This window comes from Echiichthys vipera (assembly GCF_963691815.1).
Source record: "Echiichthys vipera genome assembly, chromosome: 15".
NCBI lineage: Eukaryota > Metazoa > Chordata > Actinopteri > Perciformes > Trachinidae > Echiichthys > Echiichthys vipera.
This window is the reverse complement of record NC_139840.1, coordinates 5,893,724-5,958,800: the sequence shown is the minus strand read 5'-3', so window position 1 is coordinate 5,958,800 and position 65,077 is coordinate 5,893,724. Positions and strand designations below refer to the sequence as shown.

General features: G+C 40.6%; 3 protein-coding genes across 3 annotated transcripts; 1 reads left to right on the top strand and 2 right to left on the bottom strand.

Moving 5' to 3' along the window:
• Positions 1–39,825: 39,825 nt before the first annotated feature.
• On the top strand, positions 39,826–46,383 carry pold3 (polymerase (DNA-directed), delta 3, accessory subunit). The gene is made up of 12 exons (XM_083928906.1): positions 39,826–39,936; positions 40,607–40,662; positions 41,238–41,337; positions 41,454–41,493; positions 41,676–41,808; positions 42,582–42,837; positions 42,945–43,017; positions 43,209–43,359; positions 44,522–44,625; positions 45,258–45,343; positions 45,769–45,850; positions 45,941–46,383. The coding sequence occupies exons 1-12, from the start codon at positions 39,880–39,882 to the stop codon at positions 46,144–46,146; spliced, it is 1,344 nt and encodes a 447-aa protein (XP_083785032.1). The 5' UTR covers positions 39,826–39,879; the 3' UTR covers positions 46,147–46,383.
• A 2,057-nt stretch (positions 46,384–48,440) lies between these two features.
• On the bottom strand, positions 48,441–55,952 carry LOC310957839 (sodium- and chloride-dependent GABA transporter 3-like; the record flags this gene model as incomplete). The annotated part of the gene is made up of 14 exons (XM_083928573.1): positions 48,441–48,551; positions 48,797–48,967; positions 49,984–50,084; positions 51,009–51,111; positions 51,224–51,361; positions 51,644–51,756; positions 53,339–53,463; positions 53,616–53,719; positions 53,973–54,103; positions 54,223–54,359; positions 54,962–55,058; positions 55,309–55,446; positions 55,563–55,697; positions 55,796–55,952. The coding sequence occupies 14 exons, from the start codon at positions 55,950–55,952 to the stop codon at positions 48,441–48,443; spliced, it is 1,761 nt and encodes a 586-aa protein (XP_083784699.1).
• A 2,729-nt stretch (positions 55,953–58,681) lies between these two features.
• LOC310957838 (sodium- and chloride-dependent GABA transporter 3-like) lies at positions 58,682–64,652 on the bottom strand (the record flags this gene model as incomplete). Its single annotated transcript, XM_083928572.1, has 14 exons — positions 58,682–58,789; positions 58,936–59,106; positions 59,225–59,325; positions 60,802–60,904; positions 61,008–61,145; positions 61,239–61,351; positions 61,467–61,591; positions 61,748–61,851; positions 62,890–63,020; positions 63,148–63,284; positions 63,434–63,533; positions 63,926–64,063; positions 64,231–64,365; positions 64,496–64,652. The coding sequence occupies 14 exons, from the start codon at positions 64,650–64,652 to the stop codon at positions 58,682–58,684; spliced, it is 1,761 nt and encodes a 586-aa protein (XP_083784698.1).
• Between the last annotated feature and the right edge of the window lie 425 nt (positions 64,653–65,077).

Below are 65,077 nucleotides of genomic sequence, written 5' to 3'. Positions count from 1 at the left end.
TCTAACTCTTGGCAAGAAAGCAAATTTCCCTAAATATTCAACCATCAACAATCATTTTGTATTCTAAAAGCAGCCAAAGAAATAAATGTATGTTGTGTTTCTGCAATATTCTGTTATGGTCAGACTGAGTTTCAGATCATCAACAGAAAGTAATAAGTGATCCTTCACAATACATCTAAAGCCCCCCAAGTGAAGGCTTAAGGATCACAAAGATGGTTAGCTTCATCTTAAACAGCTAATGGTAGTCTGTAATAAAACAGAGCAGGGCTGTTGGTGTCCGACCATTCTTCCCATTACTAGAGCTGGACTGGGCCCAGTCACATCACATTAACATCAAATGAGTGAGACTCTCTCAGCTCCGTGCTATTATCACCCATTTGACACAGTCTGAACGTCTTGTCTAGAATATGAAGGAGGAAGATAAAAATACTGAGATCACAGTGAACCAAAGCATCGTACCTGAAAGAATTATCAACGCCTCCACTCCCATCAATGTCCTCTCTGATCCCACGCTAACACACAGCAATTATCTTTCGCGGCCGCTTTGCCTTCTCACATCTTCAGGCTGGTAATTTTCTTCCGCTGAGAGGTGAATTCCTGCTGTAAAATCTAAATATCAGCCACCGTGTTGTAGGGAGACTTTACGGCACAAAGCCCAGACCTGCTATTGATGTCTACAGCTTTTAGTGATGCCGCTAATAAGAGCTTAGTGATTTTGCTGTGAGTTTTAATGCCTTGTATCATGGGAATCCTCTTCCTGACATCAGAGGTCACATCCTGTTTACTGAACTTTGATAAAACAAAGTAGAGATCCAGCCTCTCAAACAACCTCTTTAGTCTGAACCTTCCTAAAATATGCTAATCTAAAACACACAAAGCCATCCTTGTAAACTAAATCCACTCCTTTGGTTTCAGCTCTATCCAAAGGCTGATATGTGACAAAAGAAACTGAATAGTCTTTGAGGTAACTGAAGGAAAGCGTGTGAATTGCTGAAGTGAGTTTTGAACGTTGAAAGACGTTTTAAAAGAATAGCTCATGTCCCTGGTACTTTCAAAGAGGTGTTCGTTCCTTTCCTCTCCAAAATGAGAAGTCAGGTCCTCGACGATAAACTTTTTTTTAAATGAAGTTCTTTTCAAGACCACTTAAACATGAGATGAACACTTCTCTTGACATAGCATCAGCAGCAGAGACGATTTGTCATATCTGACTGTTAAGTTTCAAAGTAATAGATCATGTGGTTTCTCATGTCAGCTGAGTTGCCCTTGGCTCTGACAAGCCTCATTAAGTCCTGTAGTGAAAAAACAGCCGTAGGATCACGCTTACTCGCCTGGCAGGGTAATGGCCCCGCTGGCTAATTGTCCCAGAAATCTCCAGAAATTGAAAATCACATGTTTCTCCTGTCAAACATTCAAGGCAAGGCAAGTTCATTTGTATAGCACAATTCAACAACAAGGTAATTCAAAGTGCTTTACATAAAACATTAAAAGCATTGGAAAGAAGCACATAAAAAATAAAGTTTAAATAAAATAATAATAAAAAATAAAAATAAACTAAGGAATTTCAATGACACATCATAAAGCGATGACTATATTAAGGCTTATTATTTAGAATTTAGTCAGTGAATCCACCAATGTGTGGCCAGCTGTGCGCTCCTCACTGCACAAATTTGGTGCCTGAACAACCTATAAAACAATCTCAGCAATTCACGGATATACATTTAGTCACATATTTAGATGCCAATTATTCAATCCAAAGTGGTTAAATTAAATTACAATAAAAGCATTCGAAAACATACTGCATATAAAATGACATTCAATTGAAATAATTAAAAGATCATCAAAAGCAAGAGAAGACAATTCTGAAAATGAATTTTCAGTTGTCAATTATTAATTTAGTATAATTTTCAAGACAGGTCATATAAGTAACAGTGCAGTAGAAGCTGTTAATGAATTGTTTTTATCACTGAAAGGCAGAAAACAGAAAAGTCTTCAGTCTTGATTTAAAAGAGCTGAGAGTTGCAGCAGACCTGCAGTTTTCTGGAAGTTTGTTCCAGATGTGTGGTGCATACAGTAAAAACTGAAGGGCCTTGACTCACGTTCAGGTTATGATATCAGGTATTTCCAACAAACGTATCGTTAATCAAGTAGTATTAGCTTTCACCAATAATTCAAATCAAAAGATAATAATAACAAAAGTCCAGCAGCCAAATGTATGCAAATGATGTTAGGAAAAATATTCTTCGCTCTGTATAAACACCTTAAGAACGACTCTGTAGTTTGTGGTATGGTAGTTCAATGACATTTAATCAAAAAGACGCACATTGTCAAGCAGTTGTGTGTTCATTTGTTGTTTTTATACAAGCCCTAAGTAAGTAAGTAAAAAGTTAAAAGCCTGGCTACTGCGTTGTGTACCAGCTGAAGGTGTGCATGGCATGTTTGGTTAAGGCAAGTGAACAGGGCATTGCAGAAGTAGAGACATAGGCATAGTTGCTATTGCACACACTCTTTAACAAAGGACTGATGGAGTCTTGGTGCTTTTACTGTATAGCTCATTGCGACTATTATGTATTGTATGATGATTGTATTAGTTGTGCTAACTACTGTTTGCAAACACAGCTGGAATGGAAGATATCTACATTAGTTACACAAAAGAAAGTCTTCTTTTGTCACAACAAAGAAGTTTATTATGGGTCGTGAGTGTGTATCTCAACGTCTCCTCATGAGTTTACTACAGTACAATCAGGGCCACAGCCACCTCAGAGAGACAACACACAACCTTTCAGGTGCTGTCAGGTGCAGAATGTGTGTCAACCAAGAGAAAAAGATAAGATTGGTTGAAAAAAATCAGCCGACTTTTATGTAACATATTTCAACATGGACAGAATGAGAGAGCATCGGAGAAAAGCGAGGAGACAGAAGGAGAGGAATAAAGGTTGTTTTTGTCCGACACATCAGCCTTCCAGGTATCTGTGTGGAAATAAAAGAACGAGCAGGTTTCGTCAGCTGGCAGGAGGTCAATGAACTGAGACGGGACACTGGAGCTGTGTGTTCAGCTGCTGAATGGAGCTCCTCGGGGAGATCATGCACACACATTTGCTCCCCCCATTTCTCATGCGCGTTTATCGAGGTCCAATCTCAGTCATCTAATCCTTTAAAGAGCCACTGATGAACCCAGGAGCTGAGCAGTCACTGTGAAAACACCTGAGATCTATGTGCCTGCAGTCGTAGACTCTTTTAAAAGCAATCAGTTGCTGCTGTTACATTAGCTTTGAATGGAAATCAGATTCATAATTAACACAAATGATTCGACATGAGCATTAAAAAAGGACGATGGTACAATTAGTCCTGTTCATGCACATGATGGTCGACTGTGAGTTATCAAGAAGAAAGTTCCCTGACAAAATAGATATTAATAGAATACACAAATTCAACATTATTCTATGTAAAGCATTCCTATATAGGCCTAAAATAAATTTAGCTGCTGCCCATGTCCACAGAAACATCGCTAATGTGTCTAATACACGGATTATGGAAAAGCACAGTACCTCATACAACTCCCTTTAGGTAAAAGTATTAAAACCACAAGGTCAAAATGCACTGTTACAATTTATTTATTATATAATTAGATTAACTAAGTAAGCTTATCTATAGTATAATAAAAAATGTAGTATCAAAGTAGTTAAATGCAGAAAAAAGGCTTCTGTGGCGGATAAAGCTGGTACTTTCTCAATCTACTGATTGTGTTCTCCATAAACCAATTGATTGTTTGGTTTGTAAACGTTCTGACTGACTGGGTTGTCTCATTTCACAGTTTGTGGTTTGGTAGGCACTCAGGTTCCCAAATGTATGTGCACAACCACTGGAAAAGACAGGTTTTCCTCATCTGTCCCTAATGGAGAGCTAAAGAGCCACATAAAGAGCCCTAATTGTGCCATTTCTTTCACAAAGTCCGAACGAATTATAGATTTCATCGCAGTTGCTGCTTAATGTATTCAATCTTTGTGAGTTTTGTTGCATATCATATGGTCTCTAATAAGATGATAAGAAAAGTAAAAAAAAGGACATTTGATTGTTTCCTTCCTCCTCATCCCTGTGGAATGGTTGCTAGTGTGTTTTTGGAGGCAGTTTATTCATATTCAGTGACTGTCTTCAGAGTCAGAGGAGGCTTCATACTTAACTTGGATTAAATAGAAACAAAAATCTACACTTTGACTGAGAGATGCTCTTGTGTTCTGAGTAACTGCTTCAGATTTTGATGTGTATTTAATCCTCTTTAGATTCAATTCAATTCAATTCAATTCAAAAAACTTTATTTGTCCCCGGGGGGCAATTCAAGGCACACAGAGCAGCAAATCACAACAGTGCAATTATACAAAAAACATTTTAACCTAACACAAGAGTAAAGTGTAAAAGAAGAGTAAGTGTCAGGATGTTAGTGTGTTAGTACAGGTAGGATAAGTGTCAGGATGTTAGTGTGTTAGTACAGGGTAGAATAAGTGTCAGGATGTTAGTGTGTTAGTACAGGTAGAATAAGTGTCAGGATGTTAGTGTGTTAGTACAGGGTAGAATAAGTGTCAGGATGTTAGTGTGTTAGTACAGGTAGAATAAGTGTCAGGATGTTAGTGTGTTAGTACAGGTAGAGTAAGTGTCAGGATGTTAGTGTGTTAGTACAGGTAGAATAAGTGTCATGATGTTAGTGTGTTAGTACAGGTTAGAATAAGTGTCAGGATGTTAGTGTGTTAGTACAGGTAGAATAAGTGTCAGGATGTTAGTGTGTTAGTACAGGTAGAATAAGTGTCAGGATGTTAGTGTGTTAGTACAGGTAGAATAAGTGTCATGATGTTAGTGTGTTAGTACAGGTTAGAATAAGTGTCAGGATGTTAGTGTGTTAGTACAGGTAGAATAAGTGTCAGGATGTTAGTGTGTTAGTACAGGTAGAGTAAGTGTCAGGATGTTAGTGTGTTAGTACAGGTAGAATAAGTGTCAGGATGTTAGTGTGTTAGTACAGGGTAGAATAAGTGTCAGGATGTTAGTGTGTTAGTACAGGTTAGAATAAGTGTCAGGATGTTAGTGTGTTAGTACAGGTTAGAATAAGTGTCAGGATGTTAGTGTGTTAGTACAGGTAGAGTAAGTGTCAGGATGTTAGTGTGTTAGTACAGGTTAGAATAAGTGTCAGGATGTTAGTGTGTTAGTACAGGTAGAATAAGTGTCAGGATGTTAGTGTGTTAGTACAGGTAGAATAAGTGTCAGGATGTTAGTGTGTTAGTACAGGTTAGAATAAGTGTCAGGATGTTAGTGTGTTAGTACAGGTAGAATAAGTGTCAGGATGTTAGTGTGTTAGTACAGGTTAGAATAAGTGTTAGGATGTTAGTGTGTTAGTACAGGTAGAATAAGTGTCAGGATGTTAGTGTGTTAGTACAGGTAGAGTAAGTGTCAGGATGTTAGTGTGTTAGTACAGGTAGAATAAGTGTCAGGATGTTAGTGTGTTAGTACAGGTAGAATAAGTGTCAGGATGTTAGTGTGTTAGTACAGGTAGAGTAAGTGTCAGGATGTTAGTGTGTTAGTACACGTAGAATAAGTGTCAGGATGTTAGTGTGTTAGTACAGGTTAGAATAAGTGTCAGGATGTTAGTGTGTTAGTACAGGTAGAATAAGTGTCAGGATGTTAGTGTGTTAGTACAGGTTAGAATAAGTGTCAGGATGTTAGTGTGTTAGTACAGGTAGGATAAGTGTCAGGATGTTAGTGTGTTAGTACAGGTTAGAATAAGTGTCAGGATGTTAGTGTGTTAGTACAGGTAGAATAAGTGTCAGGATGTTAGTGTGTTAGTACAGGTAGAATAAGTGTCAGGATGTTAGTGTGTTAGTACAGGTAGAATAAGTGTCAGGATGTTAGTGTGTTAGTACAGGTTAGAATAAGTGTCAGGATGTTAGTGTGTTAGTACAGGTAGGATAAGTGTCAGGATGTTAGTGTGTTAGTACAGGTAGGATAAGTGTCAGGATGTTAGTGTGTTAGTACAGGTTAGATACAGAGAACATCGTCGGCGTGAGATGTAGAAAGACATGTGTGTATATGATGTAAGCAGACATGTGAACGGGTGTTTATGATGTAAACAATGTAAACATGCAGTAGACTGTTGAAACAGGTATAAACAGAACTGTAGTGCAGAAAAGATATAAGTGGACAGTGATCAGATCCAGATGAGGTGATCCAGATGAGATTCTAACTGTTTATACCTGTTTCAACAGTCTACTGCATGTTTACATCATATACACCCGTTAACATGTCTGCTTACATCTGATACACGCATGTCTTTCTACATCTCATGCCGACGATGTTCTCTGTATCTGACTCTGTGACTGGATTCTAACCTGTACTAACACACTAACATCCTGACACTTATTCTTTTACACTTTATTCCTGTTGATAGGTTAAAATGTTTTTGTATAGTTGCACTGTCGTTATTTGCTGCTCTGTGTGCCCTGAATTGCCCCCCGGGGACAAATAAGGTTTTTTGAATTGAATTGAATAACTTCTTTGGTCTCTGAAAACTTTCTCTCATCATATTCTAGTGGATTTAAGGGACGCTGGTGGTTTTCTGTGAAAACTGCAGAGTTTAAATTAAGAGCAACTGCAGTTTTATTACATAGTTTAAGTCATTTTCCCCTGGTCGAAATCAGACATTATGTCCCCGATTTAACCAGTCATGAAGGTGAGATCGTCAACATCTGGATATTGTATGCATCAATTATTACACCGAAGCTTATTATAATTACATTTTAGCTTCATGCTCGTTATCTGCGATGAAACTGAAACATGCCAGAAGGGAGTCAGAGGGTTGTTTGTGACAGGTGTTTGCAGCTTGAGCTCTGGTTTACTGTCATGATGGCAGCATGTCTGTGCAGATAGACCGTTTCACCTTTGCCCTTCTGATTCGCCTGTAATGTTGTCAAATTCTCACATTAATACATCGCTCCAGCATTGACTCTGTGATGTGCACATGCGTAATGGACACATTTGAGGACATGCAATGTTTTGTTTGTTTCTACTCTGACCTGTGATGGCTCATGAGCTCGCAAGGATGTTCGTTCGGCAAAGTCTGTAAAGTTGTGTTAAGATGTGATGGATTGAATCGTTGTGTAAGCAGCTGTGAAACATGAAGCATGGGCAGAGGGATAAACTGTTAAGAGGGACGGACTGTCCTCAGTGGGTATGAGTGAGTCAGGGGTCCACTGTGAGGTTGGCAACCTACCCGACTTGAAACACGGATCCTGTCATGCTCTGAGGGAGTGGCTTTTTTCATCACTGTTCATTTCTATAAACAACTAATGTGTTTATAATGAAATGATTTACAGGAGCACACATTGCATCATGGAAACTGATGCATTTAACTTTAGATTATAAACATTTTCTCCTGGAGGGAAGGCCCCTTTTTCCTTGTTCCTTAAAAGTCCCGCAGGCAATTTTTCATACTGCAATATATACAGAATGTTAAAAAAATAAATAAAGGGAACACATAATTATAAAGCTTCACTCTCTCTTGTGAGATATCGACCTGTCTAGTTATGAAGCAACACTGATTGCAAATTGATTTAACCTGCTGTTTTACAAGTGGAACAGTGAACAGGTGGAAATGAGAGGCAATTAGCAAGACAACCCCTATAAAGGAGTGGTTCTGCAAGTGGTGGCCACAGATCATTTCCTTACACTCAGGTTGCTTAGGTAGTGCAGCTCATCCAGGATGGCACATCAATAAGCGCTGTGGCAAGAACGTTTGCTGTGTCTCCCAGCACAGTGTCAAGAGCATGGAGGAGATACCCCGAGACAGACCATGTGCGTACACTAGGACACGTGTAGTGCTAATGTGCATGTTTCTGCTCAAACAATCAGAAACAGACTGGCATGAGGGCCTGATGTACACAAATGGGGCCTGTGCTCACAGCCCAACACCATGCAACCCGATTAGCATTTGCCAGAGAACACTAGGATTGGCAGATTTGCATCGGCACCCCATGCTCTTCCAACACAGTGTCACACCCAACACGTCAAAAACTGACGCTTGGTCAGGGGCCTTTGGCGTTAGTTACTGACTAAAAAGGTCTCCTTAAATGTAAAAGTTCACATTGAGCACATGTTACAGACATGACAGAGTCTGGAGACGCCATGGAGGACGTTCTCCTGCCTGTAACATCGTCCAGCAAGACCAGTTTGGTGGTGGGTCAGTCATGGTCTGGGGCGCCATATTCTTGGAGGGATTCACAGACCTCCATTTGCTGGCTAGATGTGCCCTGACTGCCGGGAGGAGCTCCTCAGACCCATTGTTAGACCACATGCTGGTGCAGTGGGCCCTGGGTTCCTTCTGATGCATGAAAATGCTCGGCCTCATGTCACAGCGACTCCATGTCACACCGCAGACTGTCCAGGAGTTGTGTGATGCCCTGATCCAGGTCTGGGAGGAGATCTCTTAGGAGAACATCCGTTGTCTCATCAGAGTGGAGGGAGTGCATACAGGTTCGTGGAGGCCACACACACACACACACACACGGTTTAGGAAAAGTTTGTGGTTTGGGTTAAAATAAGTATGTTTGTTACGTAACATACATATGTGGCATTAGTTAAGTACATATGTTAAGAAATAAAAGTAAGTTAAAATAACATTGACTTTTTGACTTTGCTGTTGCTGTTTATATTACATCACCTTACTTTCTCCGAGGCGGCCCTGCACATCATAGCTTACAATTACGTGGGCAGTAATTGCAGAATGTTTTACATTTCATAGCGAAGAGCCTGTCTGATTTTTCCTCTCGAGTGAAGTATCAGTGTCAGTGTATATCATTAAAAAGAGGTAGAGGTACTTTGCAGTTCACTTCTTTCAACTCACTGGTCTTGTAAATATCAAAAATATGTAAGTGTCTGAATAGTCTAAGATTATGTCTTAGACCAAAATGGACATTTTACATGGCGGACATTTTGACATGCCAACAGATGTAACTAGTAACATCATCATTTTCAGTTAGTACTCGTGTTTTTGAGCCAAGCTTATTTTATTGTGGCCGGTTAAATGAAGCTCTAGTCATCTCACAAAATTAAACTACCCTTTACATTTTTTATCAAAGTGTAGCATTCGTCAAGGGCTTGCAAAAAGTGACCAACTGGCTCTCATCCACGTAACTCTAAAAGCTGGGGAATCCAGAAAGACTCTTTGTGGCTAAAAGCTGAAGATTTGGTTTTCCAGAATAACCATTAAAACTCTGGCAGCTGACCACCCTGTTGCCAAGGTAACTGTACCTAGAGACTGTTGTGTGCCGCCCTGTTGGACAGCCGGTCCACTGTTTGGCCTCTGACGAATCCTCGACGACCCGGTTCTGCACTTCTGAGTGGAGCTGTTCTGGAGCTTTGAGACAAGATCCCCTTACCTCCTGGAGTCCCTCTTCACAGCTGAGTGTCTGGTGAGGTGACTTGAGTTAGTAATATCAAACTTTTCTTTTCAATAAAAATATGATTATGAAATAGAGTGTTTAGTATCATATCTTTTGCCACTGCTTGTACATTTTCTGTTATTTTCATGTGTGTCATTTCATGTTATAGCAGGCATGGACAGGCCATTGGGCGTACCGGGTAATCCCCAGTGGGCCATCGCACATTTTTGGGCCGCAGCTGTCATAACCTAATTTTTTTTAAAGTATATTATAAACAATTTATATCAACCACTGCGTTCATCTGTTTTCATACTCTCCGCTAAAAACACAAAAAACACTGAATCCTTCAGCCCGTTAACGTCCCTTTCACTACCGAGTCTGTCATGCTACTTTTACTTTGATAGATAGATTACTGAGATAACAGACATTCAACTGCCCTGCTCTGATTACATACACTTGCCTTGTTCAAGGACTTATAGCGGCGCATGGCAGCAGTTTACTGCAGTGCGTTCCTGCAGAGTGAAACACTGATGTATGAAACTGCCAACTGGAATAATTAACCTATTGATCTGAATGCAGTTCCAAGTTTCTCCAGCCCACTTTAACCCCTATGTGTAATGTATGTGTCTTCAGCTACCTGCCATTATAGAGAAATTGTTGTTGTTGTTGTTGTATTGTGTATTTCCAATGGGAACCCTGTCATGTTTAATTTATTCCATACGCTTTAAAAATGTTAACAACATTTCCACCACAGAGAAGTTCTTGATGTTCAGAGCTGCAGGTTAGAGTGCAGGCACGCACACACACACACACACACACACACACATTGGACTCTGTGGGAGTAGATTTGCAGGCTTGATTAATGATTTGATAACTGTTGAGGCGTGAAGCGGAGCGTGGGGAAAAGCGAGAATCCCAGAGGATGTTTGAAAGTGAACTGGCTGCTAATATGAACTGAAGGGGTTCTCCCCACCTGCTGTAACACATGCTGTTTCTCTCTCTCTTCCAGATCAAGTCAGATGTATTTGTACAGCCGTTAAACACCGCTCCGGTATTAAAGGGCTGCTAAACACCCAAGCTTGGAATCAGAAAACTCCACTTAATACAAAACTAAATGGAAAATGATAAACTGATAAAACCAGAGAGGGGAGGACAGGGAGAGGGAAGAGTCGGCGTGCAGTGGGAAGATCGCGGTTGTGGTGTTGCTGCTTTCACCCACACTGCTACGATATGACCAAATACTGATGGCAAATGTTCTAAAACTGAAAAGATGATAACTATTATAACCAATACAACATATTTGCCTGTGTTAAAGACTCCACACCTCTGATTATACCATGCATACAGCTTTGGTTGGAGCAGAATAGATTATTATTTAATGAGAATATAAGTTCAGGCGGTGGCACTCGTTTATCTACTGTGCACGGCAGCTGGATTTTTGCAATATCACAAGGTCACCCGAGAGTCACAGGATCACAACACCACACAAATCCATCTTCTAAGATACATTAATATATGAGGAGCTCTTTTCCAAAACGCTATAAATCCATTTTAATAGTTTTCAGGAAAATGACATATTTTACCCAGACCCACACATTTGGTTAATATTCAATGTATCTTGTCAAAATGGTTTTTATGGCTCAGTCTGAACATGTTGAACGGACGGACAACACAAAAAACTCTCCTGCTTCAGAGCGCCGCCATGTTGGATCACATAGAACGCTCGCTGAATTCTGATTGGTCGAGAGGACGTATCACATTTAGGCTAAAAATAGGTTTGGCGCTGGTCGCGGTTTGGAAAGGAACTGCATCTTGAGACCATTTTAAACAAGGAAATATAGAGATTTGGCAGAAACACTGATGAAGCAGTGAATAGGTTCTGTATACAGCAAAGTGGCTCAAACTCATTTTTTTTAAATTTGGCTTTTATCTCGTTTTGAAAAGAGCTCTTCATATATTACACGTTCATAATATGACTTATAGAGTAATTACTCGATACTTACAGTGTAATATTGTCATATGAATCAGTGTCCTACAGTACATATAAATACTAAGTGGTTCCTTCTGGTACTTAAAGTAGGTACAGCAGAACAAGGGAGCAACAATTGTGGCTTTCAGCGGATATGAGAAATGACTTATTCTGTAAGTATTAAAGTATTTACTAGATAGCCACAGGGTATTTTAGAGAAAATGAGGAATTCCTTATTTAACAGTTTTGTTATGTGCTACTCAAACGCTAATGAAATACAATAAAAACATGTTTTTTAGGACAATAACATAGCAGTTATGACAATCACTTTTTACAGCTGTGCCTTAAACAGACACTTATGTATGTATGTCTTTAGAAAAGTCTTCTTCAATTCAATACAAACTCCTTGTCAACTATAAGAACAGAGTAACAATAAGGGGTGGGCTGAATTATGAAGTTTGCACTGTTCTCCTGTATTTATTCTGTAGGTAAGAGTACTAACGTTTTCTGAAAGTGCCTGCCCTAATCCAAAAAGTTACTCCGATGGTTCTCTGAAATGGACCATCTGGTGCGCCACGTTAGTCCTTGCATCCGGGAGGGCAACATGAAAAAGCACACTTAAACATCTGTTTCCGCCGCAACCTATTATAGATGATTCAACCAATGAAGCGAGTAACAGTTATTTTGCCAGTGAGTCCCCTAAACCTTCAGTCCAACTATGTGGCTCCTCCTGTAGTCCCGCTCTCTGAGCTGCAGGCAAAGTCAGCCGCTAAGGAAACAGGACAATTACACATGTAATGAAAAGTGATTACAACTTAAACTGAGCCAGATGTGCTGCTGAGTGAGAGAGAGAGAGTCAAATGTGCTGCCAGGTTTAGGGAATTAAGACAAAGGACGAGAAGAAAAGGTGGGACTGAATAAATGTGACCCGTGCTTCCTGATCAGTGGCTGTTGAAGCTCAGACAGTAGAAGTGATGATATTGTACATTAAAAAACTACAGAAAAACATGTTCTCTCTGTTATTGCTCTCCGTATTGAGTGCAATCATGAGCAGTCGGCTCCTCTCTCTTCATTTCTGGAGTTTTGAAACTTCAGAGTTTTAGGTTCAGCAAAGGCTTAAATGGATCAACCCCCTCCCATGTTTTAAAGCAGGGATGTCAAAGTCAAACACATCAGAGGGCCAAAAAAACAAATTTGCTACGAGCCGAGGGCCGGACTGGTTCAATGTTTATTAAAACATATTAAAATGATTGTATATAACATATTGAACCAAGACCTAACAAAGTGTACCGTATTTTATTTAATGATTAAATGAATAATCCAATATTTTTGTACGGCTCTGTCAGTAATTTCAAGTGAAAACATTTTTGCAGTGAGTTCACAGGCTACCGTTGCATTGTGGGTAATGTAGTTTTGGTGCGTGAAAAACTCCAGCAGGCGGCTGTGGCGTGCGGGCCGGTTCTAATACTAATCAAATATCATCCCGGGGGCCGAGATCATTCATCCACGGGCCGGATCTGGCCCTCGGGCCTTGACTTTGACACCCATGTTTTAAAGTCACGTCACCGCAGACTTTAAAAGCGTTTCTTTAAGAGCAGAAAGTCGTGTCGAGTGCAGTGGGAGAGCCGCCTCATAACTCCCTGCCTCTCTGAAGACCTTATTTTCTCTAAACTATAATTCAGAGGTCTTGAGTTAAGCGGCCTGTTGATCTAAATGATGATATTAATCAGCCGCCAGAGGAGAGGAACCACTAATGACCTTTATAATGAGAGGGCTGGAGTCAACATGCTGCTCCTCTGCTCCTCACCTCCTGCAGTGCACTCTTCTTCCTTCTGTCCTTTCTAGTCCCCCTCTCCTCTTCAGACCATTTCTATTCTTTCCTGTTTTTTCTCATTAGCCTCCCTCTCCCAATTAAATTGGAAACATGGCCTAAAGCTATGTTTTTAAAGTGCTCACCTTATGAACTGTTATTCCTCATTTGTCCACCGAGTGCCCTCAGTGTGCTCCCACCTCTTGCCATCGCCTGACCCTGCTTCCACCTGCACACCCGTCCCTCAGTGCCTCATTAAGTCCCTGCATAAATAGCAGCCACATTTGCCTTTTTCTAACTGACTTCAAGTCAGCTGTAAGCTTTTGACCTCAGTAAAGACTGTGTGGTTCTGCATCTTAAGTGTTTTCCCCCTCCTTATTGTTGCCGTACAAATCTAAAATGTGAAAACGAGGATTTGATGTGATTTGAATACAACGCTGGGCTGTGAGCTGTATAAATAAATACTGTATACACTGTATGGTTCCCATGGGGATATGTGTGTCTTGACTCTGCAGAGCTAGACGCTGCAACACATAATTGCACGCATAGAGACGGGACGGAGAGTACATAAAAATGCAGAAGAATACAAAAATAGACAAATACACCCTGACGCTAACATGACACCTGCAATAATAAATAAAAAATCTAATTTCCGTTTTCCTCCACAGTGATCGCTGAAGTTTTCATTTTATCTCATGGTTCCTGAGATTTTTGGCGGGTCATTCGGGTTTGTTTCATCGCAATTCAGTGGCGAACTCATTGGCTTAGTCGGTTTCCATAGTAACCACGCAGGGACAAGAGCATGGCCAGAAGAGAAACATGACCTCTTCTTCTTTTCTTGTCTTTTGTGGTGTTATTCTTTTATGGTGGCAGATTACCGTCTGTGGTAGAGGACATATCAGCCCCACTGACAGATGAATAGATTCTAGTCATTTACTTTACATCTAACCTTCTCTCTCTACTTCCCTTTCTTCTGGTCTGAACTCTGACTAAAAAACCAAAAGAAGGCAGCCACATATTACCGCGTCCATGATTCCATGCGTATGTATCATGTAAATGTGCAGATGTGAGTCTATTTAAATCTAAAGCCTCGGGGCAGAGTTTTCCACCCCCACATTTACGTTTTCTCTTAACCATATTGTCCCACAGAGGTTGCAAGTCTCTTTCATTCAGCATCAGCACAAACAGAAAGATGGCAGATTAAACAGCACACAGTAATCTACCAAAGGAAACCATCTATGTATGTCAAATGCTTATTTTTTTATCAGTTCCCAGTACATCAATCAAAGCAATCAAAACTAAGTATGTCCAACAAGTAGAATCAGATCTTATTTATAAAATGCTGGATTAGACTTTTTGCCTGAAGTTGGTTTTATTTCCACTTTGTAATGATTTCACACAGTGTTTGTCCTTGTTTTACAACACTTTAAGTCCAATATTTGCCTTATTTTAGCTGATTAATCAGATGGGAAGTAGAAACTTTAAGAACACTTGCTCAAAAAAATATATATATATTAATGATTTTTGTGAGAAACATCCGACATGGTTGTCAGGGGAGTTATTCCCTCTTCCCAAAACCAGTTGAAAACATGCCATGATACATTTTGGACAAAGCTCTGAGGGTTATGGGGAGCAGCACATGTTCATTGTAAGCAGTAGAAAAAGTAGCTGGTGTGATGGACTGTTGACTCACTCAATGCAGAGCCGCTTATTTCTGCCTCAAGGCCAGTGAATCTGCCTTTTGCACGGCCAGGGCCTGCCATCTTTCAACCGTGTCTCCTAAAAAAAATACAATTCCATACAACTACACTGCATTTTCAATTACGTTTGGCGGGAAACGTATTTTCTCCCAGTTTGCACTCCCACGTGCCAGCAACAGGCGCACACTGTGAAACTGTCGTCGTCTTAAACGCACGTTCAACGTTGTGAACTGAAACAAAACTACTTGGTTAGGTTTTGAAAAAGATCACGGTTTGGGTGAACATAAATGTTTGTTACGCAAATTAAGTTACAAACACTTTTTGAGTAGTTAAGTATGCCACGCAAGTTAAAATAGGTCAACGGTGTCTTTTGGTTTCACACGTGACACAAATAACGGCCTCCTGGGTGAAAGTCCTGTGTTTGTTGGACTCCACCATTCACCCCAGCTGCCGCCCTACATGGACTTTGATTAGCTGCCGCCCTCCAGGACTAAATATGTTCCTCTGATACATAATCAAGAATGCACTTCAGTTATTTGGACTTTTCAGGAATGATGGCTCAATAGTGTTAACAAAAGACAGAAAGGCAGCATTACTTTGTGCAGTCCGCTTCCATCACACATGAAAGTGTCTGTGTAGTGTCCGGAATCTCATTTGATCATTTCCTATATAGTGCACTATTTAGGGAGTAGTGAGTGAGTGAATGAGGGAACGATTTCAAACAGAGCTAATGTCTAGGCATAAGGTGATAAATGCTACCACTTGCTAATTAGCACTAAGTATAGCTGGGATGATGGGAATTTAGCTTTGCATTCTTTAAAATGCATTAAAATGATTGAAATTCATCCTGAGAAGAACACGAATGTTCGCAGCATATTTTCTCCTCATGGTTGCATAAAGGAAAAGTCACTAAAGTTCCTGGGATTCATTCTTTGGGGACCAGGCATGTGTGTACAACATTTCATCGCTCTGATGCATGTACCTTCACGTCACAGTTGTCTGCTGCTGTGGCCAAACCCTTCACCCCCTCCTATTATGCTGAAGCTTTTGGTTTTGTTGACTTTAAGAAGTGATGCTCATGTATTTGTTGAAGGAGGAGGAGGTCTGCTGGAGCCTTTTCCACCAAACATCACCCTAAATAAAGGAAAGGTCTGACAGATGTGCTGTGTTATTCAGCTTTGGAACTGCACAACACTTGTTTTACCCTCAGTAGGTTAGCTCTGTTTGAAGTGATTTTGAGGTAACAGCAGTAGTAGACACAGTTTTACACATTAACTAATTATGAGTTACTGACGTTGCCCTGCGGTAAAGCGTAACATGCCTCTGGCTTCCTTTAGGCATACAGCAGGGGAGGTTACCATCCTCCATCTGTTCTCCAGAACTGCAGGCTCTGGTTTCCGTTTGTTGCTGCTCATAAAGGATTACCAGCTTTGGACATAATGTTCCCAATATGTATTGAACATTGATTAAAGTGAACTTTTGTTCAGAACATCTCTTTTTATCCAGAGTCACAGTGACACACTAAGGCTAAGTGTCTGTCTGGAGGACATCAGTCTACACCAACAACACCACCAGTCCCTGAACGAGTCCAACTCCCACTGGACAGAAACACCTCCTGTTGTTGTTGCTGTGAAATGAAACGACCTTGGACTTGTTGTGTTGAGAGACTTGAAAACAAAAGGCAGTTGAAGCTTGTGAGGATTTTTGTTATTTATCGGCGTTCAGCTGCAGCAGATAAAAAAAGAGACAGACATCCACAGTTGCAACATATTTGTTGGGAGCTTTTCTCCTCAAGTGTAAAGGTTTAGGAGGTTTACAGGTTTAGTATCTCTCTTTATTTAGAATCTCAGTTGCTTCATTAACCGCCAATCAGTCTCCATAATGACATCATTATCTGGTTAACGAGTAATTAGAGGCAGGTGTGCGCGTGCAGCAGCTAACAGCAGTCGGTTAAAAGGTATGTTGCTGTCGGTGGTGCTGAAGTGTGATGAAGTCGTGCGATGTTGCATTCAATACCCCAGGAGTGCGTGTAAGTGATGAACACTTAATTAACAGTGTTAATTAACTTAAATTCAACCAAGTGTCATATTGACAATTTATTTTTGTCTATTTAATTTGTTTTCGACACATCATGATTGTTCCTGCTCACACTCCAACATGTTGGATTTTCGCTGACGCAGATGTAGACTAGGACAAGATAATGTGGAGATATGTTAGTTTTCTAAGTGCGGATTCACACCTAAAGGTCCAGTGGTGATAGTACAGTCCAAAAACTTGCATAGAATAGTCATGTGGAGATAATGTTTTTTGTAATGTTGGTTAAAAGACAACAAAACCCTCCCATTGTCTACCTGGATATCAATGCCCAACGTGGTCTCATGGGAGGGCGTATAAATAGCACGCCACTTTTCATGACTTGCATGACTTTTCGCGTGCATGTCTACGCATATTAAGCTTTTCGCGTGTCATTTAATGCCCATTGTTCCCCAGGGTTAGGGTTAGGGTTAGGGTTAGGGCATTTCACGCCCGTTATTTCAGCCATCCTTCACATGAAATATTGATTTAAAAACAACCCTCTGACAGAAAGCTCCACCACTTCGTATTTCTCCGGAAAGTAGCGGAGAAATACGAACACGTGGGTTTTCCCTCAATGACATTTGTGCGTGAAATGACAACGCCATCTCTGCACTATACAAGTCAATTGAGACTACATGGCGTGAAATGACACGCAAAAAACAGGACATGCGTTGTAATTATACGCCAGATGGCTTAAGAGAAATAGCGTGTCATTCACACGCCTTTTAGTGAGACCAGGCTGCAATGCCTACATCACAGAGCACCATCAGGTTCTGTTCATGTTGGTGTTGATCTGGAGCGGACACCAGCAGACCTCAGTGGGCCGCGCATATGAACTTATTGTAAGACAGCAGGTATTGAGTTATTTAACAATGTAGCCATTTCGAGCTCTGCCATTAGACGGCGTTATCACAGAAGACAGCTTTCCACTACCACTCGACATTTTTGAATCAATGAAATGACAAATAAAATGGTTCCTGTTATTGGTTCAAATGTGTCACACCGCGGTGAGAGGTGTCCTGTCTTGGGTTGTTTTGTCTCGTGAGATTCATGTTTTCATTTTAAAAAGTAATCCTCTCGTTTCAGGTCACTTGCCCTTCCTCCCGTGTCACCGGTGTGCTGTGTTCCCTGATTGCCTGATTGTGTCCACCTGTGTCCTCCTCACTCATGTGTATATAGTCCTCTCTTCCCCTGTCTTGTTGCCAGAGTATATCGTCATGGCATGTACCGCCAGCCTTTGTCCAAGTCACTAAGTATTGCTGTTTCCTTGAGCAGCTCTGAAGAACAGGGATTTTTGTTTCTTAAGTTTTTTGATCAGCTTGAATTTCATAGTGCTCCTGTTTTGAGCGTCTTTTGAGTTGTAGATTCATTAGCTCTGTGCAGCTTGGTTTTTGTTTGTAGCATTGTTTTCCCCTCCTTGTGAGTGATTTTCTTTTGTGTAACTCTTCGTAGATCGTTATTCAGATCAGTGTAGTTATCGCCTCTCATTTCAGTTTGTTTGGTGTTTTGTGCCACGTTTGTTTCCTTGTTAGTTCCCTTGTCCGAACTGACGAGTTTAGAGTTTTGTAGCTGTTTATTAATGGCTCTGTCTAAAGAGGTTACCCTGTGTGTCAGAAATAAAGCCTGCATTAATCGTTTCCTGACTGCATTTGAGTTCTCATTTTGCCAAGTCATAACAAAATGGTTCAAATGTTTTCACACCAGAAATGAACTGCTACAGAGTTTTGTAGAGACCTTCCCTCCACACTAGGGTTTGAGTCTATTTTCCATAACACTAATATACGTGTAGCAAAGTGCTGATTTCCGGGGCGTCTTGTTTTGTTTAGAGCGGGCGCCCCATATTCGGAGGCTTAAGTCCTCAACGCAGCGGCCCAGGTTCCATTCCCACCTGTGGCCCTTTGCTGCATGTCACCCTTCAAAAGCTATCATTATCAAATTAGGCCCGAAAAGGCCAAAAAAAAAAAAAAAAAGTGCTGATTTCCATGGCTCTTTAATAGCTGACAAATACTGCTAATTGGCAATCAACTTTAAGACCCTCGTTATTTCAGAGTTTATCCTTTAAGGTATGGTCACATTACATCTGAAACAAAATTCTCACATTTCTGCTGGGAGGAGGCCTCGGGGAAGACCCAGAACTAGGGGGGGAGATTATATCTCCACACTGGCCTGGGAACGCCTCGGGATCCCCCAGTTAGAGCTGGTTAATGTGGCCCGGGAAAGGGAAGTTTGGGGTCCCCTGCTGGAGCTGCTGCCCCCGTGACCCGACCCCGGATAAGAGGTTGAAGATGAGATGAGATGAGATCACAAAGTGTCAAGAAATGACCCAAGTAATCTCCTCCATTCCCAAACGGTGCATTGATGCGTCTATCGGCCGACCGAGCGAACCCAACCAGACAAAGTTCAACAAAGACTCTGACCTGTAAATCTGCCACAGCCAACTGGAGATGTTATCAAGAGGGAACAGACTCTTTTTTCGACATTACTGGGAACAAGAACAAATGTAGGACAATAGTGTAATGTAACCATTAGTGTGGATTTTTTTGCATTATTTTTGGTCATTTTTTAAAATCCAGAAGCTCCTGTAACACAATTAATGTCAACAATGAAAGATGCTTCATAAAACTAGGAAACATAGAGGAACATTTTGTTCTAGTGAACAGCGTTAGTGAGGCTGAAGAGAGAGACACAGATTAAGAGATGACAGGGTTTATGAGTTGCCATTAATCATTTCTAATTACTATGTTAATGGGCTTTTATTATTACAGCCTATGCACTGCAGGAGTGGCAGCTTTGATCCAGTTTCACTCAGCCTCGACCAGGTCGGTGCTTAACAGTCACATACTGTTTCAGGTCACAGAGAGCCTTCAGTCAGTCCCGTGAAATGATTTATTGACTTGACAGGCTGAGCGGTCACAAAGCAGCTCCAGGTGAAGTGTGAATTCCATACACATTATATATTTTAGCTGTAGCTTTCAAGTATTTCTGCAAAAGAGTCAATCATAGCTGCAGGACACAGACTGTATGTCTTCATTCACATTCAAATATACTGTACATTTGTATAAATGTCACTATGAATGACTCTATTACATGCTGTACATGTAAATGATAATAACAACAACAAAGTCACAAAACTATTACAAACAAATGAACAGCGAAGTTTAACATCCTTAAAGTCCCCCTCCACATTAGCTGTTTTCACATTCCTCTCTTGAAGGAGGAGATGTCTGTGCTCTTCTGTGCGATTTGAAATTCAAACATATTCCTGGCAGCTTTAGTTGGTACGTCACCAATCACTAATGTGGAATATGTGAAACACTATTCCATGGGGGAATGACTTCAATAAACCTCAAACCTCCAGAGGTTCAGAGCGGACTGTCAGCACAGAGACTGACAGTCACTGACAGTTACAAGCTAACAAGCTAACAAACAAGAGAAATAAGAGATGCTAGCTACACTTACCATTCTGGTTCGTCCGCTAGTAGCCGATTTTAGTGACAACATATTCCTCATCTGAGTCTGGGTCAGACTGACACCTGGTTCAGGCACTGAAACTATGACTTAGTTGCAGATCTCTAACGTTAGCTCCATGGGCAGGCAGCTTGAGCTCTGTGTCTTCCATCCACCTGTGGGGCTCCGGGAGTTGCACCATAGTTGATCTGAAGCCAGCTCAAACATGTAGGCCTATGGCTCTTTAAACTCTCTTTAAACCTCCGGCCTGCTTGTCAACCCCCAGTAGAAGCTAGAAAGTAGTTATCAAAGAGTCTGAGAAGGCAGAGCTACTTGTCGTTCCTAGAGTCTCCAAAAGTAGAATGGGAGGCAGAGCCTTCAGCTACCAAGCTCCTCTCCTGTGGAACCGACTCCCAAGTGTCATTTGGGAGGCAGACACTGTCCCCATGTTTAAGAGTGAACTTAAAACTTTCCTCTTTGATAAAGCTTATCGCTAGGGCTAACAAGCCCTATGTTGTTATGGCATTCAATTTCTCTTCTAAGCTAATTTTGTTCTGCTTAATGATGCTGCTATAGGCCTAGTCTGCCGGGGGATAATCCTGTTCCTGGTCCTCTGAGCTTCTCTCCTCTCTGTCTGTATCATTCATGTCTCAACAATGCATGTTACTCATTCAACTCCATGTTTGCCACCATAATTAGTATCATTGCCATGTTCTGTCACTCTAGCTTCTTGCTGTTCTGCTGTATTACCTGAAATAACATGTAACTTATATTTACATTACTTTAACTATTATTATAGTTACTGTTACTATTGTGGTTGCTTCATCTCTGGAAGTGTGTCTCTGTCTGTCTGTCTTTGTCTTTCTCTGACCATCTATCTGTCTTTTCTCTCTTTCTCTCTTCTTTTCTTCCTCTCTCCGGTGCAGACAGATGTCCGTCCTCCACAGAGCTGGGTCTGTCTGACGTTCCTGTCTGTTATAGGGAAGGTTTTCGTTGCCACCGTACTCTACGAGGGAATTGTTGGGTCTATGTAAATCATAAATAAGTTATTGAGTGTGGTCTTTACCTACTCTGTAAAGTGTCCTGAGATACCTTTTGTTACGATTTGGCACTATAAATAAAATTGAATTGAATTGAATTGAATTACTTCGAGTACGCCAGGGAGTGCAAACCCGAGCAGCAGATGGAGGGGCGAGGCCAGATGCAGAATTTCTCAATGTTTCTCCCTCATTGTTGTGCTCATGCTGTGATATATAGATGCTTCGAGCCCTTCCATCTCTGAGTTTTTATTTTTATTTATATGCGGGAAATCCATGTTTAACCAAAGCATTTATCATAGCAGAGTAGCTTTTAAATGCTTTAACACGTGTCTGGAGTGGGAATTGAAGTCATACATTGTAAACATAATGCTCCTTTTAGTGCCTTAGGCAACTTTTTGGTTATCTACATCTCATATTTTTTATTTTGTACATCAGTTCATGTACGCATCTGACCAGTCCCAGCCTGGTCAGATGCGTACATGAACTGATGAAGCCTCTTGGATGAGAGGTGAAACGTCTTCCTAGACAAACAACCAGTCCAGTTGTTTTTGACTGAAATTGCTTTGAGGATAACGACGACCTGGACAAATGAGAACATTCACAGGCTTCCATCCTTATAATTTATATTTGAAATATACTATCACGCTGTATTTCTAATCACATGTTCCTTATACATTATGTAAAGCACATTAAAAAGACTCTGGGTCTGAAATGTGTGCCTCATTTATCATTTGCTACAAGTTTAAATGTGTTATAATGGGATTGTTTTCTTTCCTAATGTGAAACAGGAGTTTCAAGAGCTCATGCATATTTATTATTGCATATATATTTGATTGGGAACTGGGAAACAGTCTTGTTTCTTGTTTTAACTTTGGAAGGGTTTTTTTTTTGTTTTTTTATATTTGAACATGTTATTTCACTGAGCTCCATCACCCGAATATCCTTAAACACAGTTGGAAAAATCATTTTAAATGGTATTCCTGGAAACATAATTTCTTTGTTGGATTATCCACCTTTCAAGGTCCTCCCATTATATATTTTCTTACCTATCAGGTCACTGTGAGACTTTAGGAAAGTGCTTAAATTCAGAAGCACCAAAGTCATCACACAGCCGTGTCCTCCTGCAGGGCTCATTAAACTGCACAGAGACCTACTTGGTAAAGAGATTTTCCTTTAACACCACTGATTAAAGCAGGTTGGATTTAAAAATGGCTTAGTGCATTAGGAGACTGTGACGATGTTTTGGTTTAGTGTTGGGAATAATTATTAATGATTAACATTTCAATTATTAACACGCAGTTGTTTGCAACGGGTGAACTTATTTCACTAAGCTTAAAGTCAATACATAAAAGCCTTTGGATGAATTATTGCTCCTTCAAGTGTAATCAGAGAAGATCCTCAAACCTAATTATTGATCATTGTAGACAATAGCCATGTTTCCATGCATATATTTAAATGCATAGCATAAACATTCACATTAGAAAAGCTGTAATGAAAACTGCAAAACAAAATAAAACCGCGATAAAACTTGAAAGTTGAAACACTTTTGCCAAATGAATTCTGATGAAACGAACACTTATCTCACAGGACTGTTTTCTTCATTTTGTTCCCCCCATTTTTGAAAATAGTTACATGTGTTATGCTGATTGAAGATAGTGGAAACCAATAACAAAGCATTCCATAAGGTATATTGTTGACATTTACATTCTGATTAAGACTGGACATATTCTTTATACGTGCGTAATTGGGGGGCTTGATGAAGTGAATTGTTCTCATCCTCAGCTTTGCCTAAAGAAGATCCTCTGTGGTGGAAATGTCAGTCATGGGCGCATAAAATAAAGAAGAATTGGGAAGAGGCAGCACTGCGCGGGGTTTCTCCTGCCAAGACACTGCTGAAAATGATGCATGATGGTGGAAATGATGCATCGTACCAACTGTGTTTTGACGGACTAATTGGCTTTATGGAGCACTTATCGTTCACGTCAAGGCCTGGACCTGCATTTAATGCTTTAAAAAACCCTGAAATAAAATCCCCTTCTGAAGTTGATATCACAAACATGTTAGCAAACAGTTGCATGGTTACTCTTCCAGCAAACAAATGACCGTTCATTTGGAGTAATTTTGTCAATTTAAGGCCAATATTTTCTCTTAAGGATGGTTTTGCTTGTTTGAACTGGGGTTGTATGAGGTACCTATCAACCGTCTGTGTTACCTTCAGTAGATGACAGTTAGCAGGTCAAGTGAGCGCTATGTTTAAATATTTTCACCGCTTTATCATGCCTTTAGATAGTTCTTTCCTTTGGCATAAGCACAGCTGAGCAGCACACTGTAGGCTGCAGATGAGCCAATGATGAAGTCAAACTTTGAAATCATCAAACACTAGAAAATAAAAATGAGTGATTATAACAGCCACAATGAAATGCCGTTTACTGTGAAGACAAGAGGATCCCTTCATGAGCTGTAGCTTACAGCAGAATAACTTTTTCAGAGGACACTGAATGGCCGAAAGAGAGAGAGAGGAAAAAAAACGTCTGTGGAAACTGGAGGAGAGGGCTGAAAAAAAGGTTTGGTAGGTTTAGCTGCTGCCCCCTCTCACAGCAGAACCTTACTTAGCGTCCATGTTGCTACTCCTGTGTGCTTTTTCAAACTGGCAGCGTGCTAATCCTCATCTACTGTTGGTAACACATTGACTGTGGATAAATACCTCATACAACTTCACTTCATAAAAGCAGAACTATCCCTTTTAGCTCTGTTTTTGATCTCCACCAACTCCTGAGAGAAATATCTGATTCTTTAGCAGCTCCACGGTATGCATCAGGTATTGACTAGCTTTGTTTGCCTCTTGGTGCTCGACAGGTAGCACACAGAGGGTGTATCATACTGTCGTTTTTCTGCTGCAAACCGCTGCAGCTGGAAACCGTGTTAATATGAGAGCCGTGAGAGTGAACTAAAACAGTAAAGTTGTAGGCTGTAATATCATGACAGTGAGCTAAAAGAAGGTGAAACGGCCTTTCACATTGTGCATAGTCCTTTTTTCCATCATTTCTAAAAAAAAAAATATTGATTTATGCAGCTTTAAAAGACTTGTTGCCACTGGTTTTTATTTTCACTACGACCGTCTGAACTCCATGCACTCTCGGTACTGTGAGCTGCCGCAGATAAGAGCGAACTACATGCACATATGATGGCACTGAGGTGTTGATATCGGTCTCTGTCTGCTGCTTCTGTCTTCTCTGAACGTGCTGCGTCACCTTGTTGGTGCGAAAAGACAAAGAGGAAAAACTGCTGCTTAAAAAACCCCTCCTGGCCGCCTGGTTGAGCCAAAACTTTCTGTCTGACGGCCTCCTGATAGAATCCAGCAGAGACCGGACTCTTCCAAAGGTTTATCAGCAGCGAACAGCAGCACAGTTCCACCACAATCTACAAAGGGAACAAGTACTGGAAACAGCATGTGGAAATTTACATAACTGAATGACTGCTTGTCTCTGTCTCGCTCTCTCTCTCTCTCTCTCTCTCTCTCTCTCAGCATCTCTGCCTCTCTTTTCATTCATCTCACTTAATCCTGCAGCATCCCAGCATTATTCTCAGCTCCAGTTAAACCTGTTAACTTGGTCTGAGATCCTGGCAGCCTTTGCAGGATGGAGGATACAATATAAGCTGTTTTTTCCTCAAGAGGCTCACATTGCCAGGGATGGCAGCAATTATGCAAATGACTTCAGAAACCAAAGCGTGTGATGTTTTCCACTGGAACTTGTTGACAGCAAATGACTGGAGAAGTGGAACTTGTTGGGAGTAATCAGGCGAGACAGCGGAGCTCAAAGCCGACACAGTGGTCAAAACTTAAGTGAGCATGTGAAATCACAACATGTCCTTCCTGATGCTTTCGTTCGACAGTCAGCAATCAGCAATCAGCTGTTAGCAGATGCTGTGGCAATCTGCAGGGATGATTTCAGATGGAGGTTGAGATGCTTCCAGTGTCAAAAAATAAATACAGAAAAACAGAGGAAAAACTAAATAAATACACAGGCTTAGGCGTTCCTCCGTGTGTAGCTGTGACTATGAAAAAGCTTGTAATGCCAGTATGGGACTCCCAAATAGTGCTCTACGTTTAGGTTTGAAGACTGTTTGATACACTGACAATATTGGCTCTTAATGCCGTCCTGATGCTTTGTGCATGAAAAATAGTCACGCAGCCTAAATACCTGCGTTTTTGCCTCAGAGATCAAATGACAGTGTAGTCAGTCAACACCACACAGTGAGTTTACATGCAGTTTAACAAACCTGATTATAATCGGGTTAAGGGCACACCACGGTTTCTCATACCCCGGGTAAAATTGGAGTTCTCCTATCCCGATTAACAGACCTAGAGAACTCCTTCAGTGCTCCGATTATTTATGCATGTAAACAACATTCTCAGGTAACTGTCGGGTTTCGGGTTATAAATCCCCACTCCGCAGCAATAGAGTGTTACCTTTAAACCAAGGGAGAACTTCACAACGGCAAATAACATCACTACCAAGACCCGATTCAGTCGTAATCCTGTCCAAAAGTCGGCCGTTTGTGCTTTTGACAGAGGTGAACTGGAAAAAATGTCGTATTCAGTCCTGCTGTATGTTGGTGGAGCGTCACCTACTGTACCGGAGGTCAAGCTACTCTGTCATTTTCCCATTCAACCCCCTCTCAAGTATACTAGTGGAACTTCATTAATCCGATCATTCCCTAAACCGGGGTAAGGTCATTTTTTTGAGTTACTGATGTACATGTGAACGCACTGACAGATAACCTTTAACTGAAAGTCTGCACAGCTTACTAGTTACTCAGGATATTTCACTATATATGTGACTTTGTTTTCCTTTACTGATACTAAACCTCTGCAGAGAAACAATCCCAAAACAAACATACTGGATCCCTGCATATACATACCTATAGAGTTATATAGTTAGTCCTTAGTTAGTTAAACCATGCATAATTAAAATAGCATGAGCATTTGATTCATATGATCTATTCAATCGTCACGTCATTTTTTTAGGCCTTGTGAAGAAACAGAATGAGGCGACAAATAATAGAGAGGCAGCTCTGCACGCTACAGGTTACAGCGTCTGAGCATCCGTGTGTCAGGAAAGGCGAGGACAGATGGTGTGCTAGTGGATTGAGGGAGCAGGTGGGAGAGCTTGAATTTAATCTTGTATGATTTCTCTTTATTTTCATAGTATTAGCTGAACAGAAACAAGCCAAGGAGAAACAACCAAAACTATGAATAAATGAAAAATAGAAATGCAATTTAGAGACCCCGGCTGCCGAGCAAGTTCCAGAGATTTATACTAAGTGATGACACCTTAACCTTTATAATCTCATTTGTTTGATTAATCAATCACATGAGATTATTATGTTTTATAAAACTTCAGGGTAAAATAGTCTTTCGAATATAATAATCTTTGAATAATAATATTATATTTATAGAATAACATTTTGAAATCATCTTCAAATACAAAGTGATCACATAATACATAAAACATGTGATTGTCATTGCATGTGTGTGCCCAGGGGTCAATGTCTCATAATCTGGCCATGGTTAGATCTAAAGATTTACTAACCACTGTATCAGCTACTATTTCAACCCAACATTCAACTAGAGATTAGTTTGCGATGGGGATGCCGCTGCCCTTTGGTGGTCTCATCAGGTGGTCTTTGAAAGAGGAGGCAATGTAGTCTTCAACTGCTGGTTCCTCTTGCATAATGTTAACCAGCACCGTCTCTGCACATCCCCACTCTTTGCACAGGTTCTTGAAAATGGACTTGTCCAGGATTTTGAAGGTTTTTGGGGTGATTTCAAAATCGTCTCCTTTGATTTCAGCCCATATGTTGTCAAACAGACGCTGAATGACGGTCTCCTCGATTCTCACGTTGCGACTCACCTTTGATTCGTTGACGATCCGTGAAAGCAGCTTATCCTCAAGTATCGTGACAGACATTTTTGTCTGTGAGACTAACATAGTTTTTGCCATGAGACTGTGAATGACTATGGGTGTTGGTGTCGCTGAGTTCCTGTCTGAGCTTGTTGGTGTCAATGACTTCCTGTCTGAGGTTGTTGGTGTCACCGACTTCCTGTCTGAGGTTTTTGGTGTCACTGACTTCCTGTATGAGGTTGTTGGCGTCTCAGACAGGAAGTCAGTGACAACAACAGACATATTCAAGAAGTCAGTGACACCAACAACCTCAGACAGGAAGTCAGAGACACCAACAACCTCATACAGGAAGTCAGTGACACCAAAAACCTCAGACAGGAAGTCAGTGACACCAACAGACATATTCAAGAAGTCAGTGACACCAACAACCTCATACAGGAAGTCAGTGACACCAAAAACCTCAGACAGGAAGTCAGTGACACCAACAGACATATTCAAGAAGTCAGTGACACCAACAACCTCAGACAGGAAGTCAGAGGTTGTTGGTGTCACTAACCTCCTGTCTGAGGTTGTTGGTGTCACCGACTTCCTGTCTGAGGTTTTTGGTGTCACTGACTTCCTGTCTGAGGTTGTTGGTGTCACTAACTTCCTGTCTGAGGTTGTTGGTGTTGCTGAGTCACATCACAGATGAAACAACACAACATCTTTGTTGGGGATGCTCTTTTAGTCAAACACTGTGGCATGAAATTACCCTTTTTAAACAGAAAGTCTTTTTGTCTTTTTTAAAATATATTTCCTGTCAAAGTTGCATGTTATTAATCTTTTCTTATTATTATCTCAATTCTATATACAACATATCCCATTGGCAACCATTCAATTAGGCTACAACCTGTGACTGAGTCCTCTCTCCTACTTTTCATCATCTGCTGCTTCGCAAATGTGCTGCAGCATGGCACTCAACCGCAAACTGGTCCAGTCTGAATGTATGTTACAGAGTTTAAGGGATCAAAAGAAATATCATCTTGAAAAACTATAAAGAGGAATAAATAACACGGTGGAAAAATGTTTCATCTCACTTTAAAAGAAATTAGACAGAACATGAAGGTTAAGAGGTTAATAGATATCTTCCTCTCACTTTTAACTGCTTTCCTGGAAGCAAACTTACCAAGGACATGTACGACTGTGGGGCTCAATGACACTTACAAATGGAGATTCAGCAAAGGAATCAGAGGTCACTGGATTTCACGGTGAAGTAAGTTCAGTTAGCAAAGACGAGAGAGTGGAGCTGCGATGAGCATTAAATTACCATTTATTAAACTGTGCATTGAGACCATGAATTTCAAAGACTCGAGGTCAGTTTAGTCAGGGACAATTTAGTCGTTATTAATCTATCCAGAAAATGAATATTTAAATGGGAAAATTGCTTTAAAGTCAAATGCGTGTAATATCAAATTCCTTGCGGAAAGTAGAAATCACAGGACTGTTAAATGACTGTAGAGGTATGATGCTATTGTGCCATGTTGTACATTTAAAATATAATATTTCATATCATTTTAGAGATTATTTCAGAGTTATTCTTTATATTTGTTTTTCTTATTATTCTCACATGAACCAAGGATTGTTTTCTACAGATATTTTTGAGTTTGATTCATACTAGGCCTGCTCAAGGAAACAGCCATGTCATCTTCTTCTCATGTTACCAAAGTCACTATTACCATTTAAATGGAAGAGTATACAAATACATTAAATATCGACACAGATAGGTAAGGGGAGATCCTTTCTTGAATGCTCTTTCATGCTTCCATGCGAGTTACTGTACTAAATTAACCATGTTGCAAATATTGTTCACACTACCATTACATTCATTAATTCATCTTCAACCGGTTATCCCGGGGTCGGGGTCGGGGTCACGGGGGGGGGCTGGAGCTGATCCCAGCTGACATCGGGCGTGAGGCGGGGTCCACCCTGGACAGGACGCCAGTCTATCGCAGGGCACATAGAGACGAACAGAGACAGACAACCATTCACACCTACGGACAACTTTTAGAGTCATCAATTAACCGAACACGTGCATGTCTTTGAATTGTGGGAGGAAACCGGAGAACCCAGAGGAAACCCACACAGACACGGGAGAACATGCAAACTCCACACAGAAAGGCCCAGGCCGGGATGCGAACCTGGAACCTTCTCGCTGTGAGGCACTACTAAAAATACAATTTGTCTATCCTTTACATGGGCATTTTATGCTTTTTGCCAACAAAGAGATGACTGAAAATGTGGTAAGAGAGGGGTTAATGTATTTAAAAATTGAAAATACAGATTAACCCTGTCCAGCTAGTTACATACATTAAATATATAACCCAACAAAACCCAGGAAATCATTGCAATCCTACAACAAAGCTGTAATACAGTTGAGACAAAATACAATGACAGCGTGGCACAGCATGTTCCAAGCTCTCTTTATTCATGTGTAAATCAGACTACAAGTTACTGAGAAACCTTGAAGGAAGATTGTTTCAATTATACAGCAGCAAGGTTCGTTTGATATTTTACAGAAAGTTATGAACAGAAGTTTGTATGAAAACAGTTAAGTTTAGGCACCAAATCAGCTTTGGTTAGGATGAGAGAAAAGGTCATAGTTAGTGTTACGGCCTCCTCCAGTATCTGTGTATCTGTGTTGTGCATCTATGCTAAGCAGGATGTGGGATCCCTTGCCGAGGATTGGCTGGCACGAGATTGGCTGCCTACTTCCTGGTGATTTGATTGGTGCGGCTTCTGGCAATCTCCTCCAACCACCTACCACCTTCCAGACCGTCCCTCTGCTTAAATAGTTGTCCTCACTGTGATTTTGGCCTTTTGTCTTTGACCAACTGGCCTCGTGTGTGTGTTTGCGTGTGTGCAGTGCTCTTTGAGTTTCTTTGTATTAGCTTTTAAATTTCAGTAAGGAAAAGGTTTTAGTGGGGTTTACAGATACCAACCTGACACCTTTTGGATGTTAGAGACACTAGGTTTGAGAGGGTGCTACTTATTTGTATTTTCTGATCATTGTTGACATTGGGTAATTCTTTTTGGAAGTGGCTAATAGTTTGGAGAGACCTTTTTAGGTTATATTTTTTTCTTTGATTTGAGCAGCATCCAACATGCCCCTTCCCTGTTCTTTTTTTTTTATTCTGCAAATATATAAGTTGCTATTTTACCAAATAAAATAAATAATAAATAAAATACGAAATAATTATTGGATCAAATGGTTCAATAAACTTGGATCATTGGTTTTTCGGTTCTGTTGGATTTTCAGCTGCTCTTATTCAATCACCTTTAATGGCTGATAACCGTTTCATTAGCTTTCTCAAATTTTAGCAGTCTGGGCGTAGATTATAATAGGGGTGGAAACCGTGACATTTTGTTTATGGCACAGCCATTGTAACCATTAAGTCAATCTATCGCCCTTCCCCTGTCTTCTGTTTTGTTTCAAACACCTGGCCAGGATTTCGGCTGTGCATAACTATCCTCTATTGTAGAATAACAATAACCTAGGGACTAGATTCCACTCTCTATTGTCCTGATGGAGTGGACAGCAGCTCAACCTCTGTTTATCATTTGCCGTGCAAGCAGCGACCGAGCACATATTCGCTAGGTCTTATCAGCAGCAGCCACAAAGGGCTGAGTGTGAAGTGGAACGGCTGCTGAGGGGGGGACGGATCCTCAGGGAGACAGCTAATGATCGTCCCTCTTAAAGGAGTATGACACTGGGCCTGGGGCGTCGCAACAAGACCCTCTCAGTGGAGGACCAACAGCGGCAGCAACAGCTACCAAGTAATTTCAATGTTAAATGAAGTATCATCTCATCATCATATGAAGTCAGACAGAGTCTGTGACATCAAACAGCAGTTGGGTGATTGGAATTTTAAGTTGATGGTGGCAAGGTCACTAGATCAGAATGGAGCTGCCGACATGAATGATTACTTACATCTACAGCTAGGTAATTCACCAGCTGGTGAAATTATTGAAATGATTGAAATTTTTTATTTAATTTGATTGCATCTTTATAGATGATGTTAGACTTTCAGTGATGCGGATTCCAAATGGAAACGCAAATAGCATCATCGTCCAAGCAAACAGTAGGTGTCTTGATTATGGAATGGACATAGATTTGAATGGGGTAACAATTTATATTTTTTGCATGTTGCTGGAGATTTCTGCTCAAATCCTGAGATAAATGGTTCAATCCAACTAAAAAGTAGAGGTCTTAAAGGATCCAAATTTGCGGACTTATTGGATCCAAAACTGACCCTTGGAAAGCCGACCCAAACTTAACGTGCTTAAATTAAATTTAAAGGTACATTTAGGAGATATTGTCCACTAGTTATGCTATGGAGCAAAGATTTTAAAGACCGGGTTAATATTTTGTTTGCGCTAATGCAAGTACACAATGAAGCACATGTCAATGAAATGACACGGCTAGATATCTAGCTTGCCTTGTGGTTAAAAATGCTGTGAAATTATGTTTACTGTTTGTCAAGCGTGCAATGTTATTGACTTTGAATCTTGCTAGCCTCCTCCCAGCTGGACGTGCCTGGAACACCACCCTAGGGAGGCGCCCAGGGTTCATCCTTACTAGATGATCCTGAACCACCTCAACTGGCTCCTTTCAACGCTAAGGATGACAGTTGAAAATGACAGTTGTGTTTCATTATTATGTCACTCCGCAGTAGCATGCTGAGAGAATGCATTAAAAATCTTTCCATGATAAATTTCATTGCTCCCCGCTTGTTACAGTACCTCTCCACCTGCAGTGAAGACAATCACATTTCAGATCAAACGTCATATCTAATCACAACAATCCTCTCAGCTGCTGTCGGAGAGGAAATGATTTTGTCAGATGTTGCTCTGAAACAGGGCTTCTGATATGACAAGGAATCTGAGCCTCTCAACCGGAGGCTGCACAGCACGCTGTTTGTTTGTCGTGTTTCTGCATCGATCCGTCTGATCTCTGCATGTTATTTCACACATGCCTGCCTACATGGGCACTGTGATGGGAGGTGTGATTGCTGTCGTACAGTTGAGAAAGTCGGCAGCTATGGATTTAAGCAGATAACTTCCCCTGCAGAGCTATTTTTGGGGTTTTAAATCATGAAACCAATCGAAATTCCTGCTGATGGAATCCAAAAAGTCTGTTTGAGAATGTACACCTCTGAAATGAGCTTGCAGAGAGCAGCAGGCAGGAAAGTCCAAATGTTGGCAGTTTTTTCAACATAGATATATAGAAGAGAAGATATTTCTACCACAGGATAAAAGATACCTTTTTACACCATGATATGGCTGATAAAAGAATCCATTCGCAAGGTTTAACCCACACCAGAGATCAGATTTAATTCTAAGAGGAAGACTGCTGCTTTTTTGAGGAACAACGATAAAAAAATAGATCTTTTTTTTTGCTTCAATGAGACTTTGCTTGTTATTCTCCTTTGGAATATTGTTGTTTGATGTCTGCTGTTTTTTTTTGTGTTTGACTGCATTAAAAAGGGGATCTAATCACAGAGTGGTCTCTTGATCTTAGAATAGTGTGTGTGTGTGTGTGTGTGTGTGTGTGTGTGTGTGTGTGTGTGTGTGTGTGTGTGTGTGTGTGTGTGTGTGTGTGTGTGTGTGTGTGTGTGTGTGTGTGTGTGTGTGTGTGTGTGTGTGTGTGTGTGTGTGTGTGTGTGTGTGTGTGTGAGTGTGTGTGTGTGTGTGTGTGTGTGTGTGTGTGTGTGTGTGTGGCTGACAGCTCAGCTCTAAAATACCAGATGATGTTATTACAGCCCCAATCCATCCATCTGAGGATTTTAGCTTTTCTCTTCTCGGTGAGACAATGATTCTCTTCACCATTAAGGGAATATTTTTCCCTTCTCTGCCGCACGTTGCTGCCCTTCTGTTTGACATTTCAATTCGAAGTTGGCAGGCTGATTAGCTTCTGAGTAAAGAAAGACAGACCGGTCTCACTTTTAAACATAGATTGTAAGATCCTTGCTAAGGTCCTGACCCTCTGCCTCCAAAGTGTGATGTCATCAATAATTTTGCTAGACCAGACAGGCTTCAAATTAGGGAGACATCCATTCTTCAACACCAGTGGGCTGCTGAACATCATATTCTCACCTGGATCGGACACCCCCGAGGGCGTATTGACGCTGGATGCAGAGAAGGCCCTCGACTGGGTGGAGTGGGGCTTCCTATTTTATATTTTGGAGAAATTTGGCTCTGATTCTGATTTTATTTCTTGGGTTAAGCTGTGTCCGTTCAGCATATTTCCCTCACGAACGTGGGACCCAGCGGAGCTGTCCGCTCTCGCCCTTGTTGTTCAAGACCACCTGGCTTAAAAACCAGAATGAGTTTGAAGGCATCACTCTAGTCTACAAACTTCCCTTATATGCAGATGACATTCTCTTTTTTATTTCAAACCCCACATCCTCCCTACCCCCAGTTTTATCAATTCTGGATCAATTCTGGCACCTATCAGGGTATAAGTTGAATATTCATAGCAGTGAGTTATTTTTTGTCAACAAGTTGGTGAGATCACTCTCACAATCCATATTCCCCTTTTAAAAGGGTTCAAGTATTTGGGGGTGTTTATCACCAGCTCCTTTAGGGACATTTTTCAAAAGAACTTCCAGCCCCTATTAGATAAATGCAAGATGGACTTGTTTAGATGGGCGGGCGTCCCCCTGTCCCTTTGCACACCGGGTACATCTTATTAAGATGGTCATTCTACCAAAGTTTCTGTATCTTTTTCAACATCTCCCAATTTGTCTTAATAAATAATTTTTTACTAATCTACACCAATAGTGAATAAACCACACGGTATCAAAAAACAGATTCATTCACATATGAAGGGAGACTAGCATTCCCTATTTTCCGCCACTACTTCTGGGATTGCAACATCGATAAACTTTTATATTGGCTCCCCGGTGGAGTAACAGACATCTGCCCACCATGGGCTCATACCGAGATAACATCTTCTTCCTGCTCTTTGCACTCAACGATTTGCTTAAGCTCCCCATAACTGCCTAATCTGGTTGTCCTTAATACCATTACAATTTGGATCCAGTTCAGGAAGCGGTACGTTTTGCAAAGGGCTTCAATCCTTGCCCCAGTTTCTCCCTTTCTGCACTGACCCTGCATTCCGCATTTCTCTAGAAGCATCCGCGAGCATGAAGTTTGTCAGGGGCAGGAATAAGAAGTGGCATCTCTTTTGTGCAGGGTTGGGCTGGTTTACTTTGGCCCCATTAGGTCAAACCACAGATCCACTTGAGCTAACCAGACGGCTCAGTGGGACACTCAGATTACTCTGGTGTGACATTAGCAGGGTTTGGGTTCAATAGCAGTTCACTGATTCTAAACCAGGAAATTAAATGTCCCACTTGAATCTAAATAGTTTGAAATTTAATAAAAACGCATTAGCTTTTAATGTTCAATACTGAACTGATTTTCGTTTTACTGGACATTGTTCTCATTTACTAGTCATCTAAATTACCTATCAAATGTTTCTTGATTTTCCTGATGGATAAAATTATTTATGAAAATCTAAAAAATGTTCTCAATATATTTTTCCAAAAATTGTACTGAGCCAACCAACTGAGCTTAGAAATCGAACAAAAATGAAGAATTTAAGCAAATTGAAGGCATACTCTGATTTTTTTTTCTAATACAACATGAAGGGTGCTTCACGTAGATCTGACAGCTGTATCAGTGTATTTATATTGTAGTGATGTATTTTCTAACTCAGCTGTGCTTCAGACAAACCCATCATGTACTGACAATGGGCTGAAAGCAAAGCGGTTACAAAGGCAAGTCTGACTCCTGTTCAATGAGGAAATACAAAGAAAATCACACTGGCTTTGGTCCTTTATCTCGATCAACTCTGATCCATCTGAGGATTTTAGCTTTTCTCTTCTCGGTGAGACAATGATTCTCTTCACCATTAAGGGAATATTTTTCCCTTCTCTGCCGTACGTTGCTGCCCTTCTTTTTGACATTTCAGTTAGAAGTTGGCAGTCTAATCAGCTTCTCAGTGAACTGAGTTCCTTCAATCTAAATATTATATGAGATCACTTGAAGGCAAAAACAGTGAGCACACACCTGAATTAACCATCGAATGTGAAGCGTGTGATCTTGTGTCGTGGTTTAGACATTGGAACGTTTTGTACCCACAGTATTTCTCTCACCTGCACATATAATAACTACATTTAACTCCATTTGTTCAGACTTCGGGGGTTAATACACATACAGTAACTGTTGCTTATTGAACAAGCCTGGATAATGAGACTCATGCCAACCTCCAGATGCACCTGATGTTCTCACCATCCAAATCTCCTCTTACCCGGGTGTTCTGAGTGATGAAGTCCACTTGATCGTAATTGTTTATTAGCATGTGGTAACGCACACTAAACACCATATGAGGGCAGGGGATGTGCCATGAACAAACACTCTAACACATGACCAAGATCTGGAGACGTCAACAAGAAAAGGCAGTTAAAAAGAAAGTGAAATTGTTGTCTTAGATAAATCTAAACAAAGTAAACAAGATTTTCAGTACCGGTGTTACATTCATTCATCTTCAACCGCTTGTCCCTGTCGGGGTCTCGGGGGCTGGAGCCGATCCCAGCTGACATCGGGCGTGAGGCGGGGTACACCCTGGACAGGACGCCAGTCTATCACAGGGCACATAGAGACAAACAGAGACAGACAACCATTCACACCTACGGGCGATTTGGAGTCATCAATGAACCGAACACGTGCACGTCTTTGGACTGTGGGAGGAAACCGGAGAACCCGGAGAAAACCCACGCAGACACGGGGAGAACATGCAAACTCCAAACAGAAAGGCATATAAACATATATTAATAAAACATGATAATATAATATATATAATATAATAATAATATAAAACAATCCCAATTTTATTATATGATATTCATTATTTATATGTTTTTATGTTTTCACAAATTCAAGTTACATAAGCAGTCATTGGCATGAAAAATATATGATAATGGGCTCCCTTCAACAATAGGCCTCTCATTAAATATGTATTTAAAAATTTTATTACACACGTAAAAGCCAAATGACCGTATAAGACATATTAGTACAATTGGATAATAGGGCTAAATATAACCATGGTAAAGTATAATATGTAGACTGTATGTGCAAATGAATCAACTGAATCAACTGAAAGTGAACAGAATGTAAACAGGTATCTAGTAAATGTGTATAATGAGAAGTGTGTGGTGTGAACAGCTTGTATAAACATTTGGTATATATAAGATTGTAAGTGACATTATGGAAAACTAATCAAACTTATGTTAACTTGCATTGGACAAACAATGTGTGGACTGTGAAAACGAGATGTTTTTCTCTTATCTTGGTACACTCACCTAAGAGAGGAGCAAAAATAACAAAGCATCCCAGAAAATAAGAACAAATCCTGGATACAAGAAAAAATATGAAAGATGTTTATTCATATACCTCTTCTTTTTTTTTTTTAAAGATTCTTTTTTGGCAGTTTTTCAAGCCTTTTATTACATCAGGACAAACAGGAAATGGTGAGAGAGAGAAAGTAGACACGCAGCAAGGGGCCACAGGTCAGAGTCAGACCCGCAGCCTCTGCCTTGAGGACCTTCAGCCTCTTTACATGGGATGGCTGCTCTAACCACTGTGCGACCAGCCACCTAATGTATCACTTGTTGCACAAGACCCACTAATTATTTTTGGCTCAGAATTTAAAGTTGTCCCAGGATGACAACAGTGCAACAAAATGCTTGTTCACAGGTTTGTGCTTTATTTTTTCTTTGCGTGCAGACCCAGTTTATATTGCACTGGTGGGAAATCTATACCACTGAGCCATCAATGCTAAGGACAGACCTTTTAATCTGCTTTATTTTAACAGGTTGTAATATTGAAATGCATGCAGAACCCCCTAGGTGGGAACCTCACCACTGAGTGATCAATGATGTGTTGTTGTGGTTGAAAGGGCAGGTGTTGTTATTCTTCTCTGATAGGATTGAGGGGGAAAGGTTATTGCATTTTCTTGGAAACAAATATTGGCCTCCTGCGTGGAAGCTGAGCTGCTACTCAACCACCATGGTAAACTACATTGTTATTACAATAAGGGGTGCCATTAATGGGGCCCCCGGAGACCTGTCAGCATTATTATTTTGAGTTGGTACATCACAATGGCCATGCATAATGAACCTGACACTGCCTCATTTGTTGGTCTTTTACTTGTCAGACATTTGACAAATGCTGTTTCGAAATGTGTTGTTGTTGCTCATAATTGTCACATCAGTCAGCAGATCAACTCCTGTATGTAGTAAAATCATGCTCGCCATCAATATGTATGCCTCTGCTCATCCTCATACGCATATTTGTAAACTGTACTGAAACAGATTCACCACAACAAGTGATGTAGAGGCAGTTTTACAGGTCTCATTTCCATAAATGAATCATAATAAGCTTCCCCTGATGTAGACAAATGATGACAAGCAGTGGAACCAAAGTTACAATTGATGATGAAGTCACTGAAGGTTTAATATATCGGCATTGTCGTTCCTAAATATCTCTGTCACAGCAGCTCATTCAAATTCAAGATTCATGCCGTTGTGATGCACTAATAAGTGCTTCTGGTCTCTTTCCTGCAGAGGAGGCACTTTTTCTTCATTTAATTGAACTTATTCCCATTCCCTGGCCGGTTGAATCCTCTATTTAAAACAATTTAAAAGGAGTGGTTATTATTCATTAACCATTTTATGATCTTTCATCCAACATCGTCAGCATTTTTAATTTCTTTCAAAGGGCCCGTTTGCATGAGAAAAGCCCTGCAATGATCCAGAAACAGCACGACTTAATAGAAGGAACTCAAGGTTCACAAACCTCCATCATGGTGATTGAAATGTGGGGATGGGGAATGACATGCAACAAATGTCCCTCATCTACATCAAACTAGGGACTTTGTAATTGATGTGCTGTGACTTTTGTGAGCTTGAAATAGTTGAATGCAAGTTACAAAACAACTGGAGGGAAGATAAAATGTTATCCCTCTTGTGTTAAAGTCACAGGAAAGATTTAGTCTTTGAATGGTTTGCTGCTGCTGCTGCTGCTGCTGCCAGCTGACACTTGGTGGAGTTTTGTTCACATTTTCTTCTTTACAAATGTTTTTATTTCATCACTTTTCTTATTTATGCGTCAGTTCTAGACCCTCAGTTGCCATATTGTTTGGTGGCATGTTGGCTTCACAACATTGCAGGCAGAGATGAATAAGATGAAAAAAATCAGTCTGTGAAATAACTCATATGATCCACAGGAAACACAATTTCTTACCATGACATACAGTACAGCACATTAATCACAGAATGTCTTGCTATATTGAAATGTAATGACAAGTGCCCAGAGATATGAAAATAATAAAAGCGACATTTACTCAAGTAAGAGAACATTTACTAAAGAAGTCTTACATCAGAATGGGCTCATCAAGGGATAAGGGTTTGTACAAGTCCTGGTGGAAAGGCCTCTTAGATTTTTATTACACACAGATCAGTGGATGGATCTAAAGGTTGAATACATTGAGTAAATCCTCTGAAACTGTTAAGACGCACATTCTGTATATCTGAAATGTCAGATATAAGCTGCTATTTTAGAGATGCTTAAAACAACAGCGTGTGATGAGCTTTTCCCTGTAAAATCTTCATCTACCTGTACAAAAGTACCTTTGCTTCTCTAATATGCAGTACAAAAAAGTAAGTCTGCCAAAATGGACCGGCTCAGGTAAAAAAGCCTATGATTATTATTATTATTATTATTATTATTATCATTATCATCATCATCATCATCATCATCATCATCATCATCATCTTCAGCCTCTTATCCGGGGTCGGGTCGCAGGGGCAGCAGCTTTAGCAGGGGACCCCAAACTTCCCTTTCCCGGGCCACATTAACCAGCTCTAACTGGGGGATCCTGAGGCGTTCCCAGGCCAGTGTGGAGATCTAATCTCTCCACCTAGTCCTGGGTCTTCCCCCGAGGCCTCCTCCCAGCTGGACGTGCCTGGAAAACCTCTTATTATTATATTTAAATACAGTGCTTGAGCAAACTAGATAAGCAAAACGAAGATCATTTTATGGAGAAGGGTTAAATGATAAGGCTGGTGTTTTTCTATATTTTTGTTATTGTCAAGTCCAACTTAATTTTTTATAAATAAGTCAAAAATATGTCATTTCATTCTTGTAAAGGCTTTGTAATTCCCTAACACAGTTGGGCATTGTAGCTGATAACCAAACATTATAATCAAACAGAAGTCAAGTGCGTGTGTGTTTTGATCGGTTGCCGACAGGAGTGTGTAGCCCGCGGTGACCTGTAGGGGGCGGAGTTCAGCCGCTCATCCCACCGGAAACAAGCACAGTCATGTGACACTTAACCGGAAGTAAATACACTGCGTTGCCGCGCAGTCAAACTGCTTCAACGAGACATCCACATTCACGGATAACTAAACAAAATGGACGAGCTTTATTTGGATAACATCGACGAATTTGTCAACGACCACGATAAGATAGTGAGTGTACTCTTGATTCGCGATATAACCGTCTTTATTAACGTTATTCTGGGTGAGATAATGCCAATTTACCAACGTTAGAACCGAGTTAGCTAGGGTTTGATTAACCGTTGAACTGCCTTCAAAAACAGCCTGTTTGCTGTTTACTCTCTTTCGGGGCAATTCATATACGTATCGTCACATGGCTAACAACTATCTACGATTGTTTTTGAGCTTGTGAAGAATTCGGCTTATGAGTGATCCAGAAAAAAGCTCTTGAATTAAACAAAAACGTGATTGTTTATAGCTAGTTTCAGTTAACGTGACTGCTTGTAACCGCCAATTGCACACAGGGCTGTAGGTTTATAGGCTATCAGATGTTGAATAAGAGTCGATGCTTGAAAAGTCCCAGAGGTGCTAACGGTACATATTTATCTTGTGTAATGATAGAAACAAAAAGGCTAACTTTACAAAGATGGGTAGGTTAGCTAGCTCGGTTCAAGTTACATACGTTACTGTAACGTCATAACCTTAGTAGCTAACGTTAACTGCAACTCGGCCTGACAGTCGTTACTAACTGCCTTTGTTTAAATCGTAATTACAAATAAAAATGGTAATTGTTATTGTCTGTTTCTCCCAGCTGCGACATTCATGTGGCAAGCACCAATGTGGTTGTGTTGTCTTTTAACAGGTGACCTACAAATGGCTGAGTCTCACCCTGGGAGTCCATGTCAACACAGCCAAACAGTGAGTGGTACCTCTCCTCGGGCTGTTGGTGGTGTGCAGTAATGGGGACAAACCAAATATGTATTTTCACACTAAGACTTGGATAGAAAAGCATCAGAGACTTACTTTTTACGCTAGGTGACAGGAATCTCAACCACTGCATCACCGCATACTTGTAGTAACTAATTGGATCTAGCTCTTTCTCACTCAGGACTAGAGTTTTCCGACCCTTGTTCAACCCTTCTTTTGTCATTCAGCTGCACTTTCTTCCTTTATAAATACCTGTTTATGTGTGGGGAAAAGGCTTACACGTGAATTTTGTGTTTATTGCATGGCCCTGGGTCTACTGGCACCTTTTCTAAGGGTCTTACAGTATGTACTGACATGTATGTAAAACATAACCGCATGCTGCAAGTGGATAAGTGTGGAGGAAGTTATGCAGGTCATGCGTGATGTATCAATATGAATTATTTTGGATTACACTGTGTCATGATGATGTCGCTCCCCATTACCAATATAATTAAAATCAGAGTTAATACGGTAGCTGAGAACCTTTTTATAAGACTTAAACAATTAAAATGTATGTCTCTTTTCAGAATGCTTTACCATTATTTGGATCACAAGAGGAAGGAAAGTTCTGCTCAACTCCATGCCACCTATCTGGTTTCGGGGAAGTGTGTGGACAATGGCCAAACGGTGAGAGAGACAATAAAATAACAAGACCAGTTTGGGTGTTTTGCACAAAGTATGCAAAGATTTAATCCTATTTTGTGTTGTGTTGTGTTGTGTTGTGTTGTTCTCCTTCCTTTCAGAGTCACAAGGTGTCAGTGGTCAAAGAGGACCAGTTAGAAGGTGTGTAAATATGTTTCCTAGATCACCGGTGTTTACTCTGTAACTGTGCAGCGTTATTGGCTGTTTGTAGCTGTTGCTTTTAGCCTCTTGGTTGCAAACTTAAATTATACTTGTTTTTTGGTTATTATCTGTGTTCGTCAGTATGTTTATTTACATCTGACCTCTGGTGTTTTCTTTTACAGATGCCAAATCCAAGATGAGCTTAATAGTCAGTGTCCATGTCTACAGTGTTCAGAAAGCTTTACTGAAAGACAGCGGCCCCCTATACAGCGTTGACTACGATGCCGTGAAAGATAATCTTAAGAACTGCAGCAGGTTTGTAGATATCCGTATCTCCATATTTTTGCTTACAGGTTCTCTGTGTGACTTTCAGAAAGCCCTTGTTAGCGACGGTGGTCATTGGGAAGTTTTGATAATCGATGAATCTGTTGATTATTACTTCAACTAACGGATTTGTGTTTAGACATCACTGCCCTCTCTGCATGGGTTGCCGTAGTAACAACGTAGTCACCCGTAACAATGCAGCTATGCTGGTGTTCTGGCACTGCTTTCATGGAAGCATGAGCTCGCTAACTAGCATGAGCTCGCTAACTAGCTAGCCCACTGCTAGAAGAAGAAGAAGAAGAAGAAGAAGAATTCCTTTATTCCTTCCGAAAGGGGATGTTCATTTTTTTTTCACTCCGTTATTTTATTAATAATCACGTTACACGCACATACATGCCAAATTATACACACATGCACAAACAGGAACTTTATACATGCAATTAATGGAGCGATGTCAGAGCGAGGGGGCTGCCAAATGGATCGCAACCCCAGCAAGTGGGGGTTCAGTGCCTTGCTCAGCAGCACCTCGGCAGTGCCCAGGAGATGAACTGGCACCCCTCCAGCCACCATTCCAGGATTTTTACCACCAAAGAGTGGAACAGGGTTTTGTTGTACCACCACAACTGTGTACTGTAGTTCAGGGTAGTAGTAGCTTGTAAATAAAGTAGCCCGGCAGCAGTCCACAGGTTTCAGAGAGAAAGAAAGAAAAATATATTTAATTGTTTTCCTGAAAGTGTTGACTTGTTCCCTTTGTTTGTTTGCAGATACAGTGCGATCCGCTGTGCCAGCGCAGTGCCCATGTCTTCTCTGGAGCTGCACCAGGCAAGAGATATCCAGCAAGCTCCTTCACCTCAGCCTGAAAACAAAAAATCTGGAATGAATGGGGTTGCAAATATGGCTTCAAAACCTCCCACCAAGCCACAGAAAGGCATCATGGGAATGTTTGCAAATAAGACTGCCCCTAAGGACCAGGGCAGTAGCAAAGAGGTTAAGTCAGAGCAAAAGGAGGATACACCAGTGGTAAGGCTTGGTGGTTCATTTGTGTGATAAACTGCTGTTTACAAAGCAATGAGCTACGGTAGCAGAGTGACTGCTGTAGTTTTATATTACTGCGTTTGGAATTTTAGGTTGATGCCCCCAAAAGCAAACCAGCCACAAAGGCCAATCCTATGGTGAACTTCTTTGGGAGCCAAGCAGCAAGTGAGTAACGTCATCACCTCATTACCTTTAGATAACCCCTAACAGACAGTAAATGCTTGAACCAAGGAATTTTGGCATGACAGGCAAGCACGACTCGTGTTTTAAAAATGCAATGGCATTTAAAAAACTTTAAAAAGTGTGGGCTGGTGTGCTGACTGTATCTAATCACTGAACTCTCCTCACTTCTTCAGAGAAGTCCGACAAAACTGTGAAGCAGGAGGAAGCAGCACAGTCATCATCCTCAGCAGAGCAACAACATCAGAGTTCACCGCCTGAAAAAAAAAGGGCTGCTGTTGCTGCTGCAGTCGAGCCGCCTAAAGACACCAAGAAAGACTCCAGGAGGTAGGGCTGTGTGTGAGTGTTCAGGTGAAAAGGCTTTGAGTATGGATTATTTCAGATTAAATAATTGATTTCATAGTGATGAAGGACGTGGTTCACCAAAGTCAAATATGGCTATAAATACACTGAAGGATCTATGGCTATACCACTGCTGTGCTAGCATGTTTTTTTAAATAACCACAGCACTTCAACAAAAACCTTTATATTGTGGGGAAAAAAAGTGATCAAAATTAGAGAACAGATACCAGTTATTGGTGTTAATCTGGTTACTTTGCAAAGATGGGCGAGCTGCTCTAAGGAGACTAAAACCCTGAGACAGCAGGTTGTCCAGATGAAGGCCAAAGGGATGATCCTCTCAGCCATCACAGAGAGGTTGGGCGTTCACAGTCGGCGATTTTAAAATCGAAACTTTATAAGGACACAGATTCATTGATCCACATAAAACAAGTGCACAGGAAGGATGGAGGACATGTTTATGCAAAGACTCAGAATGGGGAATTAGTTCAACACTGCAGCTGAAGTTGCTCCCCAGTTCAGTGCTGAACAGGACAAGGATCTGTCTCGGCACAAAGTGTCTCACCATTTAAGACAATTGACTGTAAGCCTATTCTGCAGTGACCAAAGCTCTCATCAGCAGAAAGAATACAAAGGCTAGACTTGCCTTTGCTGAGGAGAATGTTTTGTGGATAGAGGAGAACTGGTCCAGAGTGACTTCAGTGATGAGAGGACGTTCAGTTTATTTGGGTCTGATGGGAAACATTATGTTTGGTGTAGGACTGGAGAAAGACTGAACCCAAAGTGTGTAAAGAAGTCAGTAAAATTTGGAGGAGGAAGCGCCAAAGTCCAGATCTGTGATGTCCTGTGGGCGCAGATGTGCTGAAGTCATTCAAAGCTGTGGCCTCTACACTTCCTATTCATTTTTGAATCTTATAGCCCAAAGAAAACATTGTTTAAATCTTCTCTGCTTACACAATGGTTACAGTTCTCTCATTTTGCTCACAAATTTATTTATTTCTACAAAATAAAGGTTTTGTTGAAGTGCCTTGGTTGTTTGAAAATTATGCTACAGTAGTGGTATAGCCACAGTGGATTGTTATGTATTAATAATTTGTTTTCCAATTATGATCTCCTGTGTATATTCAAATAAGTCTTCCTCTTGTTGAAGCAAATCTAAGCGAATTGAGGATTCTGACAGCGAGGAGGAGAAAATGGACAAGAAAAAGAGACGAAGGATTAAGAAGCCTGAACCAGACAGCAGCGATGAAGATGGTAAGCCATCTACTTTCAATTCAATTTACAGTGCCAGATCATAACACATAAGTTATCTCAAGACACTTAACATATAGAGTAGGTGAAGACCACACTCTGACGTATTCATGATTTACAGAGACCCAACAATTCCTCTATGAGCAGCAACAAGTCGCACTAATTATACTAATTATATTATACAGTATTTATTCAGCAATCTCGTGCACACAGCGGCCACGGAAACCTTCCTTTTAACAGCAGGAACGTCTAACAGACCCAGCTCAATGGAGGACGGACATCTGTCTTGAGCAGTTGGGAAGGAAGAAAGATAAGACAGGGAGACAGACAGACGATCCTAGAGATGCAAACAACCACAAAAGTAACAACTATATTAATACCTATAGTAATGTGAATATGGCTCTCAGCAGGAAACCGGTGGATTGCTTACTCCAGGTAGGGAATGAGTACTTACCCCAAGTGAAGGAGTTCAAGTACCTCGGGATCATGTTCACGAGTGAGGGGACGATGGAGCAAAAAGGATTTTGACAATTGACCACAGGGAAGGGAGAGCGGGAAGCGACTGTGAAAAGGAGTAATTTCAAAATCCTTTTTAAGAGAAATTATAGAAGACTAATCGCTGTTCACCTCTTCAGTCATTCCAGATTCTCCACAGCAGATGAAAACAAGAGAACCATCACCAAGTCCTAAGAAGGAAGTCGTGTCCGTTTCACATTCACATGTAAGTGTCAGTATTGCAGTGTTGATGTGATATCAGACAAAAGTCAAGGAAATATAAAATCCATTTATTCCACTGATTGTGCTTTGCAACCAACAGGGAACAGAATCCCTGCACCGGATTTTGAACCATTCCGAGCAATTAAACCAAAAATAAATCAGTCAGGAGCCTGGGAAAAAAAACACTTCCAAACTGCAACAGGACGATAGCTGGTGTTCACCATCAGTGGTGTCCATTGTGCAATGCCCTTAGTTGCCGAAATAAATCCTTGATTTAAATGGTTCTGTGCCAAACTGGTTTAAATCGTTTTGAAGGGAACCGGTTTAAGAAACCACTCGAAAAGTGCTATAATGTACTTTTGATGAAAAGTTTATGTACACTGAATATTTAACTGAGAATTCACATTTTTCTGTCTTTTTTTCCAACAGCAGGGGAACTCTGAGATGAAGACGAGGAAGAGGAGACGAGTCCTGAAATCTCAGACCTTTGTAGACGAGGAAGGATGCATCGGTATGAAAGGCAGACAGACGACTGAAAATCTTGATCTAGATTAAGTTTGTTCGATGCATACTGCATGTAATTCTTGTTTTTTCCCCACAGTGACTGAGAAAGGCTACGAGAGTGAATCGTACTCTGAAACAGAAGATGACGTTCAGGCCACCAAACAAGCTCCGAAAGTTCCCGTCCCTGCAAAAGTACCGGCGAGTAACAAACACGACGAGAAGAGAAGTCAGAAGAAAACATCCGCAAATGTAAACAAAGGATCTAAACAGGCGTCAATTATGGGATTTTTCCAAAAGAAGTGATGGAGGACAGCGTCGGACCCTTTTCTTCTCCCCCGAGGAACAACAAGCACTGCTGCAGACTCTCTGCAATGCTCTTTTGGTAAAAGTGGAAGCTGAAGCGCATCACGGGGACAATTATGGAATGCAAATCACTTCTCAAAAGGACCAACTCCATGGACAAGTCCAAAGCAGGATGACGACCATTTTATTTTTCACCTTACCATCACCAGCTGTGAATACATGTTCTAGTCAATAAACATTAAATACTAAAACAAAAAGTGTTTCTCCTCTGAATAGACTCAAGGATGTGTGTAGAAGGTTGACATGGTTTATGACTGTAGCATACAGAAATACAGTAATTAGCTGTTACAAGAATAAAGCAGATCCTTTATTATTAATTAATTAATTAAGGGATGCACCAATGTTTTCTATTTTATTTTAGGTTAGTCATACAAGTGTAACCAAATGGCATTTCAAATAAGTTACACTACTGACTGGCTCTGAATCAATTGGTTTAAAACCTCAAATTAACCATCTTGGGCCAGTGTAATCTAATTCAATTTCAATTCAATTCAATTTTATTTATAGTGACAAAACATAACAGAAGTTAGCTCAGGTCACTTTACAGAGTAGGTAAAGACCACACTCTATGACTTATTTATGATTTACAGAGACCCAACAATTCCCCCGTAGAGTACGGTGGCAAGGAAAACCTTCCCTATAACAGACAGGAACGTCAGACAGACCCAGCTCTGTGGAGGACGCACATCTGTCTGCACCGGTTGGGGAGGAAGAAAAGGAGAGAGAAAAGACAGAGACAGACACACTTCCAGTAACTATAATAATATCCACAGTAATGTGAATATGACTTATATGTTATGGCAGTTAATACAGCAGAATAGTAGAAACAAGCACAGCTAAGGTTATAGATTATAAGAGTAGCAGGAAGCGTCATGCAGGACCACGGCAGCAGGCACCACCACGATCAGCAGAGACCTGCGAGACGACAAAGCACAAACAACTCTGGGGAAGAAGCTGAATTAGTAACATGCATTGATGAGACATGAATGATACAAACAGAGAGGAGAGAAGCTATCTAGTCCAGAATGTATCAGCAGCATGTTAATAAATCATTGTGTGGGTTCAACCTACGCGTGAACACTCAAACTTCAGTGCCGATCTGGAGAGTCGAGTATCCTCACTACAGTCATAAGAGCTGGGATGGCAACGAATGATTATTTCCAGTATCTGTTTTTTTTTCATTTCATCATTCACTTCGAAATATTAGAATCAACTCGCATGCTTTGTTGGACCAACCGTCCTAAAAACCCAGATCATCAATTTATCATTTATAAACAGCACAAACTCACGATCATCCGTGGACTGTTTGGCATTGTGCTCGATAAAAAATAAAGTTATGTATTTCTGAGGCATCTTTGGGTGTTTTAGGTCTTTTCAACATTACACACCTCCATAACGAGCGCTTGTTCATGCACAGGTGGTGTTCATCGAGGTAACGCGGGTCATTTAAACGTTACCTGAAGTTAGGTGTGTTTGCTGATGTTGATGTGGCACACTTGTAAGAACCCACCTTATGAAAAAAAGTATGAGAAAGTTAAGATAATCAAATATTCGTGCATGATCCACGAGTGGGAAATTGAGTCAATAAGGGTCAATCAAGAAAGATGAAGAAACAGTAAGATTGGCCTCTCCATGTGAGTTTAATCCAAATCATTTCCTTGCGAGGAAGCTGTCTTCCAGACGCATGCACAAACGGCTCCCGTCTGCAAGATCGCCCCCGAGGTCCGGTTCTGTAGAGTTTAAATACAGATACTGCAAACAGCCCAGCTGCCATGAGGTTTAAGTGGCACAAGGGCGACTCGTCCTGTGCTTTGAGTTACACAGAGTCATAATTATAAATTTCACTGAGTCATAATTATAAATTTCAGTCCCACTTGTATAACAGGATAAAGGGAAGTATCTTCACAAGGTATACAGGGCTGTACATCGCATGCAAAGATAAAGAAAACTTCTGCATCACAAGGAGATAAAGAATGTTTTTACCCTTATTTTAAAACCCATGTTAATCGTAATCCCAGTCAAGTTTCACAGAGATGGTGCACCCCGTGATGTTGCTGATCTCCACCTTGTGCCAGCTTGATGTCTTTGAAATAGTCAATCAGTTTTAATTGTTGTCGTTTGAGCTTGATATCCCAAACTACTACTATTACTTCTACTGCTACTAGCAACACTACATTGAAGCTTATATGACATCTGAAATGTCTAGTTAACGTGACTGCGGGTCATATTAAACATCACGTCATTGGAGACGTCGTCAGCCCGACTGTTGCTCCCTCTTCATTCAGGTTTACGCTTTCCTTCTGCCAGGCTACATCTTCAGCAGGACGACAAAGGATGGACAAACGCTGGGATGCAGGAAAGAACGAGATAAGAGAGTAAGCTTACGCACAAATGTCACAATCATAATAAAAGGTAAAGTGAGCACTATTGTGCAGGGGACACTGAAGTGATTTTGATTAATACAAATTTACCACATGAAGTATATTCACATCTGTCCACCTGTCATGCACTTCTTGAATAGGTTATGAGGATACTGTTGGGGTTTTGTTTTGTTGTTGGCACTTCTCATGATAGAGGATTTCAAACTGACCTGTCTGAAGGATCCTGCTGTCCAACACATCTGCCCAGCTGCCCACAGTGGCACCATGAGAACAGAGGAGAGGGACATGGTCCATCCGAGTGTGTGTGCCCAATCAGGATAAATGTACCAGTCATTGATCTTAATGTATTTGTAATCAACCAGGTAAAGAATAAAGGAAATCTGTGAGGATTACAAAACAAAATGTGAAATAAATGTGTTATTCACTGTTAAACAGCGTGAGCAGAGTGTAGGGCTGATAATGCAGCTGGACACGTGAATTGTTTGAATAATAGTTTGCCTCCTGTGCATTTAGGCATTAATGGCATTATAAAATGCAGAATTTAACCGACTAAAAATCTAGCAATAATAACAAGGTCAGAAACAGCTGTAATTTGTTGAATTCATGTTGTTTTATCCACAAGTAGTCAAGGCTTATGTCATCACGTGAAGGGTCACATGATAGGGCCACTGCAAATCAGGGAATGACTGACAAGCGCAACCCTGGAGTTTTCTTACTAAAATGGGGTCAGCAGCTCTTCCCAAGGTCTCCGTTTTAGGGACTTGGAAACGCGGGAGTAGTTTGGACGCCGGGCACAAGCAGAACAAGAAATATGCATCTTAAAACAAAATTGTTATCAGCGTGGACATAGCCTAAGACTTTAATTGCAGCAACGTTAATTACAACAGACTAAATGTGGACTTGTACTTAGGGACTTGTACTTATTGTGGCAGGACGGTCTCATCTTTGTTCGGCAACACTCACCCTTAGCTACCACCTCGCCACATTATTAAGCGCATTTCTAGCTTAGAGGGCTATCGAAGGTTAGTCACATTTTTCCAGCTGATGATGCTGGTAGGTGGATATGTAAAATTGAAGGTTTTCATTGCCACTGTGCACAAGATTGCTTCATAAATACTGTGTATAGATGTTGCAACTTGCTGCTGCTCATGGAGGAATTGCTGGGTCTCTGTAAATCATAAATGAGTCATAGTGTGGTCTAGACCTAGCCTTTATGTAAAGTGTCTGTAGATAACTTTTGTTTTGATTTGGCACGATAAATAAAATTGCATTGAATTGACATATTCAAATAAAGTCAGCAAGGAAATTCCTACGGTTAAGAAAAGTACAGTATGTGAAATCCTTGGTGACATTTGAGGAGGGCCAAACATAAGGTGTAACAACGTTTGTTACTCACCAGTGACAGCAGAGGAATGATGTATTTCCAGCACAGTTTAAAGAAAACCGATGCTCTTTGTCCTGTCATGTCCTCAATGATGTTAGCAAAGCGGTCAGCCCCTGATGGAAGTTCAGATTTTAAAATGTTATATTTATTTGAATTATACTGCAAAATACTGATATTGAGACAAGAGTGTGATCAAGACAGCAGTGCAATCTGTTCAATGAATTAATAGATTTGTTCAGATTCAGATAATGGGTCCAAAGCTATGTTGTTTAGTTTATAGTAAATATTTTCAAAATAGAGTGTTTAAAAAGAGTATTTCTCTTATGGAAATTACTTGAAAACTCTCCCTCAGATACAGGGAGTTGTTGTTGTTGTTGTTTTGTTTAATTGGCAATTTTCTTAACTATGTATGATTCTTATTTCTAAAATGTAAAGATTTTGCAATTAAAGATACAGTTTTGGATCTTACCATATCTCAATCTAGAATTATATCTTTCAAGATGAGTACCAAAGATTAAATCAGTGTTTCCATTAGCAAAATGAAGTCATCCATGTGTGCTAAAGACCCCTTTCCAATCAAACTTTTTCAACTAGACTGTTTCATTTCAGGTTTTATGCCTTTTCCAGGAAAAAGAACATCATGGATAAAACATGAATAGGGATCCAAAACCAATCTTAACCAACATGTTATCTGAATAACATACATTTAAAAGCTGAACATAGTAAACACTTTATACTCATTATGAGAGGAGTTCCGCAGGGAAGCATTCTGGGCCCTATCCCATTTTCTTTGTACCTGCTCCTTTCGGGCAACAACATCGGTCATCAATGCCGCACACTTATGCTGTTTACGCACAATTGTATACCTCTGCTATCCCCAGTGCTTTATGTGCTTGTATTGCTGGTCTTGTCTACTTTATTATCTGGATAAGCAAAAATAGAAAGACTGTCTGACTATCATGGTATTCTTTTTCATAGATAGCCGAAAACACATACACAAAATGAATTAAGCTAATTCGTGAATGTGTTTTACTCACCGAAAACCCATCCCATAGCCAGGCATTGACATACAGCCATAAAACTCTGACAAGCTCTGGTGCAACCGTAATAATCAATAAGCTGGAATATGTAAATTCCTCCCTAGAGGAAAGGAACAACAATTGAATATTAGACATAATTTTGGAAAACTTTCAAAGCATCTGTGCATTAAATATGTTTCCTGAATATGCTTTTACGTCAACATTTTATTCACCTCAGTGACCAGGGTCAGATGCAGGAGGAAGAAGGACAAACAGATGACAAGGACAAAGATCTCTTGCCTCACTGGTCTACGCAACAGCTTGGGAAACAAGTCGCTCACAGAGGTGACAACACTTTCCACTGTCACAAACTGTTGGCAAATGAAAGGAGCAGGTAGTCGGATTGCTGTATGTACAAGTGTGGAAAAGTTTACAAAAGCACATATCCAGACCATAAATACTAGGTGCAAGGAAGAAAAATGTGTGTAAGTTTGGAAAAAAAGTCACTACACTAGATGATGTTCCCATGGCACAAATGTTTATTAAATTACGACCAAGGTGAAGTTTTGAGCATTCTGATGTTCCAATCCAAATGTGTCATGGGAGCATTAGCTAGCGTTCAGACTCAAATGCAATTAATCAATCATTCTTACATGTGTGTCAGTACTTAGCAGAATAAGCATCAGGAAGAAGCAGACACTCCACAACTGAGGCAAAGGCATCATAGCTGTTGCCTGAGGATAAGCAATGAAGGCCAAACCTGGACCTGTGTGTTAACAATAAGAAAGTTGAGTCTCAAATGCATATACACTGGAAATCAAAATTATCGAACAAATTATAAATACTTGATTTATTCTGAAATATTGTTGTTTTTTATTGTTCAGAATTTGATAGAATAGCCGCTGTAGCTATACCACTGCTGTCCTAACATGTTTTTTTAAATAACCAAGGCACTTTAACAAAATCCTTTATTTTGTGAAAAAAAACTGTGAGCAAAAATACTTTCAGATACCTCCCAGTGTTAATCTGGTACCTGGTGACAATTTACTTATTTGTTGGACACGCCTTATTTATCTGGCAGCTCCACTGGTTACTTTGCAAGATGGCAAGCCGCTCTAAGGTGACTGAAACCCAGCAGGTTGTCCAGATGAACCCCAAAGGGATGACCCTAAGCCATTGAAAAAAGAGAGGTTGTGTGTTCCAAGTCTGTGATTTCAAGAATATTGAAACTTTACAAGGACACAGATTCATTTAAGTCACAATGCACGAGAGGACTTTTGATTATGCAAAGACTCTCAATGGGGAATCGGTTCAACACTGCAGCTGATGTTGCTGAACAGGGCACAGATCTATCTCGGCACACAGTGTCTCATCGTTTAAGACTTTTTGGACTGAAAGCCCACTCTGCAGTGACCAAACCTCTCATCATCAGGAAGAATAAAAAGGCTAGACTTGTCTTTGCTAAGGAGCATGTTGTGTGGAAAGAGGAGAACTGGTCCAGAGTGACTTTAGTGATGAGAGTATGTTATATTAATTTGGGTCTAATGGGAAACATTAAGTTCGGCGTAGGACTGGGGAAAGACTGAACCCAAAGTGTGTAAAGAAGTCAGTTAAATTTGGAGGAGGAAGTGTCATGGTTTGGGGGATGTTTTCTGCAGCAGGAGTTGGGCCTCTTGTACAGCTACATGGCAGGGTGAATGCAAATGTGAACCTCCTTCAGCAACATTCAGTACGTCCACTGCAATTGTCTCCCAATCAGACTAAAATTTTGATGCAAGACAATGTCCCCTATCACACTGCCAAACAGGTTAAACAGTTCCTTTAAACCAAGAATATTGAAACAATGAAATGTCCAGCCCAGAGTCCAGATCTTAACCCCATAGAGAATCTCTGGGAAATCCTTGGTGACAAAGTAATGTCTAAGAAACCCACTACAGTTAGTTAACTGTGGAAGAGACTGAAGAAGAATGGACCAAGATCAAACCAGAGCAGTGTGAGGAACTAGTGATGTCCTGTGGGCGCAGATGTGTTGAAGTCATTCAACGCTGTGGCCTCTACACTTCCTGTTCATTTTTTAATCTTATAGCCCAAAGAAAACATTGTTTAAATCTGACGCAATGGTGACTGTTATCTACTTTTTCACAAAATGAAGATTTTTGTTGACGTGTCTTGGTTATTTAAAAAAAAACATGCTAGAACAGAAGTGGCATGGCCACAGTGGCTATTCTGTCAAATTCTGAACAGTAAAAAATAACAATATTTCAGAATAAACCAAGTATTTTTAATTTGTTCTCTGATTTTTACTCCAGTGTATTTACTTGTGTCTAAGCTGTGTCTAAGAATTATACCTGACTCAGCCACAGTGTCAACAGTAACACCCTGCTTCTGAGCCATGAATCCCAGTACAGAGAAGACGACAAATCCAGCAACAAAACTGGTCCCACTATTCAGCAGACAGAGCCAAAAGCAGTCCCTAGAGGTCACAAAAGGAAAGACAATAGGTTTTGTTATTATTGTTTTGATATTTTATTCATTTATGATGAAACAGGAAGCTGGACATGATGTCAAAATCCATTTATAATCGCAATATTGCAGAAAGTTATGTGATCTCTAACTCATACTTACTTGTAACAGTTGTTGTTGTACTGATTATAGCTGCCCAGAACATTCAGAGTCCCTATAGTCAAGCTATAGGAGAAGAATATTTGAGATCCTGCCTCAGTCCAGACCTGTAATGTCAGGAAAAATAGTAACTGACTTTTCAGGTGTTGGTTATGACTAGTGCCCACAACAGGACTTATGCCCTGATTTTCAACTCGCCAACAGTTTATAGCATACTGTTTATATACAGTATAACTATCAGACATAATCTAGAAATTAAAAAAGAAAAAAAGAAAGTTGAAGCCGATTTTAAATGATGTTCTTTCTTAGTGATACTCTTAAGTTAACAATTCTTGAATATATATAAATTAAACAGTTCACCTCAAGGTTAGCCAGGTGGTTTAAATCAGGATACAGGTAAAAGTAGATCCCGTCCGAAGCTCCAGGTAAGGTCAGTCCCCTGATGAGCAGGATCAGGAGCATCACATAGGGGAACGTAGCTGTAAAATACGCTACCTAAAAAGAATTTAATTTACAATACTTACATCAGTGGGTGGTACAGTAATACTTGATGCTAAAGTTCTTTGTGAAAAATCAGTTTAGGTTAATAAAGTAGATCAAATATTTCCACAGACCTTTCCAGAAGATCGGATACCTTTCCAAATACTGAAGTAGCAGAACACCCAGCTGACCAGAAGACACAAAGCCAGCTCCCATCTAACACTGCCCAGCTCTTCAATACCTCCAGACATGCCCAGCATCCGCCGTCTGAAAGGAGGGGAAATTTGGTGAATGTTAACAAACAACTCCACCATAATTCCAGATAATACTCTGGAGTCTAGGAATCCTTTCGATAAAAAGAGAAAATATCATTATGAATTTGGGAATTAAAGAAATGATATAGTGGGGAATCCAATCCAAGCCAGGGACTTGTTCATTGTATAATGTCTGCCTCTGTGCACTCTCCAATACAGCTGAAAATGCCTAAATGAAAGCTCAAGGACGCCACGCAAAGACGTGGCAGCTGAAATAAACAAAAAACATATATGTTCTGTGCCTGCATCAGAGGAACACATAATGAATAATCTATACATGGACTCATTTTAATAACTAAATGTTGACTTTGAAAAAGGCTAAAACAAATGAATCCTTACTTAACATTACAAAATGCCGGATGGTCTGCAGTGATGTAGAGCAAATAAGAAGAGTGCAGATCATTAAATAACATTGAACGATGGTACATTTATGATACTGAAGTTTTTATCTACAACATTGTTACTGGTGCAAACACAGTCTGTGTGCAACACAGGACAAACCACTGCATATTAGTGACACAATTCTTTATGGCTCATTAAAAGAAAAAGACTTACTCCCAGAACTCATTTGCAGCAGAGGTGGTGTTGGTCAACATGGTCTGATTTGCAGTCATATTAGATGAATTGAAAGTCTGAAGACCAATGCAGTTAGCTTGGTTTGGAAACAAACAGTGTGTTACGGTAAATGTGAGAGGGATGACTGCCATACAATACAATGCTACAATGATGGTGGTTTCATTTAACCCTGGAAGGACAAATTTTTCAAAAGTCAAGTATCACCGTATTATTTACACACACATTTGCTATGCACCTTATACTAATAAGGCCACACTCTTACATGTTAGAAGATATTTGGGGGTAAAAATTCTTGTTTGCAGCGTTAATGCTTGTCAAAGTCTTACCTGTGTTCCAATCGTTCTCACAGGTGGCCCAGGGGAGCTGGGATTTGAATGAGAACACCAGATAAAAGAGAGCCCAGACTTGGACTAAAACGTAGCTGAAGTCATACATTTTCATCATGAAATATCCATATCCAATTCCTGAAATAATTGAATAAAAAATAATGGTTTAAACATGTGGAAGTAATTCAAATGCAGCTCGTCAGAAGGTATTTTTTTTACCTCTTGCTTGATTTTACATTTGTACTTCAATTCACCTTTTGCCAGTGGACACAATTTATTCCAACAAGTGATGAATCCTTCCTGGGTGCACTGACCGACTGAAGTCTCCAGTAGGAACAGAGGTATCCCACAAACCACAGCCATTAGACCATATGGCACCAGAAAGGCACCTATGAATATTACACAAACATGTTTGCAAGTCCGTCCTTTAATATCCAATCAATGTGGACATTTTATCAGTGCACTGGAAGTTGTTTATGATATTCACCTCCACCATTCTTGTAGCAGAGGTAAGGGAATCTCCACACGTTGCCCAGGCCGACCACATTTCCTGCAACAACCAGAATATACTCTGTTTTACTGGCCCACTGTCCTCTGTCTCCGGCCGTCTTCTGATTCTCTGTTTTTCTTCTTTGTCTGTTCATCTCAAGATCAAGAACTTCCTCGGCTGTGTGTTTCAGATATCATTCAGAAGAACTGCAAACTGATTTTCTGCTCCAGTTCTTGTGGATTATTTTAATTTGTCTACATCCTGGTCTCAAGACTCTTTTCAAACACAAAACTAGTAATTCTGGCGTAGTTTAAACAAAGATATTTGAGGAAGTGCCCCTTGGGGATCTAATAAATGACACACAGATCATGTGGTCTGTGAGTTGCTGATTCTTGGCTAAAGATTTATTTTTCTAACGTTTTGAATATGACTTTAGAGTTTGCATGTTCTCCCTGTGTCTGCGTGGGTTTTCTCCGAGTTCTCCGGTTTCCTCCCACAATCCAAAGACGTGCAGGTGTTCGGTTCCCGTAGGTGTGAATGGTTGTCTGTCTCTGTTCGTCTCTATGTGCCCTGTGATAGACTGGCGTCCTCTCCAGGGTGTACCACGCCTCACGCCCGATGTCAGCTGGGATCGGCTCCAGCTCCCCGTGACCCCGACAGGGACAAGCGGTTGAAGATGAATGAATGAATGAACTTTGATCTCTTGATCTCTCCCTCGCTGCATCCGACACAACCACAAAGCTTTACGTAAATGAGCGTATGGCCTAATCTGGTGACATTTAGCAGCTTTTGGAGCAAGTAGCAGCTACTTTGATCAGAAAAGAGTTGGCTACGGTGCAGTTTCTGTTTTTTGCTTCTGTTATTATGTGCTGTTTTAAATTGGACTTTATCGGTCTCAAAAATATTATTATTGAAAAACATTAATATTTTGTTAGCACAAAACCAGTCATACTGGTGTGTTAACAAAGAAGACTCAAGAATTAGGACAACTTGTAACCGCTTGAGGTGGTTCGGGCATCTAGTAAGGATGAACCCTGGGCGCCTCCCTAGGGAGGTGTTCCAGGCACGTCAAGCTGGGAGGAGGCCTCGGGGAAGACCCAGGACTAGGTGGAGAAATTATTTCTCCACACTGGCCTGGGAACGCCTTGGGATCCCCCAGTTAGAGCTGGTTAATGTGGCCCGGGAAAGGGAAGTTTGGGGTCCCCTGCTAAAGCTGCTGCCCCCGCGACCCGACCCCGGATAAGCGGATGAAGATGAGATGAGATGAGATGTAACCGCTGTAAGCAGTCCCCAGCTGATCACGCACACATGTTCTGGACGTGCCCGAAGCCTGCTGAGTTTTGGTCCGATGTATTTCAAACCCTCAAACAGGCTCTTAACACACATTTGGAACCAAATCCCCTGACTGCTCTTTTTGGGATCCCTCCGTCTAAAAATCTGCTCAGGGGCACCTGGGACCCACTGCTGGCTCTTATTAGTAATAGCCTCACTGTTACTGCTGATGATGCTGAGGACACCTCCTAATGCTTGGAAGGAGAGACCCCCCTCCACTCCCCTCCTTTTTTACATTTATTTATTTCTCTTTTATCCTTTTCTCTTTCTTGAATTACTTTATTTACTTTTTTTATTAGCTATATTTTTTACTCTATTCAGTTTCATTGTACCTTACTACATGTTATACGTTATTCAATTTAGTTGGTTACTGTGACCACGTCTGACATGGGTTGTTGGGAGGGATAGAGGGATTTATGTTGAGGGGGTTACACATCAGAATAACATCGCCCATTTCTGTCTCTACTACTCATACGTACTTTAACCCCTCGAGACCCACCATAGATATATTTTGATCGGGGGCAGGGAATCTTTAGGGGGTGATAGCAGGTCAAAAGTATGCCACATTGAAGTGCTGTACAACATCTGAAAGCTGGAAACCTAAGGATGCATTGGAGATGCAGCTCAACACTGTGTGTAAAGTAGTTCTAATCATAAATCTGTAATGAACATTTTGATTTGGGTCGGCGTCTATTCAAAATTTGAGCATTAAGAGTGCATAAGGGCTTCGAAAACATTATGAGTTAAGTATATGATGGCCATGTTTTATTATGTCTCATAAGTTGTTTTTCGGGGACACCATTTGTTGAGGTGCTAAATGTAACCGTTTTTAACAATGGTCATAAAATCCCCCCATAAAACCACATTATTCACATGTCTGCTTACATCTGATACACACATGTCTTTCTACATCTCACGCCGACGATGTTCTCCGTATCTAACCTGTACTAACACACGAACATCCTGACACTAACTCTTCTTTTACACTTTATTCTTGTGTTAGGTTAAAATGTTTTTTGTATAATTGCACTGTCGTTATTTGCTGCTCTGTGTGCCCTGAATTGCCCCCCGGGGACAAATAAAGTTTTTTGAATTGAATTTGAATTGAATTGAATTAAGACACCAAGATCTTTAGGAACCACAGAAAAACCCATGCTGTGATTTGGTATCAAACTTCTTGGAGACTTAAATTGGACGGCACAATTCTGTTCTAGCAACTGCTCTGAAGTCTCCTTACACAGTAATAGGTCATTTAATACAGTCAGGTCAAGTTTCAAAAGATGGTCTCACTACAATGAAATGGTTACTATGGGGACTAACATCTTCACATATGAATACTATTGTTCTCATTTCCAGTCAGAACCAAGTCATGAAACTCCGAGACTGTTTAGGGATCACAGTATTAAAAATAAATCCATTTTAGACTAGATTTCAACATTTTTTTATTATTTATATTACTATTATTTATCATACATAGCTAAATTGGTTATAATACGCTTATATACAGAAGGATGGCTGAAACGTCTAGTTAATGTGACGTTGTAGGTCACACTAAGTTGTCACTTCAGGAGTCTTCAGCTCAACAGTCTCTTGCTCCTCTCCCATTTTTCTCCTCTCCCTGGCTGGGTCTTCAGCAGGACGACAAAGGACAGACAAACGCTGGAACACAGGAACAAATAATCTGAGTAAGTTTACACAGAACCAGAATCATTGGAACAACTACAGGAGACCATATTTTACATTCTTAAGACCTGGTGATCGACCATTTCCAATACCAACAGCTGCACTAACAGATGGACACTGACCTCTCTGAAGGTTCCTGGTGTCCAACACATCTGCCCAGCTGCCCACAGTGGCACCATGACAACAGAGGAGAGGGTCATGGTCCATCCCAGTGCATGCGCCCAATCAGGATAAATGTACCAGTCATTGAACTCGATGCGTTTGTAATCAACCAGGTACAGGATGACGGAAATCTAGTTGACGGTAAAAGTGCGGAGACAGTTTTTGTGATACGTAGGCTAAACACAATGTTATGTTATTTAAAGTTAATCAAAGTGAAATCGTTGAAATCCAAAAGTGATTCTGACTCACCAGTGACAGCACAGGAATAAAGTATTTCCAGCACAGTTTGAAGAAAAAACATGGTCTCTGTCCTGTCATGTCCTCAATGATGTTAACTATGCGGTCAGCACCTGATGGAAGGCCAAATTGTTTATTTAGTCAATATTTGTACGTTGCATTATTTCACACTATATCATTATAGTTGAACTAAGGAACCCATTGGTATCAACCATGACATGCTAGCGAGTTTCCCCTTCAGCCATGTTCAATGATAATTCCAGACAGCTTGCGGCAAAAGCCATGCCGTTTCTCTCATGCAGTACAAATATGTTATTTTATGTGCCGATGGATGTAACTTTATCTCTCACAAGCGGCGGTTTGTGTGTAGTGTTGTGATTGGTTCTGGACAGTCTCTCTCTCTCCTTTTTAGTCGTTGTTTTTGTCTCCCTCAACCAACCAAGTCCGAAACCTTGGCGTGCTGATAGACTCAAATCCGACCTTCAACAGCCGTATCAAATCAGTCACCAAATCAGCCTTTTATCATCTTAAGAACAGCTCCAGAATTAAGGGTTTAATGCCTCAAACTGATCAGGAGAAGCTGATTCACGCTTTCATCTCCAAGAGACTCGACTACTGTAACAGTCTTCTGATTGAACTCCCCCAAAAAAGTATCAAACAGCTGCAGCTTCAGTTTTAACCAGAACAAAGAGATCAGATCACATCAGCCCGGTTCTTAAGACCAGACATTGGCTCCCAGTCAGCTACAGAATAGATTTGAGCGTTCTGCTACTGGATCACAAATCACTGAATGGTTTTGGTCCAGAATACATGAATGACATGTTAGCAGAGTATAAACCCAGTAGAGCTCTGAGATCCACAGACTCAGGTCAGATAGTGGAGCACAGAGTTCAAACTGGACATGGTGAAGCAGCATTGAGCTGTGATGCTGCACACAACTGGAACAAACTACCAGCAGATCTGAAATCAGCCCCAACTGAGAGCACTTTTAAATCCAGGTTAAAAACATTTCTCTGTATATGTGCTTATAGCTGAACTCTTTTTAATAACTTTAGACTTTTTTTAATTGTGTTTTTATAGAGACTGCTTGCAATCATTAAACATATATTTGACCTCATCCTGTCCCCTGCACTGTGCAATATGCCTGTACTATGGGCACTTCTGTTTTTGCACATTTGGTCATATTTAATCATATTTATTCACTCCATATTATATTATTACAAACAAACAAAACAAGAACAACTGCACTTTTCCATGTGAATATGTATATATGTCTATTTCTATTTCTTGCTTTTTTAAATTTAACTTTATTGATTTTTTTTGCTATTTTTTTTACCTTATTTTGTAATATTCTGTTGCTGATGTGACAAAAGAATTCCCCCGTCTGCAGGACATTAAAGGTTTTCTGATTCTGATATATTTTATCTCTATTGTTTGAAATTGAGATAAAGAAAATATATGATAAAGCGTTATTTCAGACTTGTTTTTAAAACCCCAACTATGTCCCAGGTCATTTGACCATGAGGGATACCAGAGGGTCACAAACATAAAGACCATGCAAGGGTGAAATAATAAGTAACCTAACTCACCAAAGATCCAGGCCAAAGCCACGCATTCACAAATAGCCATAAAATGGGAACAGAATCTGGTAGCGCCATAGAAGTCAATGAGTTGGAAGATGTAAACTCCTCCCTAAAGCAGGAAGATTTCAATTAAAAAAATGTTTAAGTGAAATATGTTAACTACTTCAAATGTGTTTTTAAAAAGACAGTGTCATGAAAACACATTTGTTCACCTCAGTAACCAAGAGAAGATGTGCAAGGAAGCTGGAGACACAGATGGCGAGGACAAAGATCTGGCGCCTCACTGTCGTACCAAACAACTTTGGAAACAAATCGGTCACTGTGGTGGTAAAACTCTCCACCTGCACAAACTGGGGACCACACAAAATAAAATAAAAACTATTTTACATGTGTCTGATACACATATATTAACTGTCAATAGGTAATGTGAAAAATGTTATTACATGTGTGTCAACAGCCAGGAGAAGGAGCATCAGGAAGAAGCAGACTGCCCAGAACTGTGGCAAAGGCATCAAAGCTGTTGCCTGAGGGTACGCAATGAAGGCCAAACCTGGACCTGTAGAGGGAATGAGGAGAGGCTCTTTCGATTTACCTTTTCATGTTTGAACATTGTATTCGACTTTGGATAATTTACTGAGAACATTGCATGAAAATCTTTGAATATACTCTACCTGACTCGACCACCGTGTCGACACTAACGCCCTGTTTCTGAGCCATGAATCCAAGTACAGAGAAGACGACAAATCCAGCGACAAAGCTGGTGGCACTGTTGAGCAGACAGAGCCAAAAGCAGTCCCTAGAGGTCACAGAGAGACAACAGACCCTTGTCATAAAGAGGACATGAAGATTGTAAATGTCTTAGTGCTATAATGTCTGAAATGTATATGTTATTTGACTTTCTTCCAAAACCACAATGGTATATGTCAAAGTTGTATTTCACACTTATACATACTTGTAACAGTTGTTGTTGTAATCATTATAGCTAGCCATGACATGTAGGCTCCCTCCTATTACACTGTAGGAGAAAAATATTTGAGATCCTGCTTCTACCCAGACCTGTAATGTAGAAAAAAAAAAGGTTTTATGTACGGAAGAAGGAATCCTGATTTAATGTTCAGTGTGATATAATATTTTTAATTCTGAGACACATGATAAATCGAGGCTGCACGGTGGTGTAGTGGTTAGCACTGTCGCCTCACAGCGAGAAGGTCCCAGGTCGCATTCCGGCCTGGGCCTTTCTGTGTGGAGTTTGCATGTTCTCCCTGTGTCTGCGTGGGTTTCCTCCGGGTAATCCAAAGACATGCACGTGTTAGGTTAATTGATTACTCTAAAATTGCCCGTAGGTGTGAGTGGTTGTCTGTCTCTGTTCGTCTCTATGTGCCCTGTGATAGACTGGCGTCCTGTCCAGGGAGGACCCCGCCTCACGCCCGATGTCGGCTGGGATCGGCTCCAGCCCCCCGCGACCCCGACCCCGGGATAAGCGGTTGAAGATGAATGAATGAATGATAAATCGAAGCCCTAATCAAGAGAAGGTCTCCAGGGCGGGTTCAGAATGGCGGACACCATAACGGAAGGATGATGTTGTAAAGACCCTACAACAGAAGGTGGAGGATATCTTCCTTCGTCCCGCTAACTCTGCGTTCCGAACACGAGAACCTTTTTCTACTTGAACACTACTGAGAAAGTCGGCGCAAAGAGTTATTTTTGTACCCTTTTGTTAAGAAAAAACGTAAGACGGATAGCCAACCATCTCCCAGTCAGTGGACCAGCCCCAACACCACTAAGAAGGGAAATCCACTACATTTGGTGTTATTTTGAGCAGTATTAGTGGTTAAAAAGCTGTTTAAACGCCATCACCGTAATGCCCCAAGCTAATCAGTGTTAGCCACGTCCAGCTGTTAGCGACTCTACTGGATTTCTCCGTTATAAGTTCATACACAAAAAAAGTCTCAATTGCCTGTTTGATGCATGTAAGTGCCAAAAAAGACCATGTGCCGGAATTACACTTTAATAAGAAATAAGGTCCAGGTTGAAAATACCATAACTCCCCTTTAAGACCTCAGTAAGCTTCTAAAGATCAAGTAAGCAGGCAACCTCAAGGTGAGCCAGGCGGTTCAAGTCTGGATACAGGTAGAAGTAGATCCCTTCCCAAGCTCCAGGTAAGGTCATTCCCCTGATGAGCAGGATCAGGAGCATCACATATGGGAAAGTGGCCGTGAAGTATGCTACCTTTAAACAAACAAAACCAGAATCAATGGAGGATATGAATGAAATTAGTAAAAAATAGTTAAATGAGATGCATAATGATGGCCTCTGTACTATGAGTAAAAATATCGGATGATATATTTCCACTGACCTTTCCAGAAGATTTGACACCTTTCCAAATACTGAAGTAGCAGAACAGCCAGCAGGCCATTAGACACAAGACCAGCTCCCATCTGACACTGCCCAGATTCTCAATGCCTCCAGACATGCCCAGCAACCGCCGTCTGAGGAGAGGGGAGGTTTAAGAGGCATACATACAAATGTATATACATTTGCCTGGTTGATATCTGCATGTGTTGTAAAGGTTATGGTGCCAGTGGATCAAAGTAAGGTCAGGGAGGCATTGACTGAAATAAATGGTATTTAGACTTACTCCCAGAATTCAGTAGCAGCAGAGGTGTTTCTCAGCATTGTCTGATTTGCAGTCAGATTTGATGAGGGAGACTCCGAAATGTCAAGACCCACGCAGTTTGCTGTTTTCAAGAACAAACAAAGGATCATTTAGTCAATCACTCTCACACACACAGGAGGTGTTTGCAGTTACACTGTGAATCTCCCATAAATAAAATGCACCCTGGTAAAGATTAAAGGACAGTTGAGAGAGTGCATGACATGTATGAATTTATAGAAAATAGTGAAGAAATTACAGATGAAGTGAAAGTTGTTGTAACTAATTGTAGGTTCGGAAAAGTGAGCAGTTACTGCGAACAGCTTTTGTCTAAATATGGTTTCAGTAAATAAAAACTGTACTGGAAAACTGTTCTTGCAGATGTTAAACAATATGTTCTCCAAAAATGCCATCCCTCCTTTTTCAACCATTAGAAAATAAATGAAAGTAAACTAAACTCCATGGTCTGAACCTTACCTGTGTTCCAGGTGTTGTCACAGGTGGCCCAGGGGACCTGGGACCTAAACGAGAACACCAGGTAGAAGAGAGCCCAGACTTGGAGTATAATGTAGCTGAAGTCGTAAAGTTTCATCACCAAATATCCATATCCGATTCCTAGAATACCAAAAAGGAAATATTGTCTTTTCTTAGACTTATACCTTTTTTAGTGTGGTTCTAGTTTTGATACTTATTTAAAAACCATTTTCAGAGCTTGACAAAAAAAAAAAAAGTCAATCGATGACATTGTCATGCATCTTTTACCTCGGCACAAATCAACTCACCTTTTGCCAGTGGACACAATTGACTCCAACAGGTGATGAATCCTTCCTGGGTGTACTGACCAATTGAAGTCTCCAGTAGGAACATAGGTATCCCACACACCACAGCTATTAGACCATATGGCACCAGAAAGGCACCTATGGGAGTATAAAACACACCAGTGGCAATGGAAAATGAATTATCGAAATATCTTTTCACTCATCAGTCATCAATATTAATGGCATTTCATCGCACTACACCTGGAATAAAACAGTTTGTGTAATTCACCTCCACCGTTCTTGTAGCAGAGGTAAGGAAATCTCCACACGTTGCCCAGGCCGACCACATTTCCTGCAATAACCAGAATATATTCTATTTTACGGGGCCACTGTCCTCTGTCTCCGGCCCTCATCTGATTTTCTGTGTTTCTTCTTTGCCTGCTCATCTCAAGAATAAGAACGTCCTCCGTTGTATGCTTCCGTTGTTTAATTAAACAGTAGCCTACTTCTAAGTGATATATTCATATGTCTTTTTTTGCTTGACCACACCCCTGTCTTAAATATATGAATCATATTGACACAAAACCGGTCTGGTGTAGAAAAAGAAAGAAGACTCGCACTGATAATTGCTGCTCAAATATATCGTAAATTGCTGTACAAAGGTTTGGAATCGAAATCAAAAGGTGAAGGGGCAAACAGTTGTAATTATTCTAATAATTATTCTAATTATTATCAGGCTGCTCCAATAAGTCTGTTAAGAGTCTGCAGTTGGTCCAAAATGCTGCAGCTCGTGTACTAACTAAATCAAATAGAAGAGAACATATTTCTCCTGTATTAGCGTCTTTGCACTGGCTACCCGTAAAATCCTTCT

Excerpts from the sequence above, each read along its gene's own strand:
- pold3 (XM_083928906.1), top strand. The coding sequence starts at position 39,880 with ATGGACGAGCTTTATTTGGATAACATCGACGAATTTGTCAACGACCAC. Across the intron at positions 41,338-41,453 it reads GTGTGGACAATGGCCAAACG|AGTCACAAGGTGTCAGTGGT; the intron begins GTGAGAGAGACA and ends CCTTCCTTTCAG. Across the intron at positions 45,344-45,768 it reads TGTCCGTTTCACATTCACAT|CAGGGGAACTCTGAGATGAA; the intron begins GTAAGTGTCAGT and ends TTTTTCCAACAG.